A 72089-nucleotide genomic window follows, 5' to 3' on the forward strand; every position below is an offset into this window, starting at 1 on the left:
GGCAGCATGATAAAGCGGCAGCCATAGGCTGGTTGGGGTGGCACTGCCTGCGTGTTTTTGGCATGGCAGCACCAGGACGCGGCAGCAGCAACAAAGCATGGAGAGGAGGCAGAGACTGCTCAGTTGTGCTCCTAGCTGGCTGACGCTGAGCTGGGTGGGGTGGAGCCTGTGCGACCGCCCTGATCCCCCGCTCGGGAATGCGGCACCCACACTGACCACATGATTCCCCCCGTCTCTCTGTGCGCTGCGGTAGAGTTGCCAACTTCCAAGGCTCCCTACTCCGGAGTCACTTACATTCCGAGGAGCCGCCCAACTCCACTTTGTACCGAAAAGAGGCGCTTCCCAGCAGAGGGAGGGAAGGGAAGGGAAGGAAGTAGCGGCAGTCACTGCTGGGGCCAAGCCGCTTGCTCAAAACCGAAGTGTGCACTCAAATCGGAGCATGTTTGGCTTCCAAAAAAAGTTCAAAAACCGGAACACTCATTTCCGGATTTGAAGTGTTCGGGTTCCAAGTAGTTAGAGAACTAAGCTGTTCGAAAATCAAGGTACCACTGTAGTTGTTACACTGTGGCTGTCACCATTATACTTACAGAAGTCTACCAGAACCAATGTTAGAAGCTCAGATATATAAGCTAATTATCGAATGGCACCTTAAACATAGGTTACGGTCACCACAATGGGATGTCCAGGTGCCTTATCAACAGTGGGGTTTATTATTATTATTATTATTATTATTATTATTAATAATAATAATAATAATAATTTTCATTTCTATACCACATTATAAAGAAAAAATCTCAAAGCAGTTTACAACATATTAAAGCATCAAGTAAAACAGTCCAGAATAAAACAAATCTGAGTTCCAAGGAAAATATTTCAGATCCTTCTTTAAGTGACATTTTGTTTTCCACCTATTTATTTATATAGCTGTCCAATAGCAGAAGTACTCTAGGAAGCTAGTGTGGTGTATTGGTTATAGCGCTGGACTACAACCTGTGAGATCAGGGTTCAAATCCTCGCTTAGTCATGAAGCTCACAGGGTGACCCTGGGTCAGTCACAGCCTCTTAAGCTACCTCACAGGGTTGTTGTAGGGACTGACTGAGAAGGGGGGGGGTGAACCATGCACTCTTTGGAGAAAAAGGTGGGATATCAATGCAGTAAATAAACTCTTCTGCTTACCTGCTTAAGAAAGCTGGAGGGGCCAGCATGTAGATATCAGTCAGCGACCTGGTACCCAGAGTTCTCCATGTGGTCACAATCAGACCTGCGCCAGTCGTAAAACGCGCCTGGGGAATTTCAAACACCAGAACTGACAGTAATATATTTTAATGAGATGTTTTAAATTCTGCCTTTAAAAAATGAATGCTTCAGATTTTTTATGCTGGTTTTAATGTATGTGTTATTAATTTATTGTTGTGAGTCACTTCGAGTTAGTTTTTTCGGGGTGGGGGGAGAAGCAGGGTTTTTATTTATTTTTAACTTGAAAGTTTTAAGATTCACCCCCTGGAGGTTTCAACAATTGTATCATTATGTTTAAAATACTGCAGGCTTGGGCCTTAGACTCAAGGGTCACTTGAGCTAGTCATAAATATGGATGAATAGATGATAGACTTCCACTGATAATCTTTGCGGCTTAAGAAATTATTAAATATAGTTTCCTGAAAATAAACTACTGTATTTTTCGCCCCACAGGGCGCACCTAGTTTTTTTTTTGGGGGGGGGGAATAAAGAAAAAAAAACATTTACCCCCCAGGCGCGGACCTGGGGAAGCCCGAGCTTCCCCCGACCCCAGAACAGGCTGCTATCCACAAACCTAGGGAGCCCGGTGGGAAGTCACGCCACACTCCCAAGGGTTGCGGAGAGCTGCCCGAAGCCCGGGGTGCGCTCCGCTGCGCTCCCCAGGTTTCGGGCTGCAGGCTGCTGTCCACAAGCCTTGGGAGCCCGGCGGGAACTCCCGCGGGCTCCCAAGGCTTGCAGAGAGCTTCCTGAAGCCTGGAGAGCGAGAGGGGTCGGTGCGCACTGACCCCTCTCGCTCTCCAGGCTTCAGCGAAAGCCTGCATTTGCCCCATAGGACGCACCCACATTTCCCCTTCATTTTTGGAGAAAAGGGCGAAAAATACGGTACTAACCTCATTTTATGTGACCCAAGTGAACAGCAGAACAAAAGGCAGATAGCTCTGGTAAAAACTTTATTACACAGAGGTAAAATTATAACATCAAAATTCAAATGCTACAACAACAGTGAGAAACACCAAAGTAACCCCCATAGATAGGAAAGAAATGGCAACTTGGGAGGGCAAAAGTGTTCTAATGACAAAGAGCTACCTTTTTACAGTAATTGGAACAGTGCTGGTGCTTTATTTCTCATGAAAGAACTTCATTCATAGCCTTTTACAGCTGCATGTAGCTCATCTCTTATCTCACAAGCATTAATTCCTCTCCCCCTCCTAAACCTTTAGCTCAAAATCTGAATTAAAAATTTCAAGCATGTATAATATATGTTTCATCCCCCTAAATGCTTTCTAGACTGAAGAACAGTGCATTCAACATATATTTTAGAGTAGTATTTTAGCTATTCTTTTCAAGCTCACAGGAAAAGGCTCCCAAATTTGACAAATCAGTTTCAGTACACATATAAACAATGGACACAACCCACAGGCAACATCTCTTGAACACAGCTGTAATAAACCTTGGTCATTGGATGGTGCATAAGCATTATTATAGGTTACTGTTAGGGAACTTTTGAGTATATTATTTGTTAAGAGATGACATAACTAGCTATATTATCAGGTTAAATACTAAATATTCTCCACACTAAATATTCTCATCTAAATCTATCCTGTGTCCAAAACCAACAGTAGCAGTACACAGGGAAGGCTATTACAGCATTTTTCAAGTCTTATTCCAAATCAAAACCATGACTACAGAAATATGCTGAGGCTGATAGTACACATTCTCAGCAATATACATGGCAGATCAAAGTAAACAAGTGAATTGAGGCATAAATTGAGGTAGCAGGTGAGAAAACAGGCAGCACTATTGAGCTCTGAAGTTGTTGAACAAATGGATTCTGGGATACAGCTTATCATATAATGAACAGAAGCAACAAACTAGTTGCCTACTTTTGGCAACTAAACAAAACAATGCGGAGGTGCTTCTCCAATGGCAAAATATTTTCATCTTAAATTAGCTGTCCTGTAGTAGGAAACAGGATAACTTGCTCTATGAATACGAAAAATACTTTTGCACCCCAACTGAAACAGTAACTCAGGTTCACAGGCACATTGAAGAGTTACTAGTTTCATTAACAAATTGGCTATACTTTTCTATTTAAGCTCTGAAAACTCCTTCAAGAGTTTCTAGTTAGGTATGACACAACTGATCCTTGGACCAGCAAGCTTGCTCACTTGCTCCTATTTTTTTACTCCATTCAATATCGTAAGGATGGGTTGACTCAGAATCACAGGGAAACAATAAACAGATAGCCCTCAGAAAGAGTGCATGTGTGGTCAGTAAATTGAGCAAGATGTTACCAGTATGATCTTGTCTCTCTAATTTTTTTCTGCAGAGCGTTTCAAAAGGTACACAGCAGCATGGAGTCCCCCAACATTCACCCAGATGGTGTGAGACTTTCGCCATAGGTGTCCCATTTTTGACAAGGCCTGAAATGCAAACGAGTGGCAAATTTCTCTTGACAAGCAGATATGCAAGTTAGATATTCTTCCATTTTCACTTGCTATTGAAAATGTGCCTATATGTCTGGTACACATAGTGTACCAGAAAAATCAGTTTCTCCCCCCTGTCCACCCCCCTTCCTGGCTTTTTTTTTTTTAGGTTGAGGGAGCCCTTTATCCTTAGATTAAAAGCACAATTTGGGATCTAGAATAATATATATTACACAGTTGAGAAATGAAAATTGATAATGCTATAAGAGAGTTAGTCTTTTCTAAATGGCAGCAAATTGCTCTATACTGAAACAAGAATATTTGATTTTCAGTTCTGGCAGCATTTATCCTAGATAACAGCAATACCATTGTCCTGCCTTCAGCAGTGAAGAGCAAAAGGCACTGTTAACAAATGCCTGGGGGTTAGCTAGCCACTACTTACCTTGGCAAAGCATTTCCTATCTTGAGTCAGCAGCACAGCTCTGCCAGTCCTTGGTCTGCAGATCCGGCCCATCTCCATAAGGCAGGATGGGTAGAGATCCCAGTTCTTTTTCTTAGACCCTATCCTAGAGTGAAATTGAGAAGCAACAGAAAGGAAACTTAGAAGTACAAATAGTCTATTGTCCAGTATTTCTTGCCCATAGTAGTGAGTTTATCCATATATTTAATCAACGGCAACTCCTTTCAAATTAACGAGGCGGAGTGGGGAGAGAATCCAAGCCTTTCATACTGCCTTGCTTTTAATAATTTATTGAATGAACATTGCGTAGAGGGTTGCATGAATACAAGTGAAGAATAAGGTCTCCAGTTTGGAATCTGGTTGGTTATGTAGAACCTTGATAATCTCAGATTTAACTAAACTTCAAAAAAGATTTGTAGACGGTAGAATTTCCTATCTTGAGTCAGCAGCTCCTACCCTCTTGTTTGCTCCTACCCTCTACCGTATAAGCAATTTTTAAGCATCTTAAAGCAAGGGATTTCCTGAACAAATACTGAATATTTGCAGGGAATGTTCCTCCCATCTTAAGGTGCAAAAGAGAAACTGATTATGGAGCTATTTTAACACTAAATACCATGCTGGAAAATCAGCCACGTACAATGAAGAAATGGGCCCAACAATGTCTTGGAAATCTGCACACATTTCTAAAGAAGATTATGAACCTATCCAAGACAATTTCACTGCAGAATGTTATTATTAATAAAATAATTAAATATTACAATGAATTTCTAAATCCAGAAATAGGAATACAGTACTTAAATGATTTAAAGCAATGGCAAAATACCAGTTTAAAAAGTACACTAGTAGCCAAAATTGTGGAAACCTTTTGGAAAAGTGTATTTCCGAGGTTTGATGGCTCATAACACCACTTTTTTTTATTAATACCATAAAATTATTTATCAATGGAAAGATAATTTAATGAAGAATGTAATGCAATAAATTTTATGAAGGATTATTCATTACAAGATGATACCTGATTGGCTCTCTAAACACTCCTTTTTTGTTATTTGGCTATAATTTTTGATAGAATAAAGATAACTGAACAAACCTTGTTGCATTACATTCTTCATTAAATTATCTTTCCATTGATATATAATTTTATGGTATTACTAAATTAAAAAGTGTGTTATGAGCCATCAAACCTCGGAAATACACTTTCCACAATTTTGGCCACTAGTGTATAAAGAAGATGTTACAGGGTTGGGTCATTTTGACCACTGAGGGGTTTACAGGAGTTATGGAAGGACAGAGTCATACTGTTCCAATACTTTCAGATCAGAGGTGCAACCTCTTACGCAGTACATAAATATGGGGAAACCAGGAAGAGAACAAATGGATTTTTTTATGACCTTTGGTTTAGATTGGAATGAGGTTCCATACATGAAAAAATGGCAACAAGATTCAGGTCAAAGAATAACTAGGAAACAATTGAATTGCATTTCAGCAGATCCAAATAATTATTTTAAGACCATTTATCAGTGCTACTTAACACCCCACAAAAGAAACTTTATATATAAGTGGGTATCAGATAAACGCTGGTGATGAGGATCGAGCAAAGCAAGGTATATACAGTGGTACCTCGGTTTTCAAACGTAATATGTTCCAGAAGACAGTTTGAGTTCTGAAACGTTCGAAAACTGAAAACTCAATAGCCGACAGCAAGTCCTCTGAGGCGTATTCGGAAACCGAAGCATTTACTTCTGGATTTACGGCGAAAACTAAAATGTTCGTCAACGGAGATATTAGAAAAGCGAGGTACCACTGTACACACCTTTTGAAACTGCTCTCAAATACAAACTTTTTTGAAATTTGTACAGGCTACATTTCTGGTATATTGGGATATCACATACCTTTAGAAGTTAAAATACTGTTACTTGGGTATCTGAATGATGTTATCCAGGAAAATGGCTGAGAAATATTATTCAACCTTGTAACTGCTGTGACTGTTATAGCCAAAATCTGGAAAAATGTTTATCTCCTACTTTATGTACATGGTTTGGAAAAAAATCTGGTCTATAGTAACAATGATTACATTAACTTATTATAAAAGAATACATATGAACCAGCCTAATCTGTGGGTTTTCTTCATAATATTTTGGAATAATAAGCTTAATGATAATGTTCAACGTTATGCTGCTTTCAGCCTGTTGCAATATTACGACTATTTGTCCAAATATTTATGTATTTACTTTATTGGAGCTAATAAAGAATTTTTTAAAAATAAGAAAAAAGGAATAAAGATCAAGACCCAAAGCTATGTTGACCATCACCTGAACAGAGATGGAGACCTATAGAAATGCAATCGTTTTCAACTTGGTAACTCTACAATGCAGTTCTACACTCAAATCCAGCAATTATTTCCTCGTTTGGAAGCTTCATTGTACCTGTAAGGCTCTGGACCAGAAACATGGCTGCAAAACACCCATCATTTACCTCTTTCCAAATGGCATATCTGTTACAATGACATCCACAGAGCCAGTCCTCAGAGGTAGACTACAGATATCCCACTGAATACTATCTATAGGTTTGCCTGCAGGTGTGCTGTTAAGAACAAAAAACCAGATAAGGAGTTATTACTTGGAAGAAATTTTTCATACCATACCAACAAGCCCAAGTTAATGAACTGGGAAACATTTTTTAAAAAAATATCTTAGTGACTATGAAAAAGTTACTCAAACAAACGGCAAAACAAATATATGGCATAAACCACCACTGGGTACTTAATTCCCACCTTTCTTTACTTTGAATTTGCTTCAGTAAAGAGGCGATATTATTTGCTGTTCTCTTCACAGCCTGTGGATTGTTATCCCCAGCCATATGGTAGCAGTTAGGCCATTCAGTAGCCCCCTATCAATGAGAAAGAAACAGCAAACTTAGCAGCAATGCAAGAACCCAACTGAAATCTAATTCTAGGAGATAACATCTATGAATGAATTATATGGCACAAATTATCAGAAGGCGAACTAATCCTTAGCCTACGACCCCAAGTAAGGGGGTGGGGATTTCTCTGCTGTAGTGCCAAGGAAATCCCAAGGGTCAAACAAACAGAAAGCAGATGTGCAAGCCACCCACGTAAAATGACTTTAGACTGGAACTTTTACTCTATGTCTCTGCATGGCAGCTAAGAAATTATTCCCTTTGTGGGAGGGAGGATCGTTAGACAAAAGCCCAAGCTAACCAAGATGAGGTTTCCACACTGTGATCCCAGCTCAGAGGAGAGCAATTTGTTCTTTCACCTTGCTTAGATTCTGGAAAGACCTTTAAGCCAGAGAGTCACAACAGGTAGAGAGAAAATTCTGTATCTGACACCTGCTGAAAATACCTCCCACATTGAGCTGTGGGATCTTATACAGGACCAGCACTGCAGTAATATTGGCCTGTCTCCTAGGGGTGCTACAAAGATTTCCAAGACTACATTAAAGATGACCAAGCACTTATACTTAATCATAGTTGTGGAAGTAGAAATGGTTTATACATCATGCTATCCTGAGGATGTGCAACTTATCTGGTCATAATGTTTACACAACATAGCATAAGGAATCAAAGTCTACAATCCTAATCAAACAAGGGAGTAAATCCCTTTGAACCCAGTCTGATTTCCATGTAGAGATGTTTAAGGCTGTTTTGTCACCCTTATGTTCCAGTACACCAAATCCTACACAATGTGTTACAATAATACATTAACATGCCAGGACATTTCTGGGACTTCAAGGGATTAGGCGGTTTCGTAGTTTACTATCAAATCTGAAGATATTGCTACTAATAAATAATAATAATAATAATTTTATTATTTGCACCCTGCCCATCAGACTGCTTTGCCCCAGATTGTCAGTAGACATGGTGCAATCCAATGCATGTCTAAGAACAACCTAGTACTACTGGATTTAACAGTACGTACTTCCTAATAATAGGGTTGCAACCCAAGTTGGGTAAGGTATTTTATGCTTTACTTTAAAACTGAAAAGATAAAAAGCTACAGTACCTCTATTGGTATAGCACCTGTACCACACATTGGATCAATTATTATGTCCGCTGGCTGAAGATCACAAAGCCTAAACAAAATTAGGACCAAAGTTTGTATAATAAAGACAAAGGCAAAATATAAAATTATTATAACAAACATAAAAAAATGAAAAAATGCTGCTTCTTTGAAAAATACATCCAACTTCCTCTTTTGAATTTCTGGGCAGAAATCAAGGGCAAAGTGTTAAATAGTGAATCACATCAAAGACACTGCCAAATACATGTCTGATCTTAAAAATCCCAAGCATACTGTATAAATATGGTCCCTATAGGCTGTAGGACATAATAGAAAAAAATTAATACCCTTAACAACATTAAAATAATTTTTTTTACAAAAAGGGGAAGAGATACACAGGAGTATTTCATTTGAGGAGGATTATTTCTAAAGGAAAGGAGTTCCACACTCAGGAACTGACCACAATAAATACTTAATTGCCCGCTAATGTAAGGTACATTGAGGCTGTCTTCTGTTTGATGTTTAAAGTGGCAGAATATGCAGAACATGCAGTTACACAACAAGTTTGAACAGAGAACATATGTTTTAAGAGATCTTGCAACTGTTCCAGTTTCCTTACCTGAGCATACCATAAGCTAGAGTAGATCGAAGAGTTGTGGGTCCAAAATGGGTAATATTTCTTCTATGAAGACTCTCTTCTGTTAAGGCAATCCCCACTACCACTTCATTATTGTGGATGTTGAGGAGAACCTAGAGTAAAAGTCCCTTACATTATATATAGACAAAAAACAGAATAGACTACCTCACTGAAGTGCTAATGTAGGATTTTCCAAAATTTTATCCTTTAAACGGCTATCTTCCATAGTCTTCCTATACTTGGGAGATGAACAATCTGACCCACATAACCTGTTTAGTCTCCCAGGATCTAGTTCATCCTTTGCTACCTGTCCCTTCCAACAGCTATGACAGGATAGCTGAAAAAGGCAAACAGCTGAAACATCCCAGGCTAGGAATTCTAGGAATTAGAAATCCTAAGGTCATGGGAGCCAAATTCTAGGAGCTGTGGGGGGCTTTGGCCCCAAAATACAATATTTGAGGGGGCTGGGTCCCCATGAAGTTGATAGGCATTGCCACTCAAATGGTATGTGTGCACTGTGTCACATGATTTATTATGCGGGGCAGGGCTTCCCTGGGCCCCCACAATATTTTATTCAAGTTAGCACCCCTGCCTGAGGTAATGCAAAGAAAGCAATGACCATCTACTGGTGTATTTTTGCTAGGTGAAGTGGAGTCTGAGGTGGGGGGAAACTAGGAAAACATATGCCAACCACTAAAATATACAGCAATCCAACTAATTCTTAGAACATTTATTCTTCCCACCCCACTTTTGCAGATTACAAGGAAGTGAGATAGAAAACACTATATCCAACCTCCACTATGTTTCCTTGTAACATAGAATCAGGTATCTTGCAGTTGGGCAAACTTGAGACCATTAGTCAGCACTTGTTTGTCAGTCATTCCAACCCTAAATCTCTCGAACTGGGAAGGCTACGTTATATCTAATGTAAAAGATGTAATTTTAGACTGGCCAGTATATGTGACCAGTGGTCCCAGTATGAAATCTCAACATAAATTAATACTAACATAGCCACCTCCATTTTAGTTTGAGCTGGTTCAGACATCAAGATAAAGAAAAGCTATGGTTTTCCATGATGGGAACAGAACACAGCAAGCCTTGGGCTTCAATAATAATAATAATAATAATAATTATTATTATTATTATTATTTATTATTTATACCCCGCCCATCTAGCTGGGCTTCCCCAGCCACTCTGCGCGGCTTCCAAAAGAATATTAAAATACTATAATACATCAAACATTAAAAGCTTCCCGAAACAGGGTTGCCTTCAGGTGTCTTCTAAAAGCCTGGTAGTTGTTGTTCTCTTTGACATCTGGTGGGAGGGCGTTCCACAGGGCAGGCGCCACTACCGAGAAGGCCCTCTGCCTGGTTCCCTGTAACTTGGCTTCTCGCAGTGAGGGAACTGCCAGAAGGGGTGGAGACGCTCCTTCAGATATACTGGACCAAGGCCGTTTAGGGCTTTAAAGGTCAGCACCAACACTTTGAATTGTGCTCGGAAACGTACTGGGAGCCAATGTAGGTCTTTCAAGACCGGTGTTATGCGGCCACTCCCAGTCACCACTCCCAGTCACCAGTCTAGCTGCCACGTTCAATGCTCCCCCACTCTCCTTTCTTCATTTGACACAGCTGCAAGATCAGATGTTTTCACATCTGTTGTTGTTGTTTTTGTTAACTGTAGCTTTTCTTTTAATCCAAATACAATAGGCTCTGGCTAATCTTAATTATAATGATTTTGAAGCTAGCTTGTTCCAAATAAGCCATTGTTAAGATAACCCCACTTTAGGGTTAGGGCATGTTAAAATTGCAGTTAATAGCACACATAAGCAAAAACTTTGATCACATGAACTTTATCATGTCAGAAGCAGACTACTGCTTATTGCTAAAACATGTAAATTCTGTCATATTTTAACCCACCCCTACTATTAATGCAGTAATAGTAATATTTTAATGGGGGCGGGGGAGAGAAAAGTATGCTGCACCTCCACATCAAAATTTGTCATGTCTGCTTTCCACTGAAAGAAATCTTGCACAGCTCCTCCAAAATCTCTCGCCGCCTCATTTGATTTGAAGCTGTGGTTATCACCAGCTCTGTTGCATGTTACCCGGAACTTCAGCGTCTCAGCTTTCATTTCACACTTCTTGCAGTCACCTGATCCATCTTTGCTTTCACCATTGGATGTCAATTCTTCTTTAGAATCAGACAGTTCATCATCACCTGGTTGCACAATTTCATCTGTATTTTCTGGGTCTTGGACATCAGTAGCCTCGAAAACATTTTGCACAGGTTCGTGCAGTTTTTTATCAACTGCTTGCTCCCTGCTCCCATCATCCTCTTGTTTCTCTTTCTTTGCATTGGTTTGGTTGCCCTTTTTCCGCCTTGTTTTTCTTTTCTTAAGGCTTGTATTTAACCTCCACACATCCAAAGGGTCAGTCCATGGCAGTTTCTTAACCAAGTCCTCTAAATCCTTCAGAGCTTCTTCCTAAAACGTATCAGGAGAAAGTATCCATAAAAGTCATTTAATACAACTTATTATTTTCTATGTTTGCTAAATTTCAGAAGAGTAGCTGAGTTTATCTGGAGCAGCTGCTGCCCTGCTGAAGATATGGCACATTAGAGATTGGGCCTACCATGGTGGAAGTTTAGGTACGTGAAATGGTCCGTGTATGTCATTAAGCTTTCAACCCCATTCACCAACAGCCACACCTTCATATCACATAGACAACTACTGAAATTATCCTGTATTTAAAAAGCACTCTCACATGTGGCACAGATGGGGTGTGTTCAGAAGGAAAATAATGTTCTGCAGTTCTTTAGAATACTTTCATAGGATGTCAATGTCATCAGATGTGTCAAAGAGGCAGCAAAAGTGGTGGGTACATATACACAAAAAGAAAAACAACGACGAACAATTTTTTGCTGCAAGAGACTAACTAGGCTACCTCTTTACATACTGGTACATACAAGGTGGGGGGAGGGAGAGAGAGAGAGAGAGAGAGAGAGAGAGAGAGAGAGAGAGAGAGAAACAACCTACCTTAGTTTCCTTGAATTGATAATCTTTGAATTCTTGAACAACAACAAATAAATTGTCCACGGACCTTAACTGGTGAACCTAAATGAAATTAGAGACAATCTTCTTTAATGCTGTATTCTCCTTTTTTGATATTTGTCACTTGTACTTAAGTTCTGCAGTAGGCCAACAATTTGTAGTGGCTGTCTTTATCTTAAAAAATGTAAAACAAAACATGTGTTGTGTCTGAGGGCATTTCATGTCTTGAGGATATTTTGTGTTATATCACTGTAAACTTTAAATACAATTTTTTGTTTCATTTTTGTAGTTTCTATTTGCAGAAATGCATAAATAATGCACATGCACCTCTCTTCAGAATTAAGTGTGATATGGTATTAAATGCTTCAGTCCTGTATCTACTTACTTGGGAGTAAGCCTCATAGGACAGAATGTAGATGTGTAAGGATTGGCATAAAAGTACCATTATTTCAAAATAAAATGCAAACAACTCCCTTTTTCCCCTAGGGTTGCATTCTGGGTCATTGTACGTGTCAGTGATCACACATTGATCGCACAGTGATCACACATTTCCCCATTCCAGGAAAACGAAACATACAGTGGCGGTTGCGCTGGTATTTGGCTGTTTCCAGATTAACAGGATATATTATTCAAATAATAAAATCTGCAAACCTTTGGAAGGCTGGTTACGGGAATTTCAAAATATATTTTCCCTCGGTCCTTGCTAATTGTAGACTTTGATGCTAGCTTCTCTTGTACTTCATCCGCTGCAGTTAGCTCAAAGCCAGTTGGCACGGTAGCTCCAATAGTGACCACAATATCTTTAGGGGTTGCATCAGGATTGGCTTCTCTGTGCTCATCTAATGGCTTGCATGAATCACCAATGTTCACTTCAGATAGCACAGCAGCAGCATCTTCAACTCCAGACATTCTGGTAGCATATATGGCCTGCACAGAGGCTTATGTTTTAGAAGAACTTCTGTAAAGGACAATAAGTCTTTAAGCAAATCTGCAAATGTAATTCAAGTAATTCACTTGTTGAGGTATTTGAAACAGTAAACAGTACAGATTCCAAAGCCATTACACCTTCCCTATTTATAGGCGTATTACAATTTAAAAGATGTTTTTGTAACAAACAGCACCTCTTTTTACGTAGAGCCATCTGATCCCATTGAATTCGATGGGCTTACTTCCAAATTAGCATTCACAGGATTGCTGCCTAAATTTCAAGCAAGTAGATACTTGTCATAATCTCAAGATAATTTATTTCTATTTATTTTTAACATATTTATAGACCACTATTTCATTAAAAGGATTAAAGCAGTTTACAACAAAAATACATAAAACCATCCAGTAAAAACGTACAGGCAACCCCCCCCCATTTATGTGGGGGTTACGTTCTGAGGTACACCATTCCACCCCTGCCTTATTTTGTGACATTTTCAGGTCACTTCTGGGTTTGGGCTGATGCTTGTTAGTGCTGTCACACACATATTGAATGTGCATAAATGAGAAGTTGCCTGTATTAAAAAGTTAGTAACAGGTATAAATTAACCATTGTATAAAAATGTATTCTTAATTTCTTTCATAGGCCTGGCAGAATGAAGATGTTTTCAGCAGGCATTCAAAAGTTAAAACAGCAAGCACCTGCTGAATGTCTATTGGCACAGCATTCCACAATACTGGGACAATGACGTGACAGGTTCTATTTCATGTTGTTATAAAGTGAGCCTCGCCAACTCGAGGAATGAGCAACAATGCTCCTGCAGATTATCTCAGTGATCGAGCTAGGATAGAAGGGGTCAGGTGATTCCTGAAGTATCCTAGACCTAAGTAGGGCTTTGCAAATTAATACAAGGATAAGGCTCCTCTGACAATAGCACTCCAAAAACACAGGGTTGTGTTTCACTTCTATTTTAATTCCCACCTATCTGCTTATTCAGATACTTGAACAAAAAAATAAACCTCTGTGAAACCTGATAAATAGATAGCCCAATAAAATGTATATTGGATACTAGAAATCTTTACAGTGGTGCCTCGCAAGACGAAAAGAATCCGTTCTGTGATTCTCTTCGTCTAGCGGTTTTTTTGACTTGCGAAGCAAGCCCATTGACGGATTAGCGGATTAGCGCTATTAGCGGCTTATCGGATCAGCTGATAAGCGGCTTAGCAGCTTAGAAAAGGGGGGGGGGAGGAAAAAAAACCTGCAGGAACTCGCAAGACATTTTCGTCTTGCGAAGCAAGCCCATAGGAGATTCGTTTTGCGAAGCACCCCCAAAACGGAAAACTCTTTCGTCTAGCAAGTTTTCCGTCTTACGAGGCATTCGTCTTGCGGGGCACCACTGTATTTTGCAACAGCTTTCTATTTGATATTGCTTCATGCCAAATTACAGCCAAACTCAGCACTCCTAGGTGCAGTTACTTAAGAGGAGGTAGCATTCAAAATGGCAGAAATATACACTACGTTACACACCCAAATAAATGGAATTAATATGCACAAGTAATTGAACTGGGGCCCTACTGGGATGAACCTAGGCTGGCGAAGGCCCTACTGAATCCTAAGCCAGTCAAGTCCCCAAAAGGGACCCAGTCCAGGTCCACTGCTGTTCAAGTGTGGAGCAGGCACAACTAAACTCACAACCAAATACTTCAAAGGTTTTCCCATAGACTTACAAGGTCTTGCACAGCTGGGTGCTAGCTAGATTACCTTTGAACTGCTTCCTTCCCTACTGCCCAGCTCACTCACAAAAGTTATCATCAGAAGCTCTTCTAGCTGTAATATGTCCAGTGGAAGTACACCATATGGTGACTGAAAGGAGAAATTTCTCTGTGGTTCGCTCCACACTGTGTAACTACCGACTTTTAGAGATGTGCCAGGCATCTATGGTGCAGGTGTTGTACCAGCTGCTAAAAACTTCATGCCAGCATCCCTGGGCAACGATCCCTAGTACCAGTACTTTGCATGTCATGAGTCTATCTCATATATTAGTTTCACCTTTTAAGTTGCATTACTGAAATAAATGAACTTCTAATTTTTTGAGTTTCACCTGTATACTTAAAAAAAAAATCCACGTAAAGCTAAGCACTGATTTCCTCATAATGAAGTTAAGCATATTGTTAAGTCCCTTTCTATTTGAATAAATGGGTTTACAATGCTTAAATCTGGATGAATCGTGGCGTATAAAATATCCTGGCCCGAGATGAGACACACAAATTCCTTTCAAACCTTTTTGTGTGTGTGTGTGATAGAAATGATGCTACCTTATTTTTTAGAACGAGGACGATAAAACTGAAATATCCACAACTTCCCAAGAGTGACACCCACAAACCCGGAAAAGTTAACTACTTAAATAGTACCGAAGTTCGGAAGGAATAGCGAAGAAGAAAAGTTTCTCGTGTCTTACAAGGAAGGAGGGGTCAGGGAGGGAAGCGCCTTTCCTTCCGAGCCCGTTTCGCGACGCCCTCGCGGTCCAGGCGCCGCGGAGGGAGAGCGGGGGCCGCTCGAAGCGTAAGACACAGACACACAGACCGTATTTCAAGTTCTTCTCTCAGGTAAGGCAACAGCCGGGCCCGCTTTCCGCTCCTCTCCCCTCAGCCGAAACGGCAGCAAGCATCCGATCCGGCCTGCGCACGAGGAGCACCGGGAATTTCTTCCGGGGGAAAAGAAAAGGAGCGCGCTCGCTCGCTCGCAAGCACTTCCTGCGGAGCGAAGTGAGTCGGAGGCTCTCACGGCGAGGCGCCCGCTCTGCTCTCGCGCTCCGCTCACGGCGCCGCCGCCACTCTGCCGCCTGTAGGAGGGCTCGCGCTCAACGGTTACTTCGGCCCGCGTTGCTATGGAAACCGACCTCGCGCGATACCAAGGCATTGGCTCAACTGCCTTTGTTTTTATAGGGGTGCTCGTTTGTTTCCGTGTGAGTGCTAGATTTACGTAGAAGCTAAACAAGCTGTACTGTATAGCTTAGGGCCCCACTCTCTTGGAGACCCCCAAAATTTAAAGAAAACAAACCCTGGATGTACATTTCCAAAATATAAGATAAAAAACAAATAAAATAAAACCAACATACAGCAACAGTGTCTTGTGTTGTGAAGGCTCCTATGATGCAAGTAATGGGCACCGCCTGCTAGCCTGCTCCCTAAAATATCACTGGTTTGCTCATTTCTGTATATAGGGTGCCTACATTCTGCATGGACTGGTTGCATTTCAGTTCATCAATTACTTTGATAAAATACATATTTTGTTATGTGCAAATAGCTTTAGATACCTATTAGGTCCATAAATTACTATATACCATATATTCAGTACAAAACACAGCGACAATTTGTTGTTGACAAAGGACAGCTGGACATATGAAGGGCCCCATTACCTTCAGTAGCTTAGGGCCTCATCAAACCTAAATCCGGCCCTGCGTATGACCCTATAATAATAAGCCGAGGTCCCGTTGGAGCCCCCGCATCACCTTATTTGCCCTCTGCGGGCAACAACAGCACAATCACATTTGCATTTACTGTGAGGAGCAAGCCCCATTGCACTGGGCAAGGTTTGCTCCCAATCAAACAACATATTTGCACAACCTTTGTCACCAGGTTCTGTCGTTGCAGCAGTGTGGATCTGCCCCCCCCCCCCCGACCTATGTTCGTTGCTTTGTGACAGGGTCAGCAACAGGGATGGAGAATGCTTGGCCCTCCAGGTGTTATTATTATTTATTAAATTTCTAAATCAGCCTTCATTCCAAGATCACTTTGAGTTATATAGAAACACAAAAATGTGTAACATAAAGGTAAAGGTAAAGGTACCCCTGCCCGAACGGGCCAGTCTTGACAGACTCTGGGGTTTGTGCGCCCATCTCACTCAAGAGGCCGGGGGCCAGCGCTGTCCGGAGACACTTCCGGGTCACGTGGCCAGCGTGACAAAGCTGCATCTGGCGAGCCAGCGCAGCACACGGAACGCCGTTTACCTTCCCGCTGGTAAGCGGTACCTATTTATCTACTTGCACCCAGGGGTGCTTTCGAACTGCTAGGTGGGCAGGCGCTGGGACCGAGCAGCAGGAGCGCACCCCGCCGCGGGGATTCGAACTGCCGACCTTTCGATCGGCAAGCCCTAGGCGCTGAGGCTTTTACCCACAGCGCCACCCGCGTCCCATCAAGATCACTTTGAGTTATATAGAAACACAAAAATGTGTAACATAGTAACAAACAAAATAATCCCTTCTCCCTCAGGTTGTAAAGCCATAGATTGCCTAATTAGCCAAAGGTCTGGGAGAAGAGGAATGTTTTTGCTGGGTGCCTAAAGATATGTAATGAAGGTGCCAGGTGAGCCTCCCTGGGGAGAGCATGCCACAGGTTGGGAACCACCATGGAAAGGCCCATTCTCTTGTGCCCTCCGGACCTCATCTGGAGGAGTCACACAAAGAAGGGCCTCAGATGATGATCGCTTAGTCTAGGTCACTTAATATGGGGAGTTGCGGTTCCTGAGGTATTACAGATGTTGTTGCACCACAACACACATCATGCCAGACTGGATGGGGACTAGCAACGTGCCCAATCCCTCTCAGAATGCGCCTGGTGGGATTGCCTGTGTGTTCTGATGAAACTGAATTGAAATCATATTGAAAGTTGTTTTCTTCTCTGTCTAAACTTCTGACTAAGTCCACCTACATAAATTTGTTTAAGTTATCTGTGTCCTGCTTTTCAAGCAATGTTCAAAGTGGCCAACAGAAAAATAAAATATATAACAAATAAAAATACATGGGCATAGCAATGCCAAAAGGGGGCAGTGAAGTGGTATATGGTCCTCCAAAGCCCTGCTGGCTTGTGCTGGCCATGGCAGGTGGGGCTGTGTGACATTTTACATAGCAGATCTCCATTTTGAAAAATTAACAGCACTGACAATGGGGTGGGAGGGATATAACCAAGCCAGCTCCAAGCTAGTGGTTGAGCCTCTAGGAAGAATGGCTACGAATCCAAGGCTGACTCTGCCACACCTGTTTTGCGGCCTAATGCAAAGTACTCCCAATGAAAACAGCACTAAGGCTGACTAACTCATAGCAGGGGCGTAGCGCCATCTGCCAGCGCCCAGGGAGGTTGCATGTGCATATGTTCCAGGGTGGGCAGAACACATTTATCCAGCCCTAGCCGCTGCCGGGAGGGTGTGGGGCATGGAGAGTGTTCTTCACCCTTTGCACTCCCTAGCCCCCACTGGTGACGGTGGGCGCTCGTGCACCTGATCTCTGCGGGAGGGGTGTGTGTGCCTGGTTTGCCCAATGTGTACCCAGGGCAACGGCCCCCCTGGTGCCCCCACACTATGCCACTGACTAGTAGTCTTCCTGTGTTGGAGGCAAACACCCATCAGCCCCAGTTGGCATGGCCAATGGTTAGGAATGATATGAGCTGTAGTCCAGCAACATTTGAAGGGCCACAGATTCCTCCCCTCTGAACCACTCGCATGCACATAGTAGGAGCCTCCAGCAGCCATGTTCCTCTCCAGCAAAAAGGCACCTAAGCTACAGCCTAATGCCTTCAGCCACCAGATTTGGGGGTTAAGGTTGCTCTGTAAACTATCTTCCTATGTATGTAAAATGTAAGGCTGTCATCACACAGTAGTTTGTGCGGCTGCCAATATGAAGACACATCAATTTCCAGCATGACAACAGGCAGACAAGCAAGGAGGCAGCAGCTGGCCTAGATGTGTTTATCAAAGGGAAGAAAGGGCAGCACCCCCACCTCTGATTTAAAGGTGGAAATAATACACAGTCTCAACTTTCAGATGCAGAAATCCAAATATATTAAAGAACACTGTAGTCACAGTAACAAGTAAAATGCTACATGCAGTGTAATGCTACACATATAGTAGTTCACAAGTCCTGGTCTATATTTCTAAAATGTTTTATTTCTTCTAGTCCTTTTCTTCATATATTCCTTTCAGTGTTTTTTAGGGTCATGTAGAACATTTTTGTTTTAAAAAATGCACTAAAAGGTGATTGCACCAAGGTGATGCACCAGGAAAGCATTTTAATTGCAGCCACCTGTGGCTGTTTGCAATGAGGAAATGATGAGTGGGGAAAAGGATAAGCGTGCCTCCTGCTGGCCTTTCTCCCCTATCAACTGCACCCTCACAAAGTGGCTGTTGAAACAAGAAACGGGGACCTGAGCTGCAGCTGAATGTGCCTGTGTGTAATATGTGGTTTGGCTCTCAGGATGCTCACTGAATGATTTAACATGCGTGTCCAGCATTCATCACACCTTCGCTGAGGTGGCTCAGTCGGTAGAGCGAGGACACTCTTAATCGCAGAGTCGTGGGATCGCGCCCCACGTTGGGGAAAATGATTCATGGATTCGATGGTTCCATTAGTCCCTTCCGAAAGCGTCTGTTTAAATTCGTTAGGATAATCGCCCTGGATAGTCAGTGGATTGGAGTGTGGGGCTGATATCACCAAGGTTGCAGGTTCGATCCCTGTATGGGGCAGCTGCATAGGGGTTGAGCCAGTAGATGATCCTTGGATCCTTTCTAATTCTAATTACATCTTCAGAAGTCTGGAGGAAATGGGTTGTACCAAAATGGAGGCCATTATAATCTGAGAATATGTTCCAACAGTCTGAAGACTAGTTTATCAGTTGGAAATCCACCAGGAAAATAAACAGGTGTTGACTTTAGCTGAGAGTCATGCTATTTGTTAAAGGATTATTCCAAATATTGCTCCAAGTCTGAAATGCTCGTTTTACTTCAGCTTGATTCCCTCAAAACTGATATTTATTCTGAGAATGATACTGAATGGCTCACTAGAGGGCAGTATTGCATGAATATATCAATCATAAACCTCACAACCACATCAATAGGTCCGGCTAATTAGTACCCAGGGTAAAACCAGCAGAGTGGGCTGAGATTTTAATTCTGGAGGGCTTTGAACATCTAAAACTCTTACTGAGGACAACTCTCCATGATATTTACCATCTAATAGGTCTGTTAGGTCAGTTTGGCAGTTGCAAAACAAGTGTGGCCCACTAAATAAAAATAAAAGCTGCAGTGTAGAGTGCTTCTGTTCATGACTACAGGCATCCCCTAGGATACCCCATTCCACTCTCCTCGGTTTTCTGTTTTTCTTTGCCAGCTGATAACATGCCTTGGCCACTGAACATTCCTCATTGGCCTCTGGCTTTTCTTTAAAAAAACCCACCAATGTTTTATGCCTCAAATGTACCCCTCACTTCCTCTCCCCACTGTCCTCACACATCTCCCCACCCATTTCAACTTATGTTTCTTGCTTATTCCCACTTCCACCCCCGTCAGCCATATCTCCCCACCCTCTCGAAGTAAGTGGCTTGGTTTGGTGGCCCGGTGACTTCCAGATTCTATATTTGCTCATTACCACATGCTTGTGCAATCTAGCTGTTATCTGTTTTCAAAGGATGTTATCCCCTAAGCCTGGGTTGGGGGATCCCTTTAAAAAAAAATTAGAAGCCATTCACTCATGCTGGGGGACCAAACAGGGGCCAGTAGGCTTTTCTTAATCCATGGCCCTTGCCAAGGCTGCCCCATGTTGCAGCCTCAGTCTTCAGCCAATTTACAGCACAATCACACTTTCTCTCTGCCACCACCTTCAGATAATAAAGTTCAGCATTTCTAGTCACACTTTAATCAAAGGTAGTCTGATAAGATTCCAAAATGGCAGCAGTTGGTTTTTGCTTTAAGCCATGCCCTATATCAGATGTACATTCTGTGCTCAGGTTTGACTATATGCTATCTTAAAAGCGAAGCATAGGATTACCTTGTCCTTATCAGGCCCATTATGAGAAAATATATCCCTGTTGTTAACGCAATCAAATTAAAGACTCCACTCACTTAATATATCTGGCTTCTTCATCGACTTTTGCAGTGTAATGGTCTCAATAGCATTTTTTTTTATTTCAAATGCAGAGGGTTTCAGACTGGAAATATCTCCTTTCTAATATTCAAACGATGTAGAGGAATGGCAGCCCTTGTTGGCTCTTGAACAATGTGAAAATGTGTACTGTGCCAAGAGGAACTATACCAAGCCAAATATTAGGAAAAATTATTGTCTCAAGCGGTTGGTTTCAGATGGTTTTGTAGCATTCTGATCCAAATGATTGTGTACTCAGAGCCATTGTTAATCAAGCAGCTTGTGTAGACAGCTTTCGCAGTGTGCCATTGATGAGGTGGCTGGCATATATAGCCTTGGAGAAACTGTACATTGCAATGCCAAGACTGTTAGAAGTACTTCTGCAATCAAAGAACCTTATACTCCAGTAGTCTGTTTACGAATGATGGTATAAAACTGTTGTAATTTTAACCCATCTTCCAGTTAGTCAAACAGATATGGCAGTACAAAGCTGCTAGTCAGTTTTTCTGCCTTGGCAAGACCAGCTCCAATGAATGAATCTCTCTGTGTATCCTTTATTCACCACTAAAATGGGAACATAAGCTTACCTCATCTCATTTTGGAAATTGGGCACTTGAGAATTTTAAATTATTCTCTGTTCAGCATAAAAAATTACCACTGTGAAATACAGACATGCTAAAAAGAATGAAGCACTTATGATTGACAAAAAAATATTGAAGGTCAACATTAAGAAATAAAATACAGCAATTAGGAACTAACTTATAGCAGCCTCAAGGAATCCCTGTTGGAGTTAGAGAACAAATGAGAATGGAAGCTGTGAGGCACACAAGCAATGCCATTAAACAGAAAGACAAATACCAAGCACCTTAAGGTGAAGAATTGTTTCCATGACAACAGATTGCTGCTGGAGCTATTTCTTTAAAAAATTATGATGATCTTTCTGTCTGTTTGGTTGCTACAATCTAGGCCTCCATGTTCAGGAAAATTATGCTGATGAACAGGAGAGGTATATCATCATCTTGAGTTGTTGTTTTTACAACCATGGTCCTAAACACTTGCTTCTTATTGGAACGATAAGAAAGCTTGCTATAGTTAAAAGGGTATGAGGAAGTGATGCAGTGTAGGAGGGAGGGAAGAAAACAACAACCCCAAGATATGCTTTATAGATTTAGGGTTGCCATACATCCAGAATTTCCCTGCCATAACCAGAATACTGCAGTTGGAAGCAGTGTCTGGGTGGAAATCGCTGAAATGTTTGAAATATGCACTTGATTTGTCTGGGAGAGATAAACCAGGAACCTGGATTCACACAGAACACTAAGCCAAACCATAGCTTAGCTAACAGCAAAGGGGCAGTGGCAGTAGTACTTACTTACTTACCTACTCTGTACTAACAAACTTCAAGTTCCACTCCAATGGGTTCTCCTAGACCCAGGATACTACACAATTCAGTCTCACTTATTCCCTGTGAGCTCTTAACAATAACCTAGGAATTGTGGGGTAGAGGAGTGGTACAAAGCCAGCTGGATACAGATGTTACCATTAACAAATGTATTTATGCTGATTTGTTACAAGATCATTAAGTGCACAGGCTTATCTGGTTATTTTAAAATAGTACTGCATATTTAAATGAGCACACACTTTGTTAACTTGTTACTGCCCTTTTAAGTACCAACAGCTTCTATTCAACTATAGTACATATTAATGATATACTAAGACAGCTTGAAGGAAGCAGTTAGTTACCCTATAAAAACTCCTTACCCAAAATGCTCCCTTTATCTCTCTATGCACCCCAATTAAGCTTCACTAACACTGTCACTGGGGGCTGGGCTGGAAGCCTCCCCCCCCCCAGCCTTTTACTGGCCTATTAAACCTCAAGCTGGTCTGGCTCTACTGCCCTGGAAATCTTCCCTCTGGTCCTCCTACCAGCCACTAGAGACCAACATCCCAAGCTGCTTCTCTCTTCTCCCCAGTTTCTCCCCTTGTCTCTCCCATCTAAGCCAAGTGATTCAATTGGCCCCAGCAAGTCTCTGGCCATCTCGATCCATTTCAATTGGGGTTTGGGCCTTGTTTTGGCCCAGAAACTGCTTTGGACTCTGCACGATAACCTCTGTCAGGAGAAAGATGGAAGAAATATGTTACTGTTAATTCTTCTCAATCTCTCAGCAGCTTTTGACACCACCTGGAATGGCTGTCTGAGTTGGGGGTGGGTGGCACTGATTTTGCAGTGGTTCTGGTCCTGGATGGTCATTTCCCAGAGGGTGATGCTTGGGGTGGGGGGTGGCCCTGTGTAGCCTCCAATGTGGGGTTCCTCAGGACTCATTTTATCCACCATGCTGCTTAACATCTACATGAAACCGCTAGACCTCTGGAGTTTTGGAGCACGTCAGCAATATGCTGATGACACACAGCTCTACATCTCCATTATACCTGAAGGTGTAGCAGTGGATGTGCTGAACTGTTGTCTTGCCTTGGCAATGGACAGGATGAGGGCCAACAAGCTGAAGCTCAATCCAGCTAAGACTGAGGCATGGCTGATGGGTGGTTCACTAGACCACATGGCTGGGAGGTTGCCTGCTCTTGATGGGGTTACATTCCTTTTGAAGGAATGGGTACCTAGCTTGAGGGTACTCCTGGATCCTTTGCTTTCGCTTGAGGCTCAGATGACCTTGGTGCTGCAGAGTGCTTTCCATCAGCTTTGGCTGGTGGCCCAGCTGACCCTTATCTGGACAGGGATAGCCTAACTCAGGCATCCCCAACCTTCAGCCCTCCAGATGTTTTGGACTACAATTCCCATCATCCCTGACCACTGGTCCTGTTAGCTAGGGATCATGGGAGTTGTAGGCTAAAACATCTGGAGGGCCACAGGTTGGGGATGCCTCACCTAACTTCTGTTGCCTGTGATTTGAACCTCTAGGTTAGTTTACTGCAAAGCATTATGTGTGGGACTGCCTCCAAAAATGGTTTGTAAACTTCAACTGGTGTGGTATTTGGTGGCCGGGTTCCTCATGTGATCATCATCTGAGGCCTGCCTTTGAGAGGCCTGGAGGGGAGTAACATGAGAATAAGCCTTTTCTGAGTTGGCTCCCCATTGGTGGCTCGCCTGGTGGCTTCATTACATATCTTTAGGCACCATGCAAAAACATTTCTCTATTACCAGGCCTTTGGCTTATTGATTTGTTTTTATTTTATTATGTATTTTGTGTTCTCATTTTATATTTTTATGTTGTAAACCGCCCTGTGATCTTTGGATGAAAGGCAGTATACAAATTTAATAAATACCAATTATCATCATCATCAAGCCACTCTGCCTGCCTCTGAGATCTTCCTTCTTCTTCCCTGGTCCTCTTCCATCTTCATCTTCTAGATGACTTCATGAACACCAAGCTCCAACATCGCTAACTAACTCCCATTCATATATACACTTCCTCCGGTCCCTCTAGTTCAGCTCCAGCCAATCACACTGTCTAACTGAAAATTCTATACTGCCCTCCACTAATCACATTCTCCTTTCCCCCCTTCTTCATACTGAGAATTCTGACACCAAACCTTTCTTGCATGAGTCTGTTAAGACTCCAAGCGACAGTTAAACTGGTTTTTACAGGACCAGACAAATACATTGCAAGACAAATGTCACTATGCATTATACAATACCCATACAAATGAACAGGATTTCTCCATAACATCTAAAGAAGGTGGGCCGAGGAAAACAGTAAATAGCACAACCCTTAACCGTTTTCTAGTAAGAAGTAAGTTCTATTGAATTCAATGGGTTTACTTCCAGGTGAGTGGAATGATTGCAGTCAAAGCAAAGAATCTAAAATTACCTAACTGCACCAATGACTATCAGGGGCTGTAAATCTTATTGCTTTTCCAGCAAGGAAGGAGGCATGCGTAATCATTTCCATACTGTTTTCCGGGTCAAAGTTGTTCTGCCCTCTTAGGTTGTTTTTTCCCCTGCAGGCAGACAAATAGAAGTACAGTATACTTGACGCATATTTGGCATTCAACGTTTGATTTGAAATATTCTTTATAATTTGGTGTTTATACCACTGGATAGGCAACACAGTCATTTTTAAACGACACCCGCCATCAAATAATTAGACTTTATACCTTGGACATTTTTAATATAGATGTAGTTTACGATTATTATGCAGAGGATCAACTGCTGACTGTGTGCAGCTACTGTAATGTGACGGTGCCATATTTCTCTGTATTTTCCTCTGTTCTATTGTAAAAACTTCAATTGCTCCATTATTGCCATATTATTTGGCACCAAGGAAGCCATTAACAACAGAGCACCATTATAGCTGTGCTAATTGAAAACCTGTTTGGACAGCTATAATTTAAAATTGATGACAACTGATTTCCAAAGCCCCCCCTTTTTTTTAGTATATCATAGTATATCAAATGATTTAGTATATCAAATGATTAATCTATTAATATAACTTTACAGAATAAAAGTTGTAATGTCTCAAAATAGTGGTTTTAAAAATACTTAATGAAGCTATGTGGTTCATTAGTGGTTTTAAAAATACTTAATGAAGCTATGGAACCTACAAATTATTTTCTATGAGCCAGCTTGAATGGAGACGAGACTGGAACTTACCAGAAGGAAGAAGAATCCCCTTTCTTCCACCTGTTCTAACTGAACAAAGAGCTCAGTGTAACTCAAAAGCTTCCTTAAAGAAACAAAGTTATATGAACTATAGCTCCACCCATCACATAAGATGGTCACCTTTTGTATACATTGGTGGCTTCTAACATACCTTCCCACTTTAAAAAGAGTGGCAAACCACCAGTTTCTTCTAAACATTTTAGTGTTGTTTCACACCACCCCACTCTCCAAGCGGTGTGAGATTCCAGGGGTACCAGGCGCTTACCCAGAGTTCATGTTTCCTTGGGAATTGAGGCACAATGGAGACTGTGATGTCTTTAGGATATATGGTTTATTTACACATATATACAACCTGAGCCTACGATGGAAGGGTTCACAGCATCAACACCCTAAAGGGTCTTGTTTCTCCCATAGCCACAGCCCTGGATTCAAGCTGAGATCTACCATTTCTCTGCCTTTCTGACTTTCCTGCTTGCTGCCTTGCTTCTCAGTCATATAACTCCTTCCCCTCTCTACCTTTATCTGTTGAGCAATGGGGGCTCCAGCCATTTGCCATCTTGCACAAGCCGTTTGATGCTTCGTTCTCTTAATAGCCCATCACCCAGGGGGCTAGCCTGACTTAATTAGCTCTTAATACTTGCTAAATCTGGGGATTAGAAGTGTCTAGCATTCATTTTAACACCCCAAGCCTTGATTAAATTCTAACACTTACTGGATCCAGGAAGTGTCTGGCACCCACAAACTCATGACAGTATGTTGGATATATGAGGTTGCATGGCAGTAAAACAGCTGTAGTTAACATGATGCCCTCCAGATGTTGCTGAACTACAACTCCCAGCACACCTGGCCTCTGGCCATGCTGGCCGGTTTCCATGGAAGTTGGAGTCCAACAGCATCTGAAGGGCACCACATTGGCTGATTTAAATGCTGCCCCTTGATCATTTCCTATCCAGACAGGCTCTGAAAAAAAACCATGTATGGGAAAAAGATAGCTTAGAGCCATCCCTGCAAATGGCCTACCCTTAAATTTATGTTAACCTTCAGATACATTTACTTGCACATCTAATGCAGTTTATTTCTTCACTAGTCTAGAATTCAAGGAGTAGATATGGAACCAGGAGGAATTGCTATGGGAGTGAAAGGAACCTGCCTTCATTTAAAACCATGCCAGGTATTCACATATCATATTGCTGGACTAATTTTTTTTACAAAAAAGTATTAAATGTTGATAGGGTGATACGAATTCTGGTTGGAGGACGGCACCTTTTCTGCCCATAAATTCCTCATATTCATAGGAACAAAGTTGTTTCTCTCCCCCCCCCCTTTACCAGTTCATTAGCGCCATGCATCAAAAGTCTAGGAATGAAAGGTACATTGGGGGTGGAATTTTATTTTGAGAGCTATCAGCTCTTTGGAGACTCCTGTTCAAAAGTATTTTGATATAATGTTTAGGCTGTTTGTGGCTTCAGATCTGTTCATGATGAAATTCCAGGTAATGTTTCATAGGCTTGGCTTCCGGCCTCTATTAGTTCTAAAAAATATTGACATTTGATCCTTTAAATAGGTGATATGAGACGTCTGCTTTCAATGTTTTAAGACAGCATCTATGAATGTTTCTCATTTTACATCAGAACTTAGGAAAATATAGTAGAGACTTCCTACTAGATAGTCTGGCTGCAGCAAAACCTATTTTATTAGGCTGTGTACGCATTACCAGCTTACTACTGGTTTACTCCTCTCCAGTGTGTTTCCACTGCTGGTGTTTAGAGGTGGTGCTGTGGGTTAAACCACAGAGCCTAGGACTTGCCAATCAGAAGGTCGGTGGTTCGAATCCCTGTGACGGGTGAGCGCCCGTTGCTCGGTCCCTGCTCCTGTCAAACAAGCAGTTCAAAAGCACAGCGTTTTAAAATGCCTTATGAAAATGACTGTGTCCAGCTTACTTGGACTGCTGCTAACTTTTGGACGAGATAGTCATGTAGTGCCTGTTTAACGTGACAACTAATTGTCACATACAGTATTCTAGTAGTGAATCAGTGATATAACTAAAACAGGACTACTGAGAAGCAAGAGGCAGGTATCAGCAGAATCAGGGGGTGGGGGGAGTGTTAGGAGAAAAAACTTAAGTGGGCCACCTGCATTCCCTAAATGGAACAACCTGGACTGAGCATGCTTTGTGGCCACAGAACACAGGCTGAAAGGCGGGGCAGAAAACTAGGGAGGAGGAAGGAGAATGGAATGGAGTATCCTGAAAAGAGGCAAAGTTGGTGGAACCCTGAACAGGAGCACTCCACTTGCTAAGTTTACACAAAGCAGCTTCTACCTTAGGTAAAAAAAGAGGGGGAGGGGAAGTCCCTTTACTCTATTATTAACTGAAGAAATGCCCAAAAGGAACTAGAGCGAAGCTTTCCAAACTTTTCAAGTTGGTGACACGCTTTTTGGACATGGATCATTTCGCAACACAGTAAGTCAGTTTTGCATCATTTCAAGACACAGTAATTCAGTTTTACTAGCAAACCAGAGGTTAAACTAACCCTTTCCAGCCCTAGGAGGAGTGTGAGGAGCGTTTGTGTAACACACCTACTATACATTGCAGCTGACACACTAATGTGTCATGACACATAGTTTGGAAAGCTCTGAATTAGAGGCTAAACTGGCTTGTTCATATACCTTCGTAGTTCTGGAGAAAGGAAGACTGCCGGGGCTCAAGTTGACTTAGGGTTGCTACATCAGCCACTATAATTTATGAGCATGGTAATATCGATTTTACAATATATGAAAGCAGAACATTGATCTTCTTGCATTCTCCCCCTTCTTGCCATCTTCCTATCCATATTTCTCCCCCCCTGGAAGTGCATTGATTTCTGAGCTCAGTGGTTGAGCCGTTGAATGAATCACAGATTTACAGTGCTGAGCTCTGCTGTGCAATTGAACACAGGGAAGGAAGTCCAATCAGGGTCTAATCAGAGATCTACTCTCCAAAAAAGCCTCCTGACTGCATCACAATTAGATTAATCAGAGCTTGAGAATATTTTCTGACCTCTGCAGCTGAAGCAGATGCAACACAGCGAAGGCTTTTTGCTTAGAAAATGAAGACCCACTGAGTTGCAACTGAGGTGAAGGGATAAATCACCCATTTTAGTCACCATTCAGCACAGAACATAATTATGCTTACCTTCTGATTAGGTCTAGGAACACAATGGCATTAAAATACGACAGTTCTATGTTGAATTTTTCCTGAGAATTCAATTATTATTCTTTTGCAAAAGTAAAACCTGGATTAATGTGTTGTTTCTTTTTTATATATGCATGAATTTCCACTTGTGATGGCCCATGTTCTGTTGACTAGCTAGAATCATTAAAGTTGGCACCAGAATGTTTTATGTTGCTTTTCCTCCAGAAGGCCTAATCACTTGCTCACTCTTGAGAACAAAACATTAACTTGGACTGCCAGTGTTGCCAGAATCCCAAAAGATGGGCACTTAATTTGCATCTAATTTAACTATTATTTGCATACTTTGATGTCAGAATGGCATTTGCTCAAACAATTATTGCTGCCTGGATATAATCCCAATTTTTCACATGCATACTCTGTCTACAGTGCCTTCTGTCCTCTCCCTCTGGAGGGAATAGCCGGGAATCTGTACTACGTTATCAGATGCCAGCAACCATACACCCTCTCTACCCTAGCACACTGAACTTTTATGGTGGGCCTTTAATGGTGAACTTCTTTTGGGAGCTAATCTTTACTCCAAAGCAGTGTGTAAATGTAGGGTGGAGTCTTTGTGCATCTGAAGGGCATCTGATCCAGTGGATGGCTCCACAAATAGTAGAGGGGAGGCCATTTTTACCGATTCCCTGCTCCCCTGGAGTGCCCCCAAACCCAAACATTGGCTCTAGAGAGTTGGAGCACCCTCCACTGTTGTATCTCCAACATTAGGAAGTTGATTAAAGATAAAAAAGGTAAAGGTAAAGGACCCCTGACAGTTAAGTCCAGTCACAGACAACTCTGCGGTTGCAGCGCTCATCTCACTTTACTGGCCAAAGGAGCCGGCGTTTGTCCGCACACAGTTTTTCTGGGTCATGTGGCCAGCTTGACTAAGCCGCTTCTGGCAAAGCCAGAGCATCACACGGAAACGCCATTTACCTTCCCACCGGAATGGTACCTATTTATCTACTTGCACTTTTTGGTGTGCTTTCGAACTGCTAGGTTGGCAGGAGCTGGGAACAAGCAACGGGAGCTCACCCTGTCGCAGGGATTCGAACCACCGACCTTCTGACTGGCAAGCCCAAGAGGCTCAGTGGTTTAGACCACAGCACCATCCGTGTCCCTGATTAAAGATACTGAGCCTCAAAGCAGGGCCTATTATGAGTACCTTAGGTTCAAAGCTAAGGTCTCATTGTCTGGAACTCCTTTTAACAGGTGCTTTGAAGAAGGGCAAGTCCAAGCCCAAGCCATTCTGCTGTCTAAGGTGGAGCTACCAAAATCAGCTGCCTGAGTTGGTCACCTCACTCTGCCTACTGGCTGGGCCAGCCCAAGGCAGTTCTAAAATGCATCTTCTTAGGAAAAGCAGCTGCAGTTTAAAAGCTCAGAATACGAACCAGCTGATAGTAAAGAGCATTCTCTGTATTCTAGGAACCCCCATTACTCATTACAAATAGAAAACGGTTAAAAGCTCAGGGAGGATGAGGATTAATACAGATCTGTTTTTGTCCTCCCAAAGCTTCACTCCTCAGGACTGGAAAGCTACTTATCGGCTCCAAACAGAAATCAACACCCTTGCGAGGTTTGGCAGGAAGTCCGCTTTTAAAAACCATTTACAGTAGGAGATTTCCCTTTGTGTGGAAACTGCTAGAGGATTCGAGGGAGAGGAATGCAGCCAGGCTCAGATGCAGAATTGTTTGTGCTCAGTGGATAGGAAAAGTGAATGAGTGCGGATGGGTCGGGGGAGGACTGTAACACGGCCAGAGAGCCTGTAAGAAGAAAGAGCTGTTTGGCATCTGGCTTCATGAAGCTCGGCTGCCTCTCTCTCCTCTCTCGCCTTGTCTGCCATATCAAATAGCTTTTTGAATACAACGTTCAGTGAACCAAAATACATTTCAAGATCTTATGTGGGGGAGCCTTGCCCCGAATTGAAGTAAGTGGTGGAACTCCCATTAATTTCAAAGCAAGGTGGAAGGAAGGGGAAGAGGCCTTTTGTCATCGTCCCCCACATTTTTGCCTTTGTTTCCCCCCTCCTCCTCCATGCTCTGAAAATCATGGCTCATATCCATCTCTGGTGGTACTTGAATAACTGCTCTGCTGTGATCTGCATCACAAAAGTGCCTTTAAAAGCAAGTCAAGCAAGCAACACAGCGCTTGTCAGGGCTCCATTGCTCCCTCTCCCACTTTGATTTCCCCTCCCTTGGGACCAACTGCAAATCCGCCAGGCATCCAGATTTTGTTTGTCAGATCACGGAAGCGTTGGAAACAGAAACGTGTGGCGTCTTTGCAGCGGGAAACTATGGGTGTTTTCATTTGCCGTGTGCTCATGAGACACACAGGGTGGGGAGGGGGGCAGGGGGCGAATAGTCAGTCGCTTTATTCTATAGGTATCTGGAGAACTATGTTTTCAGGGGACGAATCCAAATTTCCAAGAATGTACAGGTCATAGGACTGGTGAATGTAAAAGTAGGCGAGGCCAGCAAATGCTTCCCTCTAGTTAAGGCATGCCCATTTCCATGAGTGGATCGCTGAGTCACTTGATTTGGCAGGGCATACCTGAAGGGTGTTGGGCACCAGAGCTGCTGTGTAACGGTAAAGGGAACCTTCACCATTAGGTCCAGTCGTGGCTGACTCTGGGGTTGCGGCACTCATCTCGCTTTATTGGCCAAGGGAGCTGGGGTGTAGCTTCCGGGTCATGTGGCCAGCATGACTAAGCCGCTTCTGGCAAACCAGAGCAGCGCACGGTAACACCGTTTACCTTCCCGCTGGAGCGGTACCTATTTATTGTACTTTGACGTGCTTTCGAACTGCTAGGTGGGCAGGAGCAGGGACTGAGCAATGGGAGCTCACCCCGTTGCGGGGATTCGAACTGCTGACCTTCTGATCAGCAAGTCCTAGACTCTGTGGTTTAACCCACAGCACCACCCGCATCCCTGTGTAGGTACAGCTATACTGAAGTCCTGATTTGGGGCTATCACATCAGTCACTATGTCTTGCTGTATTCTGCTGAATCATAAGGCAAATTCAACACATTCTGCAACATGCTCTAACATAACTCCTTGTGAAAAGAAACAGGCCATTGGGCTGGACTGGCTGCTTTTAATCCAGGTGATCCATTTGCATCCTGTGATCAACCAATGTTTCCTTCTGCTTACTACTCTCTGCCCAGTTTCCCACCCACCCACCTGCTTGCTATCTCCATAAACCATGGTGGTACCTGATGGCACTGCCTCCAGAATGAGAGCTGATTTTTTGGTGAGAGAATGGAAGAATATCCTTCTATATGTGTTGTCCTAAAACCACTTTTGTGTGGATCCAAGGTAAATAATCATAGCTCCAGTTTCTTAGCAGACAAGGAAGAAGAAGCATTATAGAGGATTTAACCACTTCCCTAACAATGGCAACAAAGAGTAAAGGGGAATTCATGTTTATACAATATTTCAAACAAGGGCAGAGACTTCCATGAAGTTGTGGATACGGCAGTAGAAAAGTCCTATGATGGGCCAGAGGCTGATAAAATCCTGCCATGCTCTGTAGCTGCATAGAGGGCATCAGGTTCCGTTAATAATAATTTGGAATTATAAATTAATTATGGTTGGAATTTAGTGAGCAGATCTTTTTTCGTAATTAGTCAAACTTAGTTTTTTACCAGAGATTCAGCACAATGCGTGTCTGTATCTATCTTCCCCCATAGAAATGCCAGAATACAATAACAGGTTGGAAAATCTGCCCTCTCCAAAGAGGAAAAGAATAAATGAATACAAATTTTATACCAGGATAAAAATTATTAATAACATTTTGGACATCAGGTTGAACTGAGAGGTAGCTAACTAAACAGACTTTACTGGGAAAATGGGAGAGAGAGGGGAAAAAACAGTATCCTGTTAATAATGCTGCCATGCACAGCATGCAGGAAGTGATTGATGGTTATTGGCACAACACATGTTAATTAAACAGATGAGTCCTATGAATTCCTTAATATTTCCTGTTGCAAGGCCAGGGAATTGTTAAAAATTTCATATTTTGTGCTGATAGCACCCATAAAGACCATATTGATGGGAGAGTCTCTCTATATAAACTAGGAAAAATTACACTGTGAATAATGCCCTGGTTTCATTCATCCAGTATATTTCTCTGGGGAGTTTCCTTCTATTCGCAACAAGCCTCCTTCAGTATTAAACTGGAAAGGTTGAATTCAGAGTTCTGTGTTGAGGAAATTTGTGAGCACGTTCACTGCCCGCTAATAAGCCACTCTCTTATTACTCATGCGACTGTTGGCTTTGTCAGGTAATCAAAACCTTACAACATTGTTGAAAACTTCCTACATACAGCACTGAAAAATGAGCGTGGGTTAAGTGCATTTTTAGATGCTGAGTGAAGATAAAATGAGATTGGCAGACCGTAAGAGCAGCACTCAAGGCCTATTAAAACCCTTCATGCAAAGTTCTTGATTCTTAACTTAAGAGCTTGTTGGAATTATATTTGTTAATCCTATGTATACATGGTTAAAGGCGTTATATGATAGCGATCAAACCTAAACTTTCCAACCACGGCTGCACCCAGACAAAACACTTTTTGAGTCAAGAATGAAGTGATGGCAAATGCTTCTATATATAGTGAAGTACAGTTGTACCTTGGTTTACGAACTTAATCTGTTCCAGAAGTACATTCTTAAACCAAAGCATTTTTAAACCAAGGCCTGCTTTCCCATAGCAGTGGGGGTCTCAATTTACAAATGGAACACACTCAACAGGAAGTGAAACATGTTCTTATTCCAAGGCAAAGTTCACAAACCAAAACACCTACTTCCGGGTTTGCAGAGTTCTTAATCCAAGTTGTTTATAAACTTTTGTTGTTGTTTAGTCGTGTCCGACTCTTCGTGACCCCATGGACCAGAGCACGCCAGGCACTTCTGTCTTCCACTGCCTCTCGCAGTTTGTTCAATCTCATGCTGGTAGTTTCGAGAACACTGTCCAACCATCTTGTCCTCTGTCATCCCCTTCTCCTTGTGCCCTCCATCTTTCCCAACATCAGGGTCTTTTCCAGGGAGTCTTCTCTTCTCATGAGGTGGCCAAAATACTGGAGCCTCAGCTTCACGATCTGTCCTTCCAGTAAGCACTCAGGGCTGATTTCCTTCAGAATGGAGTTAATAAACTAAGCTGTTCTTAAACCAAGGTACCACTGGAGCAGCGGTGGCGGCGGCGGCAGCAGCAGCAGTAGTAATAATAATATTTATAACCCGCCCATCTGGCTTGGTTTCCCCAGCCACTCTGTGTGGCTTCCAATAAAATATTAAAAATACAATAAATCATCAAACATTAAAAACTTCCCTAAACAGGGCTGCCTTCAGATGTCTTCTAAGAATCAGATAGTTGTTTATTTCTTTGACATCTGATGGGAGGGCATAAAATCTGTTTTACAAAAGGAACCCAAACAGAATTGTCTTAAAGAAAGCATGCCATGTGTCTCACAAGACTTGCCCCACTTCGAACATTCAGATAAGGGCAGTGTGGCGTCGCTCATGATATCTGACTTGTATAGATTTGCATGCCAAGAGATATATGATAAAATGTTATGTAGCTAAGAAGATATTTATAAGGTGTAAGGTAAGGAGTGAGAGCAAGTGGGGGAGAGGGGTTGGAATGAAGGAGTGTGTCATGTGTTGATTTGCTGAGGGTGGAGTGTGACAGTTAGAAGAGGGGTGCGAGAGGAAAGGGGAGAGTTGGATTTCGGGAGGGAGGAGACGGGGGCAGGTGCCAAGAAGCAGGGAATAGGACAAGATTAGGATTTGCATTTGCATTTGGAATAGAGTTATGAACACATGTCATGACATACAACAAAATCCAAACGCTGTTTTTGAAAACAAACCGCATAAGAACATGTTACATTCAGCTGTTAGATTATAAAAAAAGTTTGTTCATTCAAACTACTGTACTTTTCTGTGTATAATATGAGGTTTTTTAATGATAAAACAGTGGTTAAAAATTGGGGGCGTCAAAGGGATGCGGGTGGCACTGTGGGTTAAACCACAGAGCCTAGGACTTGCCGATCAGAAGGTCGCCGGTTCGAATTAGAGGAAATGGAGGCTTCTGTGTTGCATTTGACCGGAAGTGTTGTCCAGTCAGGTGAGCCTTTTTTGGCATCCCCCCCGAAAAGCTCAACAACTATTTTTGAGTCCCCCAGATAGACTTATGAGGGACACAGGTGGCACTGTGGGTTAAACCACAGAGCCTAGGACTTGCGGTTCGAATCCCCGCAACAGGGTGAGCTTCCGTTGCTCGGTCCCTGCTCCTGCCAACCTAGCAGTTCGAAAGCACCTCAAAGTGCAAGTAGATAAATAGGTACCGCTCCGGCGGGAAGGTAAACGGTGTTTCCGTGCACTGCTCTGGTTCGCCAGAAGCAGCTTACTCATGCTGGCCACATGACCCAGAAGCTGTACGCCGGCTCCCTCAGCCAATAAAGTGAGATGAGCGCCGCAACCTCAGAGTCGGTCAGGGGTCCCTTTACCTTTACTAAATAGTATAAACACAGGGGTGTGTTATACACAGAAAAAAACAGTATGTCTCGTATTTGGCCAAGCTATCAAGGATGTGACAAAAATTAGTCGGAGACAGTAGTGCCTATATGGTGGCAGCAGAATGCTGGTAGTTAAAAAGATGGCTTGAGGTGCTGGGTGCCCAGAGGTGAAAACCTTATAAAGCAAAGGGGGGCGGGGGAGAGGAAGTCAGGTGGGCTGAGGGGGATTGGTGATTTGAATTCAAGTCCCCTCTTGCTCTAAGTGGTGGGCTTGGGTGAAGGGTTGCAGCGCTGCAGTGGTGTGGTAGAGAAATGGCAGAAGCCCCTTCCTTCCATCATGCAGATAGGTCTGGAATGTGAACCGAATTTTCCATGTGAACACCTAATTACACAGATGCCCAATTTGGGTGCTTCCCCCTGTCAATAAGCAGGCCTCCACTTGAGGGCCCAGCTCAAACTACAGGCTTGCACGTCACCATCACATTATTACAGCACCACTTGCAGCCAGATGTATAAACTAGGCCACGCCTATGTGTGTTGACAAGGACCTGTATGGACTGAAACTGTCTCAGACACAGCTGTGCTCAAACACAGAAGACTAGAGAAATGTGCATAAGCTTTAGTCTCTTGATGTTGTATCAATAATAATAATAATAATAATAATAATAATAATAATACAGTAATAATTTATTATTTACACCCCGCCCATCTGGCTGGGTTACTAGTGCTTATGCAGGACCAGCCCAACCAGGAAGCAGGGTGAAGCATCGGCCACAGGCGGTGGAAGCCCCTGAAGTGGTCCTTCCATGGGCACCTTTGTCTCTGGCATCGGCGGAGAAGCAGTGCCAGCGTTGGAGCTGATTTCCGATGAGATCTCATGAGATCTTGGCTGGAAACCGCTGTCAATACTGGCACCGCGTCTCTGGTGGCAGTGCTGGCAGAGGCATGTGGTGCCAGCAACTGTGGGTGGCACAGTGGTGGTGCCAGCGGCAGAGCAGGGTGGCACTTAGCACTGCATGAGTTTTGCTTCATATGTAGATTGCAAACTAAGATGGTCCAGAAAAACACAAAACATATTTTGTTTGCAAAATCTTTCTGTGCACAGGTATAATGCATCATAAATGGCTTAAAGTAAAAACTTATGAGCTGCTTCCTGCCCCCGCTTGTATATGAATCTAAATTTGGATCCCAATAAAAAGGGATCTTAATCAGAGCTGTCTTGCACTGAGTTTTTCTCTTGACTTTACTGCAGGCACAGGCAAACTCGGCCCTCCAGATGTTTTGAATCTACAGCTCCCATCATCCCTGACCACTTGTCCTGTTAGCTAGGGATGATGGGAGTTGTAGTCCCAAAACATCTGGAGGGCCGAGTTTGCCTGTGCCTGCTTTACTGCTTCAAGAAAGCTCCTGTGTTAGAATGTAATCACAGTACAGTGGCACCTTGGGTTACATACGCTTCAGGTTCCAGACGCTTCAGGTTCGAGACTCCGCTAACCCAGAAATATTACCTCAGGTTAAGAACTTTGCTTCAGGATGAGAACAGAAATTGTGCTCTGGCGGCATGGCGGCAGCAGGAGGCCCCATTAGCTAAAGTGGTGCTTCAGGTTAAGAACAGTTTCAGGTTAAGAACAGACCTCCAGAACAAATTAAGTACTTAACCCGAGGTACCACTGTAATCTGGAAACTCTAACGGAAACTATGTGGCACCCTCATTAATACTGCCAAGGCTTCAGCCTCCTACATGAAAGGATGGAACCATTAGTCATCAAGTTTTATGCACATTTCCTCAACATTAAATTTCTTTCATTCTTTATTACAGCCTTGTGCTATCCATCCGATGAAAACCCTTTCAGCCATGAAAGGCCAAGTGTCTCAGGCCTCAGGGTTGGGATAAGAACTATCACCCAGAACGTAGCTAGGATTGTAAATAAGGCAGCACACGCTGGCATTTTCACTGTTTCTTAAAGGTTCCTTCGAATTTGTTCTTGAAGTACTGCGGTTGAGTACCAGAAAGGCAAGTGAGAAAGTAAGTGGCATATTAATTTGTTGTGGCTGTTTAATCCATAGCAGTGACCAGAGGAGAAGTGACTGCTGAGAGGAGTGCAAAGAGAAGAAATGCCATGGTGCATCAGCACAACCAGACGCCTTCATCTGCCCCAGCTGCAACAAAACATGTCTCTCCTGTATCGGTCTCTACAGCCACAGCAGGTGCTGTAAATCTCCAGTGGTTTAACTTCATCCCCAAAGGCGCACTCCTGAAGCAAATGGATGCCAACCCTATTGTTAATATAAAGACTTTGAGACCTGTATTGAAACCAGGCCGAACCATTTATGAGTCTGCCTGGGAAATATTATAACTACCAACAACAAGAAGAAAAGTGAACCAGGACAAATGCAAACTATTTTCTCTTAAGAGGCCGCATCAGCACACAGTGCAATAGGTGAACATCATTAAATACCCAAGGGTCCACAATTGACACTCCTCAAATATTAGAGTCACACTCCTTCAGTGCAGTTCATAGCTGTCAACTTTTCCCTTTTCTTGCGAGGAATCCTAATTGGAATAAGGGAATTTCCCTTAAAAAAAGGGAAACATTGACAGCTATGGTGCAGTTCACTAACAACTTAGTTTCCTCAAAATAATCTGATGGCCTGGGGCTGACAAAGGGAATAAACAGGTAGGAGCTAGTGATAGTTAAAGGTAAAGGGACCCCTGACCATTAGGTCCAATCGTGACTGACTCTGGGGTTGCAGCGCTCATCTCGCTTTATTGGCTGAGGGAGCCGGCGTACAGCTTCTGGGTCATGTGGCCAGCATGAGTAAGCTGCTTTTGGCGAACCAGAGCAGCGCATGGAAACGCCGTTTACCTTCCCGCCGGAGCGGTACCTATTTATCTACTTGCACTTTGAGGTGCTTTCGAACTGCTAGGTGGGCAGGAGCAGGGACTGAGCAATCGGAGCTCACCCCATCGCGGGGATTTGAACCGCCGACTTTCTGATCAGCAAGTCCTAGGCTCTGTGGTTTAACTCACAGCACCACCTGCGTCCCAGTGATAGTTAGGAGTGTGTATAATTTGTCTTGTATTACCCAGGTTTTTCTCAAAATCAGTTGTGGCTGGTGCCCATTGGAACTGGTGGAGCAGAAGTCAGGGAGGCCAATAGTAAGCTGAACCACAGGTAGTGACAGGCAGAACCACCCCTGACTGGCAGACTGAGGTTGATGGAGTAGAGCCCCATTTGCCCTTATGAACCAGCTTCCATTGCTCAAAACACTCTATCAGTTTACCTATTTTTTTGTGGGGCTACATTAAGTCACCCTGGAATAAGAATAATTGTCCACCACCATTGCTGTGCAAATGACAGACTCCATTTCCTGTTTACTATTTAAATCTAATGTTTCCAGAGCAATTCATTTGCAAACTGTGTTTGCAATAGAGATGCACCTCACATTTAATCACAATAAACATAAATGATACAAAGCCAACTAGGAGCCTTCTGAAAGCTGGGAGATCATTTCTTAACAAACCATCTTAATATTGAGAAGGTAAAGGACCCCTGGACGGTTAAGTCCAGTCAAAGATGACTATGGGGTTGTGGTGCTCATTTTGCTTTCAGGCTGAGGGAGCCAGTGTTTGTCCACAGACAGCTTTCCAGGTCATGTGGCCAGCATGACTAAACCACTTCTGCCACAACAGAACACCGTGATGGGAACCAGAGCACACGGAAACGTCGTTTACCTTCCCGCCGCAGCAGTACCTATTTATTTACTTGCACTGGTGTGCTTTCAAACTGCTAGGTTGGCAGGAGCTGGGACCGAGCAATGGGAGCTTTACCTTTATCTTAATATTTAAAAGTGATAGATAGCTTATGGAAGACAACCAAGGTAATTGAGGTTTTTTAAAAAACTTGAAAGCCATCTATATATGAAAAGGGAATAATATGATCCATGTGTCAATAAGATCAAAGAGATGTCTGAAAAAAGTGTGTGCGTGTAGGGAATAATTTTTTCTTTGCTGCAATCATATGTACTTTTGCAGAGATCAAGCCCCACTGAGCTCTGAACCCTCATAAAACACTCACATCACCAGAAAGCACTTATAGGGTAATTTGGAGTGAAAAAAATTGTCAGTTTAAGAAGGACACAAACACACTTTCATTTTTCCAGAATCGCATGTCCTTTTGCTTTTGGCTCTATAAATGGGAGAAAGGTGGGATATACATTTTTTGATGGGGGGCAGATGGAAATAAACCTGGGATAAAGACTAAGATTCGGGTCGGGGCAGTAAATGAGGGATTGAGGAGGAAGTCCCATCCTCTCATCTGATTCCAAATCCTGTCCTGGCATTCATAGAGCACGTTAGCATTGCTGTGCCTTTCCGAGCTTAGTAAGAAAAGACCTCCAGCTCAGCTGCTTCCCTTCATGTGACAAGATTACCCTTCTTGCTTATCTTTTGAGCAGTACATGATACTGTAAATTGAAGAGAATGCTTGCCTGAAGAAGTTGCATCCAAGGGTGTAATAACAGTCCATCGTCTTTACAAAAAGTGGAAAGTGTGGGTGGGTTGGGGGGGAGGCGGGGAGAGATCCACAGTCTGCCAAATCACATGACCCAAAATCTTTGAAGCAGATGGAAGATGCCTGTAATGCCCAGCTGGAAAGCGTTTTGAGTAGTTGAGAAAAAACTGACTCATATATTTCCTCTACATTCTCTTAGTAGGTTTTATTTGAAAACTTTGGCATGCATTGCTTGTAAGGCTCTGTGTGTTCTGCTGCTAAACCTTTCTCTTTGACCACAAGAACCCCCTTTTTCTCCCTGAACCTGGTTGTTAAATATGAATACGCTTTAAGTACATTATCATTTTTGTGCACATGGGTGTTCTGATTAAAACCGGTAATGTGGCTAAGCTGGTATGTGTGCTATGATTTTAATTTTGTGAATTCCAGCAGTTCTTTTATCAAGTATTTGTACAGTTTTACTGAGGTAAGTCATAGGAAGATAATATGCACATATGCTGCATCTTTGGATAATTTATTGCAGATTGTGTGCTTCTGAAGCAGTTGTGCAAAGTAACATTGCGAAAACCAGATGCAGCCACGTATCCTTTGGAACTTTTCTGTGGGTGGAAGAGACTGAATGATACTTGGGTTATATGAGAAGAAGAAAAATCTCTTTAATCTAATTAATTGACAAACTTTGGATACCAACATTCACACACTGGTTTTCAGGGTGGTTTAAAAACCAGATTTCTGAATAGACTCAAGACAACACAACAAATTCACAATGAAACCAAAAGCAAAGCAAAAAGAGGAACCTAACAGACATAAGGATATTGGATGAGGAGAGCCTTGCTCGGACAGAAAGCTTTTCCAAGCAATGTGGTGGAAATTGAGAATGTCTTATTTCTAGTGCAGACCAACAAGGGTCTGCAAATAAGTTGTAGGGCTGTATCAGCTGATCTTAAGATTACAGGGAAGCTCATTTAAAAATGTTGTGGATAAAAATGGAAACCATATTTGCAGGTGTTAGCATAGTGAAAGTTCAGACAGTTGGTGGCCTACATTGCACTCATTTCTATAGAATGCAGTTCACTCGATTGGCATCAAGATATCCTCACTGGTATACAGCAAGGAAGAAGCAGGCCAGCCTGATTGTGGCAGCTATCACTTAGAGACAATGTCATTGGATAGCAACCGTTGGCTACAGAGTGGGAAAGGTCTCAAAGATGCCATGGGAGCACAGCTATGGAAGACATAAGAGGATGTTAGGAACACATTAAAGTAGAAGGTAGAGAATGAGGTGAAAGCAAGGAATAGAGGGTGAAGGAGACAAGTGAATGAAGCAGTGAGAAGACAAGAGTAGAGAAGAAGAAGAAAGAAGCCTGGCTCCAACTGGCTCCAGCTGAGGGGAAGGAAAGGAATGGGAGGAGAGGAAAGGAGAGTTGGAAGGAGTGGACCATTAAGATGGAAAGCATGCAGGGCTGGAACAAAGGCAAAAGAGAGAAGGAGACTGTTGGGGCTAAGGCAGAAGAAGGTCAAGAGACAAGGGGGCAAGCATGGTGGAGTGACCACAACCAGCATGGGTGGGAAAAACTTCCCAACAAAATGCAATTATCTGAGGGTGTTGTACATTTTGGCCTCTTTCTTCCGTCAAGAACCTGGTGGGTGATTTTGATGTTTTACAGTGGTTTTATAATTTGTTGGAAGCCGCCCAAAGTGGCTGGGGCAACCCAGTTAGACGGGTGGCAGATAAATAGTAAATTATTATTATTATTTATAGAATCATAGAATCATAGAGTTGGAATAGACCACAAGGGCCATCGAGTCCAACCCCCTGCCAAGCAGGAAACACCATCAGAGCACTCCTGACATATGGTTGTCAAGCCTCTGCTTAAAGACGTCCAAAGAAGGAGACTCCACCACACTCCTTGGCAGCAAATTCCACTGTCGAACAGCTCTTACTGTCAGGAAGTTCTTCCTAATGTTTAGGTGGAATCTTCTTTCTTGTAATTTGAATCCATTGCTCCGTGTCCCCTTCTCTGGAGCAGCAGAAAACAACCTTTCTCCCTCCTCTATGTGACATCCTTTTATATATTTGAACATGGCTATCATATCACCCCTTAACCTCCTCTTCTCCAGGCTAAACATGCCCAGCTCCCTTAGCCGTTCCTCATAAGGCATCGTTTCCAGGCCTTTGACCATTTTGGTTGCCCTCCTCTGGACACGTTCCAGTTTGTCAGTGTCCTTCTTGAACAGTGGTGCCCAGAACTGGACACAGTACTCCAGGTGAGGTCTGACCAGAGCAGAATACAGTGGCACTATTACTTCCCTTGATCTAGATGCTATACTCCTATTGATGCAGCCCAGAATTGCATTGGCTTTTTTAGCTGCCGCGTCACACTGTTGGCTCATGTCAAGTTTGTGGTCAACCAAGACTTCTTCTTCTTCTTCTTCTTCTTCTTCTTCTTCTTATTATTATTATTATTATTATTATTTAACTGCCATCTCCTCAGGGTTTTTTAAATTAGGAAATTAAGTGGGTAGTAGAGAAGATAATAGAGATTATATCCCTTCACTCACCCCCAAGTTCTCATGCTGTACTATAGGGAACCAAACTTAAGCATATGTAAATGAAAGAGTTGCATATTCCTACCCTATTTACCATGCATTTCCTACCCCCTTTCCTCTGTTGTTTTTCCTGTGTCAGATTTTAGATGGTAAGGCCCTTGAAGCAGGAGCCTATCCTTTCATTATCAGTGCTGCCCCATGCATTGGCGGTGCTGTATACATACAGCAGAGATGTATTAGTGGTACTTCATCTTGGATATCATATCCCTGTTAATGCCCTGTAGGGAAGAAATCATCCAATTATTTGCCTCAGTGTGTGAAATGCAGCCCCCTGACTTTCCAAGAAAGCCACCTTACTTCCTTAGTTCACCACTTTGGCTCCTTCCCATTACTATCCCCATGCTCGGTGTGGGTTTTCCCCATTAGCCTCACAGACTTTCTGCTTCTGTCATAGTGATCACACTGACGGATAACGTTCCTCGACTAACTCTTCCCTCCAAATGGTTAATGAATATCCAGTATGAGAATAGTTCCATTGTGGGTGGATGACAGGCAGCTAGCTTGTTCTTGCTCGTTCTGTAAATCCAGTGGCCCATTATTTTTGTTTGCCATATCTTCTCATAGATATATGAATGTAAGGCTGTCATCACACAGCCCGCATTGGAGACACAAAAAATCCACACCTCTCCACTCTGGCTCGGAGTGGCCATGTCCATGAGCTCTCCAGGCTGCTACTCTGGGCAGCCAGGTGAGGCACACAGGCTTATCTTGGTGCCTTGGCGGAGGAATGCAAGGAACATGTTTGTGTGTGCCAGTACAGCTCCTTGCCAAGGGGGCAAGGGAGCCTAGGTATGTCTCTGGTTGAAAATGACTGCGGGCATGAAGAATAGGAGGGGATGGTGGCTTCAAAATGAGGCAGAAGGTGAAAAGGGTGCTTGGTATTTGGAATGTATGGGAGGAAAAAGATGCAGGAGGTTAGCAGGAGTTGGTTTGTGTGCAGGGGGTGCACAAAATGAAGGGATAAAAGTTAATACCTGGGTGCATAGCAGGGCTGCAAAACAGAAGAGAGAAGAGACTTCAGAAATGGAGTTGGGGTGGTGAAAAGCAAGCTTAGTAGCTGCATGGGGTGGGAAGGGGAAACTAGGGGGTTAATATGGTTGGAATGGCAGTGGAGTGAGTGGGGGCGCAGTCCCTAGCGTATTTATAAAAATGAAAGATAAACATTCATGTGCTGTCACATAAAATTAAATACAACTTGCATTCTGCAGACATATTGTTCCTAGATGGCACTTGGAATGGAATGGGGGAAGTTCTATAAACAAACCACGCACATGCAGACATAAAACGTTTGTACCAAATTTGTATTAATTGAAAACCAGTGTGGATTCTCCCACCTCTCCCACCCCATTCTGGCAGTGTCAGAAAGCTAGATGTTGCCAAAACAATACAAAACAAATTTGAATGAACCATCTGTTATGATTGCTCATATGTCTTTTGTGGTTTGGGGTGGAGAAGGGAGACCAAATTGGGACAGCTTTTTATAGGAATCGAAACAGACACAATGAGCACAAAAAGTCCCTGCTATTGATATACAATGTAGTCTGATTTTATGCAAAGACTTTTAAACAACACTGAAGGATTTGCATCATTTCCCCTAAGTCAAAATGGAGAATGTATTCTCAAATAATGCTCACAATCTGGCTAAGAATGTTTGTGATTAATGTAACTTTTGGCACTCTTATGACCACTGGGCCACGTGGAACGTGACTCATGATTTTTTTTAAAATATGATTTTTATTCAGTACATAAATGTATTTTTCTGGTCAAAAGGCTGACTGATGTCCCTGTTGATTAGTTTTTTGCATTTTAATGTTACCACAAATCTGGGAAAGAAGGATATGAAATTGAGGTTTAGGCCTGGTTTTGGCACTGAAACTGCTTTGGTCACCCTGCTTTTTGGTCTCCTTTGTTGGGAGAGAGATAGGGGAAATATATCCATGTTCATTCTCCTTGACCTATCAGTGGCTTTCAATACCATCAACCACAGTATCCTTCTGGAGTGGCTGTCTGAGTTGGGAGTAGGTGGCACTGCTTTGCAGTTCTTCTGGTCCTAGTTGGATGGTTGTTCCCAGAGGTGATGCTTGGGGAGTTCATTTCAGCCCCATCAAGCCTTCTCTGTGCAGTTCCTCAGGGCTCAATTTTATTTCCTATGCTATTTTAACATCTACATGAAACTGCTGAGTGGGGTCATCAGGAGTTTTGGAGTATGGTGTCAGCAATGTGTTGATGACAAACAGCTCTATTTTCCCTTTACATCTGCAGGTGAGGCGGCGGATGTGCTGGACTGTTGTTTTGCTTCAGTAATAGAGTGGATGAGAGCCAACAAACTGAAGCTCAATCCAGATAAGACCGAAGCATTGTTAGTGGGTGGTTATCCAGATAAATGGGAGGTTGCCTGCTCTTGATGGAAGCTGGTATGTAGCTTGACGGTGCGTCTGGATCCTTTGTTGTCGCTTGAGGCTCAATGCACCTGCTGTGACATGCACACAGTTTTATCTACGAAACCTCTGTTGCTGTTGAAATCTCTGTACACTTGGATCTTTGTCCTGTTTGCAGAGTGGGACCTTTGGGCACTGCTAAGGAGTCTGTATTACATTTGGTGTTACAGTGGTACCTCGCAAGACGAATGCCTCGCAAGACAAAAAACTCGCTAGACGAAAGGGTTTTCCGTTTTTGAGTTGCTTCGCAAGACGAATTTCCCTATGGGCTTGCTTCGCAAGACGAAAACGTCTTGCAAGTTTGTTTCATTTTTCTTAACACCGTTAATACAGTTGTGACTTGACTTTGAGGAGCAACTCATAGAACGCAGTGTACATAGTAGCCTTTTTTGAGGTTTTTAAAGACTTTGGTGATTTTTGAAGCTTTCCCAAAACTTCTTTTGCAGCCATTTGGTAAGTTAAGCTTTTAAAACTTTTTTTTTTTTGGGGGGGTTGGATTTTGGGTTGGGGTGTTTGGAATTCAAGGACTTGGTGTTGGGGAGGGGTTTGCAAGAATCTGGAAGCTTGTGGTTTTTTTTCTGCATTTTTATGATTTTTTGTGACCATTGGGGCACTCTGCTGTTTTTTTTTAAAAAAATATTCTGGGTTTGAATTTCTGTGTGGTGGGTGGCTGGGGGAACAGTTGGGGAGGGGTTTGCAAAAATCTGGAAGCTTGTGTGTTTTTTTCTGCATTTTTATGGTTTTCTGTGACCATTGGGCCACTCTGCTGTTTTTATAAAAAAATTCTGGATTTGAATTTCTGTGTGCTGGGTGGCTGGGGGAACAGTTGGGGAGGGGTTTGCAAGAATCTGGAAGCTTGTGTGTTTTTTTCTGGCATGGAGAGGCTGCCAGTTCTGATGTTTCTGCGGCTGAAGACTTTGCAGCGGTGTTCCTGGAGGTTGTGAAGACGGAGGGCTACGTTCCACAGCAGGTCTTCAACTGCGACGAGACTGGGCTGTTTTGGAAGAGGATGCCCAAAAGGACTTTCATCACACAGGAGGAGGCCAAGTTGCCTGGCCACAAGCCCATGAAGGACCGTCTGACCCTGCTCTTCTGTGCCAACGCAAGCGGCGACCTGAAGATCAAGCCCCTGCTGGTGTACCACTCGGAGAACCCACGGGCCTTCAAGAAACACAAGGTCAACAAGGAGCGGCTGAGTGTCATGTGGCGATCCAACAGTAAGGCTTGGGTCATACGTGTGCTGTTTGTGGACTGGGTCAATCATGCTTTTTGCCCTGCTGTCAAACAGTACCTGCTGGACAACGACCTGCCGCTGAAGGCTTTGCTTCTGATGGACAATGCTCCTGCTCATCCTAAAGGCCTTGAGGAGGACTTGTTGGAGGAGTTCAGCTTCATCAGCATCATGTTCCTGCCGCCTAACACCACGCCACTGCTCCAGCCGATGGATCAGCAGCTCATCGCCAATTTCAAAAAACTCTACACCAAGGATCTTTTCAGGCGATGCTTCGAGGTGGCTGATTGCACCACCATCACCCTGCGGGAATTCTGGAAGGACCACTTCGACATCGTCACCTGCTTGAAGATGATCACCACGGCCTGGAAAGGGATCAGCCAGAGAAATTTGAATTGCGCTTGGTGCAGCCTGTGGCCGGACTGTGTGGCACCAAGTGACTCTGATGCACCAGAGTCAACAGTGGTGCAGGACATTGTTGCCTTGGGGAGGACCATGGGCCTGGAGGTCACAGAGGAGGACATCAGCGAGCTGGTGGAGGAGCACGACCACGAGCTGACCACCCAGGAGCTGGTCGAACTGCAGGCAGAGGCTGCGCATGAGCAGGCCTCGCTGGAAGAGGAGGAAGCAACTGAGGAATGGTTGTCCTCCAAAGAACTGAGGGACATTTGCCTGAAGTGGAAGGATGTGCAGGCTTTTGCACAGCGGCACCACCCTGACAAGGACCTGACATGTGACCTTGCGAACACTTTTGATACGAGGGTCATGTCGCCTTTCAGGGAGGTGCTGAAAAGGCGGATGAAGCAGCAGACCATGGACAGGTTCTTCAGCAAGAAGCAAAGAGTGGAAGAGGAGCCTTCTACGAGTTGTCCCCCAGAGTCTTAGAAAATGTATGTACAGTACACTTTGTTGATTTTTAAATGTTTTTCTGTCATGTTTAGAAACTTAAATTATTGTTCCTTCAATTTTTGAAATGCTCTTTACAGTATGTGTGACTTTAAAGAGCACTTAATAAACTCTTGTTGTACCAAATTTGGCTTTGTTTGGACTTTTTTTGACCATAGGAACACATTAATTGATTTTCAATGCATTCCTATGGCAATTCGTGATTCGCAAGAAGAAAAATTCGCTAGATGAAAAAACTCGTGGAACGAATTAATTTCGTCTTGCGAGGCACCACTGTATAGGATGATTATAGCATTGTATACACACTGCTCTTTTGAGTTTCTTTATTTCTTTCTTTGTTTTTTCTGCAAAGCCACTGTTAGGGCCTATCCACACTTTTGTTCAATGATTTCAAGCGATTTTAAGTCACATCACCTGAGATGGGGTTGTTGTTGTTGTTGTTTTGTCCCATCACTTTCCCCAAGAAAGCCCACTGTTTACTGCTGAATTGGAAGAAATGTCATTTATATTTTCTGCAGATTGACGTTTGTTCCAATTCAGTATATAGCAGGTTTTCCAAGGGAAAGCACTGAGAGAGAGAGAAGAAACACTCCCAGACAACTAACTTGAAATCACGGAAAAAACAGAAGTGTGGATGGCCCATCCTTTTGAGCTGTTTTGTGTTTTAATTATTATTTAGAAGTTGTTGTATTGTATGGTTTATTCTGTAAACCGCTCTGTGTTATTTCATGAAGAGCAGCATATAAATGAAATCACCACCACTACAATATAGAAATAATAAAAGCTTCCCCTTCATAAGTGTCAGGGAACTGCCATCAGAGCCAGAGGGAGAGGGAGGGCTCCAGAGGGAATCCGGAGAGCGTGCCAGGAGGGAGAGAAGCAGGACATCTTCTGGGGAAGGAAATCAGCATAACACCAGTGGAGAAGGGGGGCAGATGGGGGAATCGGCAAGGTGGCTCCGAGACTCTTCACCGGGAACCAGTGGGGAGAGCCCGGGTCCTCCGATGCCCACACCCTCCCTGCGCAGAAGGCTTCCGCGCAGGGAGGCTAGGAGGAGACTAAGTGTCAAAGAGCTTCTTTGCTGGAAGAAGTTCAAGAAACGCCCACTAACGGATTCTGCCAGCGATTGAGACAGTCACGGGAGAGTGGGTGTCCAGACAGAAAGGGTTCATACAGGCAACCAGCCAAGAGTGGCGTTGATTTACACACAAGCAACCCCTAGAACTATTACAATAAGTATTTTATTTATATGCAAATGCATGGATATTTAGCCTATTAAAGCTCACACAATTAGTTAGCTGAAATTTCTTTAATCAGGTAACAGATGTGCATTTATTAAATTATTTCAAGTTCTTTCCTCAGTTCCGTCAGTCTATAATTTAGCTCACATCTCTGCCATGTTAAAGCAACGATGGGGAACTTGTGGCCCTCTAGACATTTCTGAACTACACTCTCATCTTCCCTCACTATTGGCCATTATGACTGGGGCTGATGGGAGGTGAAGTATTAATACATCTTTGAGACTTTGGTTCTTGAGACCAATGTCATTTTAAAATATCTTGTTCGTCTGTCAGTCAGAGCAGAAACCAACTTATTTTATGATTTATAACCCTTTCTTCCTCTTGCAAATTTCAAGTGGCTTTTCTGGGACCTTTGGCCTTGTTTCTGTGGACTTAATGGGTTAATTGCAGCTCAAAGCCATAACACTAATGTGCTGTTTCTTTTTTCCAGTTGCTACATTAAATATGGATGCTGCAGGAGCTCTTCAGAATTATATGACTATAAGAATGGGAACATTCATTCTATTTGCTTTCTTCCTTGAAACGACAGATTAGATTTCAAGGTCTGGGAGAAAATGTATCTGTTTATAACGAGATCTTTCCTGTGGTCCTGTTTCTACAGACTTGGCTGTTCTCACCCACTTTTTAGGGGTCATTTTCTACAGTGGGTTGAGTAAGATAGAGCTTTCATGATGATTAGCTCTATGGTTATATTGCATATTATACAGTAGATAAATGTATGTATTAGCTTTTATCACAAATCACTGCATTAGCTCTAAACATATCCATGCAAATGGCTGGGAGGACCTTTTTTTGCTGAAGGGCTGCATACCCTTCAGAGGTCCTGTGTGGGCAAGGCCTGAGCTTGTGGTTGGTAGGGCTAGAGCCAAAGTTGGCAAAACACTTCCTTTTCTTCCTTTCTGCCTACCCACCCTCCCAAATCTTTGCCTCTCTTCTCTCTTTCTGCCACTGTGGAGACACCTGGAGATCTTCAAACAGCTCTTGTTTATTCACATGCTAGAACAGAACTGAACTGAAGGGTTCAGCCAGCCTGCTTATATAGCACTCCACTAGAACGCAACAGTAACCATTTTCTATCCAATCACTGAACGTCACTTTCAATCCCTTATTTGCATATGTGGACCTGAACTATCTAAGGTATCCCCCTGCTGGCCCAGGGTGAGAACTTCAGTATATAACACCACAGGTGTTCCTCATCCCTGCCGAAGCCCGCTTACCTCATAACAGGTGCAGCGGCAATGCAAGCTGGCTGCCTCCTTCCCTGGTGCTGATCCGACACAGCCTTGACATGGTGGAGGATTTCCAGCAGGCGGAAGGCCAAACGAGCCTCCTCAGCTGCTGGGAAGTTTGAATCCAAGCCAGCTGCCAAATTGGCCAGTGGTGAGCAGGCTTAGGGGCAGGCACTCATCTGGAGGGCTGGCCCAACTGAGCAGCAGGCTTCATTTGGGTCCACTCCCAGAGTATAAAAGGTGGCCTGCCTCTTCCACGACACACAGTTCCTGATCTCCATTAGTTAGTTATAATTGCATTTGTCACTTTTTTCACAAAAGCTACTCAAAGCATCTCACAAAATAACAGCAGGTATTAAAATCAGGTGTAAAAATGAAAATAGAATAAGAACTTAAATTGCTCATCCACAATGCACTCCAGTCTCTGAGCGGTATGGGATTCCAGGGTTATCAGGCACGCTAACCAGGGTACGTGTTTCACTTTGCAACACTGAGGCACAGCAGAGTCTGTGGTGTCTTTATGATATATGGTTTATTTATACATACCTACAACCTGAGCCAGGATGGAGAGAGTGCAGAGCACTCACATCCCCGGAGGGTCCTGTTCCTTCCGTTGCTGCAGCCTCAGATTCCAAGAGACCCTAAATATTGGGTCTGACCCTCTTTGCAGCATAAAACAGATAGCCTGGCTTGTACTCTGGTCCTCTGGCTTGCAAAACTGACACTTTTCCTCTGTTCACTTACATCAGGCAAACTGCAGTCCTAAACAGAAACTACTGGTCTTTTGTCTTACTAAATACCCCCCATTTACATCTGGTGCAGCAATGGAATGGTCTCCCTCGGGCGGTAATGGATTCTGCTTCCTTGGAGGTTTTTAAGCAGGGGTTGGATGGTGATCTGTCATGGATGCTTTAGCTGAGATTCCTGCATTGCAGGGGGCTGGACTAGATGACCCTTGGGTCTCTTCCAATCTTGATGGGTCATGCCTCTGTCTTTGTTTCATAATGGCTTATTTCCAGGTAATTCCCTGGTCAGGAAAATACAAGTTTAGCCTGTATTTTTGCACTGCTAAATTCAATGTCTGGCACATTCTCTTACTACTCCAAGTATTGCTTATATTCTAACATTTACTAAATGTAGGCAGTAAGGGTGCATTGCACCCACAAACTCAGGCACTCAAAACCTATAGCAATATATAAAATGGCAGATCCAACTCAAGCCACCCCTTTGAAAAGACAAACAGAAAAAGAGGCCTAAAATACCTAAGTACCCTTCAAATTCAGGGCCAAAAGCCTAGGTGAACTAGAAGGTTTTTTTCCTGGTGCCCCAGGGTCTTTAATTCTCATTCTTTTGATTAAAAAAAATCACATTGGAGTAGTTCTGTGAGGGATAAACCTTAGAACCTCTGACAACACTGTCTGGTTGTAAGATACCGGATCTTATCCTATGGTCTTCTCTTTCAATAACAGTTTCCACGATTTTGAATATGATCATTTTTAACAAATTCTGTTGAGCCCAGTTTCTCCTAAAGGAATTGTTCCTAACATCATAAACACAACAGCAAGGCTCCACTTGACGCCAACCAAGAGAAGTGTTTCCCAGCAGCCTTTGAATAATATTTTTTTTAATGTGATGCATATATATTGCTGTGCTTTGCTGTAACACTGAGTAGAGGCCGTCCTTTTTAATTTTAGTTTTCTCTTGATATGATGCTAGCTGTAGGATATTAAGTGAAGACAATACAGCTGGGTTATAAACATACTTTTCATATTATGGATCTTGTTAGGTGCATCATAATAGCCTCTTATTGCATTATGCACTTCAAATGTGATAGTCTTATACACATGATACAACCTGACAGCATGTGGAGAGGGCCAACTGCTGTTCCCTCTGGTGAAGAAGTGCAGTGGAAAGCAAGACAGGCACTCTCTGTGGGGATCCTAACTGTGAAACACAGAGCACCATTAAAAATGGCTTAGAATAACGCTGAGAGGGTTTTGTTTTGTTTATTTTATTTTATGGTTCTGAGAACCTGATTTACCTGTGACTCAGCACAGTGGGAAAGTTCTCACATCATTGCTATTTGCTAGTTGGCTTTGTGTCGATTCATATCGCTAAGTTTTCTTGCAGTCCAGAGCTGGCTTGGATTAAAGATGCATTAATATAAAAACTGGGTGGCACTGTGGGTTAAACCACAGAGCCTAGGGCTTGCCGATCAGAAGGTCGGCGGTTCGAATCCCCGCGATGGGTGAGCTCCTGCCAACCTAGCAGTTCGAAAGCACACCAGTGCAAGTAGATAAATAGGTACCGCTCCAGCGGGAAGGTAAATGGCGTTTCCGTGCGCTGCTCTGGTTTGCCAGAAGCGGCTTAGTCATGCTGGCCACATGACCCGGAATCTGTATGCCGGCTCCCTCGGCCAATAAAGCAAAATGAGCGCCGCAACCCCAGAGTCGGTTACGACTGCACCTAATGGTCAGGGGTCCCTTTACCTTTCTTTAATATAAAAAGTAACCTAAATTTGGCCAGCTTAATTTTTGAGATGTGTTGATCTCAAGCTGGCTAACAATCTCAGCGTATTTTGGTTTGCCTCATACTTCAAGCCCACTTGCATTATTTATTTGTCTATCTGTTTATTGATCTCTGATATTTATATCCCACTTTTCCTCCGAGGAGCTCAAGGCGGCCTACACACATCTCCCACTCTCCATTTTCTCCTCACAAAACCTTGTGAGGTAAATCAGACTACAAGATAGTGGCTGGCCGAAGGGTCACCCAGGGAGTTTAATGGGTGAGTGAGGATTTCAGCACTGGGCTTCCAGGCAGTGGCGTAGCGTGGGGGGTGCAGGGGGGCTGGCTGCACCGGGCGCAACATCTGGGGGTTAGGGTTAGGGGGCGCAAATCCACGGGTTAGGGGGCGCAAATTACTTGCCTTGCCCCGGGTGCTGACAACCCACGCTACGCCACTGCTCCCAGGTCCTATTTAAACATTTCGACCATGACACGACACTGGCTCATGTCATCACTTCAATGAAACTGTTAGTATCTTCAGCTCACAGTCAGAGGTACCTGGCCTCCCCCCGAGGCAATTGAGCGAGATACTGTGTTTACCTTCCGTCTGCAACCCCGGCAGGCTAGGTAAACAAACCCAGCGATTCTTCTCATTAGACGTGAGAAAGAACACACCCTCTGCTTTCCTCTTCTTCTCTCTCCCTCCCTGCATTCTCCCAGGGAGGGGAAATGAGACAGACAGGAGCCCTTTTACATGTTTTATTCCTGTCACTCAGCAATACATAGAAATGCGTCTGTTCCCTTCAGACTCCATCAGAAGAGACACACGTCCTCCCCTGTACTTCCAGCACAGGTCACATGACACTCTGAGCTAACATCCGGTGCTCAGTACAGAGAATAGGCTCCACCTTTTCCCCAACAGTACATCTGCAAAACATAACATCCTGTTTTGCATTCCAGCCATCTGGAGCTGGCTTTTGCCTTGGTGCTTTTTCCCAACAGAAACAACTACTACTAAAAGGTCTACACCAAGTTGGATGAGATGAATGGCCCAACGCCATAAATCTTTGCCCACTAGCCCCTTGCAAATCAGCTGATTCATTTCAGGCTCCAATTTGCCATTATTTATTTATTCAAGCCATTTACACACCACCCCTTTCCTTGACAGAGCTCAAGGCGGCAGAATTAAAACAATGATAGTACAACACTAAAAACAGGAGGGAGGGGAGAAGGCAAGCAGCTATGGCAAAGAAGGAAGGTGTCTGTCGGCCATTGATTTAGATGGGGCACTTCTGGGCGTGGCACTTCTAGGGGAGCCAAGTCCCTTCCTTATGATTATCCTCCAGACATATCCCGCTTTTCTTCTCCATTGATCTGTTGGCTAAGCACAAGAAGAAACAGTTTCCACAGATGCCACTGGATCCCCAGAGATTTATTCCCTGGGGAGCTAGTCCATCTGCTCTTCCTTTTCAAGGGCTCTGACTTCACTCTTTTAGTTGTTAGTCTTTTATCTAGGCTCCGGGCATTCCACAACACTGGCCTGGCATCGTGATTGCTGACTGTTTTATCAGGAAATCGTGAATGTACCTCTCAGCCAAGGACAACACTTGGATAATGTAATCTTTCCAAGCCAAAGCCGTGTGTCAGCTCACTTCCCTCGGCTTAAATAAATGACAAGAGGAAGCTGCCAAAGGGAGCCTAAAGAATCCGGAGAGGCATCAAGGATTTGTCAGGTACACAAGTAATATCAGGACAACATGGCCTGAGGGTTAACCAGCAAGTTCCAGAGTGCTTCAGATCACAGTGAGCGAGCAGCTCATGCAAAACATGCCTATGAATTCATGGGTCTACACCAAAGGCTAACCATTTTCAGCTGTCTTTCTGGCCAAGAAAATATCTATCTCCTTCCCCCATAACCCTGTTCCTCTAAGAGGCAGGTTCTTGACTCTGTGCAGTACCTCTGAAATGTAGCACAAGGTTAGGGGGAAATTGTGGAGATGAGATGGGATGCCTGTACAAAAAAGCAAGCAGCCACCCTACTACATTTCAGAGCTACGCTTTATCACTACCCTAAGGAGTCTCAAAGCGGCTCACAATCTCCTTTCCCTTCCTCTCCCACAACAAACACTCTGTGAGGTGAGTGGGGCTGAGAGACTTCAGAGAAGTGTGACTAGCCCAAGGTCACCCAGCAGCTGCATGTGGAGGAGCGGAGACACGAACCCGGTTCACCAGATTACTAGTCCACCGCTCTTAACCACTACACCACGCTGGCTGAACCTTTTGCATGGAAATAAATGCACATGCTGAAGTCCAAATGTGAGGTGTATGGAGCAGGCAGGACTTGCCATCAGGGATAGAGAGCCTTCCTCCAATAATAATAATAATAATAATAATAATAATAATAATAATAATAATAATAAAAAATTTATTACTTATACCCCGCCCATCTGGCTGGGTTTCCCCAGCCACTCTGGTAGGCTTCCAACAGGAGATTAAAAATACATTAAAACATCAGTCATTAAAAAGTTCCCTAAGCAGGGCTGCTTTCAGATGTCTTCTAAACGTCAGTTGTTTATTTCTTTGACATCTGATGGGAGGGCGTTCCACAGGGCGGCCACCACTACTGAGAAGGCCCTCTGCCTGGTTCCCTGTAACTTCACTTCTTGCAGGGAGGGAACTGCCAGAAGGCTCTCGGAGCTGGACCTCAGTGTCCGGGCAGAATATTGGGGGTGGAGACGCTCCTTCAGGTACACTCCTTCAGGTATGAATAGCTAGAAGCACACTGAATGTCTACAAAGGGCTTTTGTTGCTTTACCAAGTATAGACTAAAAAATTAAAATGATCTGTTGTGGGGCTGAGTGGATAGAAACTGAACTTCAGCAATGACAAATGTAAAGGGAGGGTCATAGTTCAGTGACAGAGCACTTCCCTTGCATGCAGCACGCCTCAGGGTTCAATACTTGACACCTCCACCAGGTTTGAATTATACATGGAAGTGAATGGACCCAATTTGGTTCAATTTCCATTATTATAAAAGAATGCCATGGGTAACATTATCTCTTTTGTCAGTCCTTTAGGGCTGCTGGGGTTTAACTCTTTTAAGAGGCCCCAGTCATGTTTCCCTCCCCCCAAATTTCCCACATGGCATATACTTCTGAGGCATTCTGGGAAAATAATGATGGGCACCAGTAAGGACTACCATTTTTGTCTGTAGAATGTCCCAGAATGATGCAATATCCTGGTCATGACAGGAAAATCAACTTTTGCCTCCTAAAATCTTGATGTCACTGTTACCAGGGGCAGCAAAAAACCCAAACAAATAAAAATATGAATGAAAACTAATGTGATATGAATTAATAACAAAATGAATGAAGTCTTTAAGAAGCAAAATTAAATGAATTACAAAATGAAAACGTTTATTTTGCAGACCCCTGCTTCAATCCAACAAATAAAAGAATGGGTAGACACTTAAGCTTTAGAAAGCAAATAAGGTGTTTAGGGGAATGCAAGCAAGTTTGCTCTCAAAGCAAGACTTGCTTCAGTTTGGCAGTGTAGTGAATAATCTATACCCAGTCTTGCATTCTTCATTTGCAAAAGACTGTCTATGGCTCAAGATGGAATTGTGATTATGGCATACTATTTCACATCTGACTGAATGGGGGGGGGAGGAATTCAACAGAGCGATGCCTGGCAAATTAAATGCTGAAGCCAAGAACCCCTGGGTGCAACTCAATACTGGCAGTGTCTCTAGTTTGGAGAGAAATCTAATCACATTCTAATCCACAGCATGAAACATTAATGAATAATTCGGCCATTTCAGTTCTTCCAGCTTACCCCCAACTACGAAGCTCTAGGCAGACAACAGTAGTACAGCCACAACTAATTTACAATAATTAAAGCTTTCTATTATTACTAAGGGCAATGCTTTAATTTCAAACATCAGAGATGTGCTGGCCTGATTCTCTACTGATGTATATTTTATGTCAATCACCTAGACTAGGATAGTCAACCAGGTGCCCTCCAGATAGTGTTGGACCACAACTCCCATAACCCCCAACCATTGGCCATACTGGCCAAGGCCAGTACTCCTCCCCCCCAAAAAAATGTTTAGGGGTACTCTCATTTTGACTCAAGAAAACCACCATTTTATGGTTCAAATCGGGAAAAATAAATACAGTAAATGAACAAAAGTACAAAGATTCGCAAAATATTTAGGGGTATGCATACCTCTGCATCCCCCCAGAAAAAAACACTGGCTGAGGCTGATGGGAGCTGTAGTCCAACAACGTCTGAGGGTGCCGCATTGGACCCCCCTGACCTAGACTATTCATTTTCATGCTTCTTATCCTCAGGGAACTCTTTCACATTGATTTGTCAGCCAAGAAACCCCCATGTTTTACCAAAAGAATTGGGACATGTTCCAGAATGACGCTTATATCCCTTTGTGAGAAGCTAGAAGTGGAAACTGATGCACAGCTGACTGTTGTGGCAAGCCACTAGAGCTATAGTTTGGAGTATTTCTCCTAGACAGTAGATGGCTCCCAATTACCAGAGTGATTCCACCCACCTAGGTTGAGAGTGGATTTGGGCTACAATAATATTTACTGGGTTTAGCTTCTTCTTGGGTTCTGATCACCTGACTCTCTCTTCAGCTTCTTTCTTTTGACTTATAACTGGTTCCCATTCCACCATGCGGAGAGAGGAAAGAGGAGGATGTTCCCTTGTAGAAGTGGAACTCATACTAATGGAACAAGTTAGGGCTTATCTGTTAGAAAAACACTGGGGCCTAATTTGATTAGTAGAATGTCTGGCATCTGGTGGGTGGGGCTTTTGCGTTGTGCTCCAGAATCAGCCCCTCCCCTTGGGTGTTCACTTAAGTTCAGTTAGAGAGGCCAACTGTCATTCTTGCCTCATGATGTTGTTTTAGTTTCTCTCAGGCAGTATGTTATTGTGTTTCAATTTTCTTTATCATTAAAACTTTGCTTGATATATACGTGAGCCGCTTACTTTGCTGAAAGAAAAGAAACTCTGCTAAAGACTGGTGGAGTATCCTCAACTTGGTTGAGTGAGGGGCTATTCCCAGTCTGACAGGAAAACTGATCTTTTAAAAAATCACTCCTACACTCCACAACATTATCCACACTTACATTTTGTCTTAACCTTTCAGGCATGGTTTGTGATTTAAAGCTCTGTGTCCAGGCACCCTTTTTTGCTCTGGAGTTTTCCCTGTGAAAACCTGCTCTTTAAAGCTTAAACCTGGATTGGTGCGTGATCCATACCAACAAAGCACAAGCAGTGGCTTGACCCACAGAAGTGAATAGACATGACAGACTTAGGTCCATTAATTTCAGTGGTTCTGCTTTGAGTAGGACTTTGTTAAATACAACCCATTATAATTTTCAGAATATTTTTTTTCTATAATGTTTATGGTTTCTCCTGTGCTTATTGATTTTTGCCAGCTCCTCATAAACTGGCAAAATGAAAGAGTTCAACTTATAGCTCCATTACTAACAAAAAATAATTATTATTTTTGTAATTATTGACTGACTAAATTATATTTTTAATATACCAGATGTTAGCATTTCACTCCTCCGTTGCTGGATGTGTGATTGTTACATCACATGTCAGTGTTTACTTTCTAGGCTTGGAAAGGGTGAGAACGGAAGTCAGTCTGTACTGTACTTTTGTACTTTTCTTTACTCTCTCTCTCGGAGAAGAACAGAGAGGTTGCCATTATTGCTTTGTCCTATATATATTGTTTAATAAATACTTAGAATGCTACACTCACGTTCCATGATCGTTTCTGCTATACTCTGCTGAATGAGCATGCACATAGTCTTCTGATATGTGTTGCTGGTGCATGCTGGGACTGAAGATTTATGGACATCCCGGGCTGTGCTGCATCAGGAAGACACCCGGAGAGGTTTGTTTCATACCAGGGGTTGCGTGTGCCCCCCCCCGGCATGTTCCGACACCAAATACAATAATTTAATGGCAAACTAAGTTATACATAATACATTTTTTGTATGGAATAAGGAACTGAAGTGGGACAGGGGAGGCAAGAGAATTCACAGCTCAGTGGCACCGGCTAGTATTAAATCATCCACTATGGATTTAATGTAAGAATAGTTCAGTAGAAGTTTATATTAGTTTCCAGTGGAACATTTTAATAAAGGATGATTTCCTGTGGAGACAGGCAACCTGGATATTATATGGGTTATTAACATAGTTTTGCCATGGATGAGATCTCAGCCAGGTTTTAGGGCAGTCCACAATGAAAGCCATGATTAGAGCAATCTGATAGGAAATCCATTACAAAAGAAAGGGCCAAGGAGAGATTGGGATTGGGGAAAATAAGCACATAAAATCAAATTACAGGCTTTCTTGCATCACTATTTATTTATTCATTCATTCATTCATTTATTCAATTTATATAGCGCCCTTTTTCTGAAGTTCGCAAGGTGGTGTACAACATTAAAAATTCAACTTACATAGCATGATAATAAAGAACAATAAAAAAGATCACAGAAAAAATTCAGTAACAGTCTGCCCACTTTAAAAAGGCTGTTGATTGTTTAATGACCAAAGGCCTGGTTAAAGAGGAGTATTTTCACCTGGTACCTAAAGTCATATAATGATGACACCAGGTGAGCCTCTCTGGGGAAAGCATTCCACAAATGGGGAGCGACCACAGAAAAGGCCAATTCTCTTGTCGCTCTCCAAACCTCTTAAGGAGCAGGGCCATAGAGAAGGCCTTTGGATGACAAGTGTTGGTTCGTATGGGGAAAGGCAGTCCTGAGCTGTGTGTGGCTTTATAGGTTAGCACCAGCACTTTGAATTGGGCCCAGAAACGGTCACCAGTGCAGTTGGGCCAGGATCGGCATCATATGCCAATCATCAGCAGAAACCAGCAGTCAAGTAAATGTTTGAGGCAGGCAATGGGATAGTGTTTAGGTTACCCAGCGCAGAAAATAGTCTAGTACCATTTTGGAATACAAAGGAGGAAGAGTTCTGACAGCAACAGCTTCTTCCATTGTTAGGCAAATGGGAATACCTAAGAACATGTAGTCACAAGAACCTCTTCTTGGGTGTGCTATAAGTTATCTGGTAGGTAGAAACACAGCTGCCCCTGCAATATTTTTAATGTGCCTCTTCCACCTTTCTTTTGCAGGCAGATTGTGGAGGTGACACCGCTTGGAAGAGACAAATTGTCAGATTGTAGCAGGCAATCATCTGGAAGTGGCATGTGGCTCATGGCAGAGGAGGTGAAAGTGCAAGTTCACTAGCGCAAGCCAGTGGCATTGCACATAGGAGTGGTGAGTTTGAGGCTGAAACTAGCAGAAATGCACAGCTGGAATCTGACTGATATTGGGTGATGGATTTGGGAGAAGCTGGTGGGTGTTAGTGGACAGAAGCTGATGGAGTGTGCATTTGGAAGTTGAAAGATGTCACAAGGTTGAAGCTGGCTGATATTTGTGGATTTAAGCTAGTGGAAGTTTGCCTTTGGAACTGAGCTGATGGAAGCTCATTGAATCTTCATGGATTGAGGTTGGAACACATATGTCAATGGATAGGAGAGTGGCTGATGGAGTGGTTGGTTGCTGCTGAATGTTCTCAGGTGTGTTTGTGTTAATATATGGGAGGCAACATAAGTAGTCAAAGTGAATGTTGGTGTATGTGTGCTTTCAGAGACTGGCAGAGGTGAGCCTCCAGATGCCGAGGGAATGTGGTAGATGGAAGGAAACCAGTGGATATTAGTGAGCAGAAGCCAGTGGAAGTTGGCAGGCAGGAGCTAGAGGATGATATTGCCGGATGGAAGCCAGTGGATATGGTTGGGTAATGCTGGAGGGTGGCAGCAGATGAGCTGTCCCAGTCACCATGTGTGTTTGTGTGTGCCTTCCAGAGTTATCTGAAGCCAGCAATGAAAAGAACCACAACAAGGCTTATTAGGCAATGTGAGGACAGCTCCCTTTCTCCTTGAGGTTGCTAGCCTTCTTTCTATTCCTTTGCTCTTCCCTAAAAGAACACCGTGGGCAATGGATGTGCTGATCAGCATCGCTTGGTCTTCTTCCTAGTCAAGGATTTCCAAGAATGCTTAAACCATGGGAACCTCTTCTCCATAGGTGTGCTGTCTGTTATCCAGATGGCAAAGATAGAGCTACCCCTGCCTTCCTTGATAAGCCTATTATGAGCCACATTGAAATACCCATTCTGCCTATCTCTCTCAGGCAGACTACAGGGATGCTGTAATATGGAGGAGATGATCTGGCGCATGTAAGCAGGTGATCATTCAACAGGGTGATGTGTCTCATGCACTGGAGGGGGTGAACAGGCAAGTTTGGTAATGAAAGCTGCTGGAATGTGCATAGGATAGTGGTCAGCCAATTTGCAGACTGCAGGAAGCAGATATCCATGACTGGAATCTGGCTGACGGAGAATGGATCGGGTGGAAGCTGATGGATGTTGGTGGGTGGAAGCCAGTGGAATGTGCATTTGGAAGCTGCCATGTGTTGTGAGATGAAATGGGTTTGTGTCCATACTCTTTTAAGTATCTAGGAACTGCCTTGCATCTCAGCAACTGACCCACCTCACACTCTCTGCAACTCTACCCTCAAACACATACAGTGGTGGACATACATTTTGGAGGCCCTGAAGCTTGAACTATTAGGGAGGACTCTTCACAATCAGCAACGAAGTCTGGGTAACCACTATTAGCTTCTTCAATTGAGTTGTTCCATGGCAAATATCAGAAACCCACCAAAAGATTGTGGCGATCTGTCATGGAACAACCCCACTGAAGAAGAGAATAGTGTCTACCCAGAACTTATTGCTGATTTTGAAGGGGCCCCCATAACAGTTCAAACTCCAAGGCCCCCAAAATGTAGTCTACCACTGGGAGTAACTGTTTTGGCTATACAGTGGTACCTCGGGTTACATACGCTTCAGGTTACATACGCTTCAGGTTACAGACTCCGCTAACCCAGAAATAGTGCTTCAGGTTAAGAACTTTCCTTCAGGATAAGAACAGAAATCGTGCTCCAGCGGCGCGGCGGCAGCAGGAGGCCCCATTAGCTAAAGTGGTGCTTCAGGTTAAGAACAGTTTCAGGTTAAGAACGGACCTCCGGAACGAATTAAGTACTTAAACCTAGGTACCACTGTATATTATTATTACTGGCCATAGCTCAGTGGTGGAGCAAGTACTTGCATCTAGAAGGTTCAGGTAGGACTGGGAAAGATCTCTTATCTGAAGCCTGTTTAACCATTCTAGAACCACAACATCAGAAATTTGAAGTTACTGAGGTCTGGATGCATTAATGTCAGACATCACAGAATATAGTAATACAAGAAAAAGGATACACAGATTCATTATACTAGTACAGTTGTACCTTGGAAGTTGAATGGAATCCTTTCCGGAAGTCCGTTTGACTTCTAAAGCAGGAAGCTCCTGCAGCCAATCGGAAGCTGTGGAAGCCCTGTCGGATGTTCGGGTTCCAAAGAATGTTCACCAAAACACTCACTTCTGGGTTTGCGGCATTCGGGAGCCAAAACATCCAAGTACCAAGGCGTTCAGGATCCAAGATATGACTGTACAGTATGGAGAACAGGCTATCAAATTTTCAAAAATTTATCTTTATGCTGTTCAGACTCTAACAAAATTAGTTAGCTTAACAGTTTTGTGATCTGCCAGGCCAAACCTTTTTCAAACAGTCATCAATTGTGGGTACTTCATTCTATTTCCATTTGGCTGCTTGTAGCGCATATAAAAAATGTGACAAATTTCAGATTGCACTGTTCAATCCTATACTTTAAATAATTTAATGATGACACAATTGGGTTCCTTGTTAATTCATCTCCTAATACTTCTTTAATAAATTCTGTAACTGTCTCTCAATACTGCAGTTATCTTGTTTGTTTTTTGCTATTGCACCTCAAACATTGTGCATAGTCTAAGAAAGTAATTCTAACCCTGCTGTAAAGTAGGGATGCAAGAAGGCCTCTCATGCCACAGAGGTACAATTTTCAGAGTGGTTTAACGATCAATTCATCTTCCTAGGGAACTGAGAATTGTAGTTGTCTGAGGGGAATAGGAATTTTGGGAAGTATAGTATTCCCAAAATAGGAATTTTGGGAAGTGAGAGCTGGAACATAAAAAAGGCTGATCGCCGAAGAATTGATACTTTTGAATTATGGTGCTGGAGGAGACTCTTGAGAGACCCAAGGACTGCAAGAAGATCAAACCTATCAATTTTTAAGGAAATCAGCCCTGAGTGCTCACTGGAAGGACAGATCGTGAAGCTGAGGCTCCAATACTTTGGCCACCTCATGAGAAGAGAAGACTCCCTGGAAAAGACCCTGATGTTGGGAAAGATGGAGGGCACAAGGAGAAGGGGACGATAGAGGACGACAGAGGACAAGATGGTTGGACAGTGTTCTCGAAACTACGAACATGTGTTTGACCAAACTGCAGGAGGCAGTGGAAGACAGGAGTGCCCGGCGTGCTCTGGTCACGAAGAGTCGGACACGACTAAACAACAACATAGTATGTCAAGGGTGCTGAGAACACCCTCTCAGCACCCTTAACATACTATAGTTCCCAAAATTCTTTGGAGGCAGGCATGACTGTTTAAAGTGATATAATAGTACTTTTAATGTATAGTGGAAATGGGGCGTGAGTTAATTTAGATAGGGTTGCCATATGTTCAGAATTTCTCGGACATACCTCAAATACTACAGTTGGAAGCAGTTTCCGAGAGGAAATCAGTAAAATATCAAGAGAAATCTGGATGCATGGCAACCCATGTCGGCAATGTTGTTTTTGCCAGTTTCCCTTAAAAACAGCATTTTTGTGTGTGTGAGTCCGGATTTTCACTATTTGAAATATGGTAAGCCTAATTTAGAATTTCAGCAGGAGTGGGGACTCTCAGGCCTGGAGGAAGAATGCAGCTTTCAAAGTCTAGCTCCCAGGACTCTCCAAGGCCCAGTGGCGTAGCGTGGGGGGTGCCAGGGGTGCCGGCCGCACCGGGCGCAACATCTGGGGGGGCGCGCTCGCTGCCTCCGGAGTCGCCGAAGAGCCTCGGGCGCAGGCTGTAGTGGAGCCGCATGTCTCGTGGAACCGCCGAGCTGTGCGCGCGTCCGGGCTGAAGGCGCCCGGCAGGCAGCGGCTCTCAGCGCTCGCCGCAGAGGACGCGCCAGGCAGCCCCTCTTCACAGCCCCGCCTCCGCCGGTGCTGCTGCAGCTGCTGGGCAGTTGCATTTTCCTCGCCTCTCTGCCCCCCTCCTCCTCCGGGCAAGCGGCGTCGTTTGGGCGGCAGCGCCAGCGGCAACTCACGGGTTAGGGGGGGCGCAAATTACTTGCCTTGCCCCGGGTTAGGGGGCGCAAATTACTTGCGTTGCCCCGGGTGCTGAGAACTCACGCTACGCCGCTGCCAAGGCCACCCTGCTTCACTGGCCCTGTTCTATGGCCTCCTCAATTGCTTTGGCCTGGCTGGAATGTGTCTTTGAACTGTGATAATGCCTCTTGCTTGCCTAGATGGAGAGATGCCCATGGGTGCGTAGAAACACCCGAATTGTGTGTATTTGCTCAAGTGCATAAAAAGCTGTCTGTAATACACAGGTAAATGACTTAGTGAGTTGGTCATCTACCTTGGCGCTTGCTTCTGCTCTTGCCCATCTCCCACTCACCTGATACAATAGCTAGAAACTTTGTCATTTGTGACAATCCACTTCAAAGCAGGGATATATTTAGGAGACCTCCAAACCTGTCTCCCTTGCAAGGACTTTTGAGGAGTGAAAAGGCTCAGGTATGTCTATGGTTTGGGGGCATTGGAGTCTGACAGGGAACTGAGTGGAGCTTGCAAGGAAGATCCCCAGTTTGGTTTCGTAATTTGTAGGCTGCTAGAAAGAGATGGAGCAAAACCAGCTGGAGTTAGCCCTAGCAGCAGGTGTCTCGCAGCATCCCTGTTTCAACTGATGCCAAATGCAGCAGAGATGCACTATCAATACTGGAAAAAGAAAGTGGCAAAACTTTACCCATTTTGATTTTGTATGAACTCTGTGTGGAGGGTGTTAAAGCGAAGGTCTTCTTAATAAAACAGGCATGTTTTACTGGGCGGCTGGGGGGGGAGTTTGCATTTTTTGTGTTTCAGGAAATGACATTATCGTGCTTGAATTCACAATGAAGTTGTGAATAGAGTGACTGAAGCTTCTGGGTTTTGCCATGGGAAGGCCCCTTTCACCAGTTTAATTCAGGTCTAATGAGAGTGCAAAATTCTTACTCAATAGCACGTCTTCCATTCAGCCCCCTTTTCATTTTTCAATTGCTGTCACTTTAACAGAAGACCCCTGCATGTAGCTTCCTTTCGTTTTGTGTGCGCCCCATTGGCTGGAGTGAGCAAAGGGTACACTGTGGCCTACTAAAATGAATTGCTGAAGCCCCTGAACAATAGAGCTTTGTAGGATAAAAACAGTGAAGTCACAGTTTCCCAGGCTCCCTTCGTCCCACTCGCTCTCTCTCTCTCTTTCGCCCCGAGATGCCTAGTAATGAGGGGAACCGAGGGAGTGTATTGCAGTGATTTACTGTTAGACAAAAGAGAGAGGCCTTCCAAGAGTTTGAGAGGGCATCCTGAGGTCTTCAGCCAGATTGTAGAATGCTCACCCTCCCACAGCTGCTGGCTTTTGTTGCAGGTTCTTAGAGGCAACACTTCAGAATCCACCAAAGGTTTATTTTACCATCAAAACAAAACCAGGTTTCCTACAACAAGTTAGAAAATTTTACATTCGCACGTGGCTATTGTTAACCTGGAGACGGTGACTAGAGCACTGTCGAAATTAATCTGTGCAATTGCAAATAGCTGAGTTTTGAAAGAGATTAACAGTGCATTACACACACACACACACACACACACACACACACACACACACACGTATGTTCAGAAGTTAAGTAGGGTTTGCTCCCTGGTAATAGGGCATTGGTAAAAGGGACGCAGTAAAAGGGACTGGTAAAAGGGACGCAGGTGACGCTGTGGGTTAAACCACAGAGCCTAGGGCTTGCCGATCAGAAGGTCCGCAGTTCGAATCCCCGTGACGGGGTGAGCTCCTGTTGCTCGGTCCCTGCTCCTGCCAACCTAGCAGTTTGAAAGGACATCAGAGTGTAAGTAGATAAATAGGTACCGCTCTGGCGGGAAGGTAAATGGTGTTTCCGTGTGCTGCTCTGGTTCTCCAGAAGCAGCTTAGTCATGCTGACCACATGACCTGGAACCTGTACGCCGGCTCCCTCGGCCAATAAAGCGGGATGAGCTCCACAACCCCAGAGTTAGTCACGACTGGACCTAATGGTCAAGGGTCCCTTTACCTTTACCTAATAGGGCATAGGGTTGTAGCCTAAAAGTTAAGACTCTACAGATGTTGGGTGTTTTGACTTGAGTGACTTGTGTTTCAGAAATTTCTCCAGTAAATATCAGTGACAATGTCAAGATTCAAATTTAGAAATATTACATAAAGTTGTTTTAAGGGCAAAATGTTTGAAAAGCTCGCTACATTGAACTCTCTGAGTCTAAAGATTATGTAGCAAAAGATTTCTGTATAGGAAAATGTATACAAACCATTTGCAGATGATCACACACACACACACACACACACACACACAAATGTTAAGTGTGCATTTATGTTTCACGTTGTGTACATAAACTGGTAAAACTTAACTGGCTTCTGGGACAGGGGTGTGGTGGCTGTGTTAGTTTGTTGTAGCAAAAATGGCAAAATGTCTTGTAGGATCTTAATGTCTAATAAATTGTGTCTAATAAATTTGAAGAAGTGGGCTGTAGCTCATGAAAACTTATGCAACCATACATTTGTTATGATTCAACAAAGCTCTCTGTAGTGTCAAGAAAGGGTTGTAAATCTCAAAAGAGCAACCCTAGAGGCAGTCCTGACAGCACAGATTTCTTTCTGTTATCCTACATTTTGCGTAGGTGAGCTTTTCCTCTGCCAATATTTTCAAGGATATGAAAGAACAAAACAGTAATTCTGTTATTGTTATATGCTTCCATTTTTTCTGACTCTCATGAAGGCTGAAAGGTTCAGTATTTAGTTATTTAATCCAGTTTTGTTTTCTTCACATTTCTGCCTTTCTTTTTAAAGTTGCTGTGACATTTTATCAAGAGCTCTATCACTGAAAACTTCAGCACTTTGCCTTTCTCTTTCTAACTAGTAGTTTAAAATTTCCTCCTACAAAGGAATATTTTCTTTCGCAGTGCTGATAATGATATAGCACCTTTCAGTACACATTGTAATTTACCCCAGAACAACCCTATAATGTAGGTAATGCAATAGCCCCATTTTGCAGTTGTTGAAGAAAGACTGAGAGCTAATGATTTTATCAAAGCAAGAAAGTCCATAGCAATTCAGGGACTTGAAGCTAAAGACTTCCAGTTTTATGGACAATGCTGTGGCCACTTAACATAGTCAGATGCACTTGTTTGGAAACACACACATACAAATCCTTACCAAATCAGGCTGTCTGTGCATCCTAGAAGTCCAATAATATTTTCTGAATTTTTTACAACCTTCATTAAGTCTGGTATGCCTGTATCATACTAAGCCTTAAAGGGGAAAAAAGCATGTAGCTATCTTCTACTCCTAATTGCTCCCTTCCTCCTTCTCAACCTCCAGGACCATCTAGCCAATACCATCTTCCATCATACAATTCCACCCATCCTTTATGATAAACTCTTATACTGCTCTTGTGTGTGCCATTGCCTTCTGAAGTACAGTCGGTGGCAAACTCTACAGGGCTTTTTCTGCAGTGACTCCCTTGTATTTGGAACTCCCCCCCCCCAGAAGTTAGGTGAGCTTCCTCTTCATTTGTCTTCCACCAGCAGTTGAAAACATTCCTTTTAAAAATTAATTTTTATTATGTTGCTGTTTCATCTAGTGGTCTGTGAGTGCTGCTCTTTTGTGTTCTTGATAATTTGAGTTTTAACAATCGGATCATTCTTTTAATTTTTGCTTTTATATTTGTAAGCTGCTTTGAACTCGCGTGGAGGGAAAAAGCATGTGTGTAGTCATCTAAAATGTGGCTCTTCCAACATGGACAATTCCAAGTATTCAGTAGCAGTGGGGGCTGAGGTAATGCCAGTTGTTGAGCATGGGAGCTCTCAGGAAACGCACCCTCAATGGACACCCTTAACATGGGTGGAAATTGGCAGAATGGATCCTTTCTTATGCTTTCTGGCCTTCTTGTATGGCTTTTGCACACTGAGAATGGAAGCGGTGTTGGCAGGCCCTTTGTTAGTCCTGAAAAAGATATACCAAGAACTCTGGCCACAACTTTCAATTTAAGGAATAATTTCTACTCAAGAGTTGAGATGAAAAACGTGTATATTCTGCTAAGAATCACAGTTTGAAGCTAGTTTAAGTACAGAAATAATGATACAACGTTTAAGTACAGAAATAATGTAGTTTCAAATATGCAGTGATATGGTACAAAGGTACATGAAATACCAGTGCACAATTGTTTTATACAAGTCTCAATGGCAGTCAAAAAGAGTCTATATATATAAAAACAGGATAAAGAATAACGAATAAAGGATCAAATAGGGCCAAAACAGAGTATCTTTATCCTGTTTTTTTATATATGGGCTCTTTTTGACTGCCATTGAGACTTGTATAAAACAATTGTTGTGCACTGGTATTTCATGTACCTTTGTACTATATCACTGCATATTTGAAACTACATTATTTCTGTACTTAAACGTTGTATCATTATTTCTGTACTTAAACTAGCTTCAAACTGATTCTTAGCAGAATATACACGTTTTTCATCTCAACTCTTGAGTAGGAATTATTCCTTAAATTGAAAGTTGTGGCCAGAGTATATCTTTTTCAGTGCATTTCCAACAAGAACTCCAATTTCTTTAACGATTACTATGGCCAAATGGGCTGAGACCTTTGTTAGTCCTGACTGACTCCTCAAAAACACTAAAGAGTCTATGGGTTGTATCCAACTAAGTGCTTCTCAGCGGAACCTAAGTTCATCTGGTCCACGAACTTAAATGGGTCCACTCTAAGTAGGACTAGCATTGAATACAAACCCGATAATATCTAGTTTCATTATTCTGCACTTTTAACAGTTTCATTAACACAGACTAAAGTGCATGAAAACACGATTTGTTTCTAATATTGGGTATCAAGACTGGTTGGACACACACACACACACACAGAACCCCCAAGATATTTGAAACCGGTGGAGGATTCTGAACAAGGCTCATCTGGTCTAACTGGATTCTAAAGGGAAGAAGGGGAAAGCAGTGCAGGGAATTTGTGCCTCATATTTTCCATTTGCAATCTGTAACATGATTAGTTGAGTAGGATTCTCTCCTAGGAAGGAAAAAGAAAACCCTCCAGAGAAAATTAAATTGCTACAAAATTTAATAACTTTCTGTCATCTTTTTTTTCTTGGTGCATAGTTGCTGTAGCAACAACATACCAAAAAAAGGAACTAGCACTGGAGCAGGAGAAGAAGAGCTCTTGTACTTCACACACCATGCTATTTTAATCATTTCTGAACGACTCTTTATAGGCAATTGATCACCTGCAGGATGATCACTGCCTGCAGATGTTAAGAGGGGTGCTGCTCTCAACCAAGCATATCCTCAAAAGAGATAGATGGTTTTGTCTCTCGCTATGAAAGTACTGTTGCCTGTGGGGTCTCTGTTGTGATCCCATTGGAGGGGTGAATAAGCCTCCCCTCCCATTTGCTGCCATCACAGTGAAAATCAGATGCCTATGTGTGTGCTATTAGTTAAGGTGAAACAGAACATGTAGCTTCATGCTATGTGCTAAGCCTGCATGTAGTTTTCCCCTCAAGAAAGTCCCACTGGGTACCTTACTGTTCAGTCCTAAGTGTGTTTACTCAGAAGTTCAATGGGCTTATTCCTTCTAAGTAAAAATAGGCTTTTGCTTCTATATTATTTTCTGTTCAAAATCCCATCTCTAGCAGCTTTTCACAGCTGGGGAAAAGATCCAGGGGCTTGTATCCCTTCCTACGTGGAGCGAAAAGCAATTTGGGAATGTGTATGTGATTTTGATTGGAAAATCAGAAGGGAAGGACTTAAGCAACCACGCCTCTCTACTGCTAAAGTATTGAAGGCCGCTATGGTTCGAAAGCACGCCAAAGTGCAAGTAGATAAATAGGTACCGCTCCGGCGGGAAAGTAAATGGCGCTGCCGTGGTTCGCCAGAAGCGACTTAGGCATGCTGGCCACATGACCCGGAAGCTGTACGCCAGCTCCCTTGGCCAATAAAGCAAGATGAGTGCCACAACCCCAGAGTCATCCACGACTGGACCTAATGGTCGGGGTCCCTTTACCTTGAACTTTTTATGGTTAAAACAAGAAAATGTTAAAAGAAACCTATATGGAGCCTCATGAAACAAGTATTTTGGACAAAGGTTTGCTGGGTTGTACCTAGAATATTCTATCACTTAAGGTGGGATGACATGTTACATGGCATATAGAGCAGACACTTGTCACATCTTCCTAGTAATATGTGGTGTAATTCAGCACATAGGCCTGTATTCAACATTTCTGTTCCACTAGTGCAAGTGTCTTTCACCTGTGGAACAGAACTTTCCCTTCCTCTCCCCTGCAGCCCCCCAGTCCCATGCTCTCAAAATTGGCTCTGAAGGGTTGAAGGACTCTCTGGAGTAGATATTGAAGAATTGGGAGGAGAGTAGAAATCTGTTTGTGGAACACTGGATACAACCTATGGCATTTCCTCACTAGTGCATCAGATAATAGACTGTTGTCTTATTCTGAAGTGGGAAGAAAGAGCTGAGAAAATAGGCAGCATGATATTATGGGGCAGCAATAGTTCTGTTATTTGAAGTGCCTAATTCAGTCTACTGTGATTTCACAGGAAAATGAATGCAGACAGCAGGGGCAGGTTGTTCTCTTCATGCCCTGGCCTTTGTTTTCTGGAACCAACTTGGCTGGACAATGTGGAAGACACAGGTTATTTTTATTTTGTTTAAGAATTTATAAACAACCCCACATTAAAAAAAAAAATACCGCAGTGGGTTACAGAAATACTACAAAAATAGAGTTCTGAACTAGATTGACTCTGAATTCTATACAGAGGGTTCTTCTTACAGTTCTGTTGTTGTTTAGTCAAATCCGACTTTTCACGGCCCCATGGACCAGAGCACACCAGGCACTCCTGTCTATCACTGCCTCCTGCAGTTTGGTCAAACTCATGCTGGTAGCTTCGAGAACACTGTCCAACCATCTCGTCCTCTGTCCTTCCCTTCTCCTTGTACCCTCCATCTTTTCCAACATCAGGGTCTTTTCCAGGGAGTCTTCTCTTCTCTTGAGGTGGCCAGAGTACAGGAGCCTCAGCTTCCAATGAACACTCAGGGCTGATTTCCTTAAGAATGGAGAGGTTTGATCTTCTTGCAGTCTATGGGACTCTCAAGTGACTCCTCCAGCACCATAATTCAAAAGCATCAACTCTTCGGCAATCAGCCTTCTTTATGGTCCAGCTTTCACTTACAGTTCTACTGCACAATAAAAAAAATGAGATTGATTAGCTTTCAGACCTATCCTGTCAAAACATTGGCCTTAGAGCAGACTATGGGATTTTTTTAGCCTTCCAGATGGCCAGTGGTCAGGGATGATGGGATGTGTAGTCCAACTTCCAGAGGTTCCCCATCCCTGCATCAGAGGAACAAAATGATGAGGATTTGGGAATATCAGATAGGTATTCTGTCTAAAATAATAGTTCTGATACACCTGTCTATGGTTTGCTTGCTAATTTTAAATACCTAAATTTAATTTAAAACACCACACTGGTAGATTGCTCAGATTAAGGCAAGAGACACCAAAGTTGTGTGATTAGAAACTAATTTTGAATATTGCTTCTTGGAGATTAAGAGCTATTCCCAGCCTTATAGCGAGATTGTGATTATGACAAAATTTAATATTTCAGGATCAACAAAGAAATATACTTTTCCTGTAGCGACATAATTGGTCTAGTGAGACATCATATGCAGCTTGCAAGCCGTACAGTGCTTGTCTCTCAATGGAAGCAGAGTTAAAGGCAGCTGAAAATCTCCCTGCCACAAAACTGGGAAAAATACTGAAGGTTGACCTTAGATGCCGACAGCTTCTGTTTTTCCTGAGATCCAATAGCAATGAAATGAACAGACATGACATGCCTGCAGTCTAATAAACAGTTTTTCAACTGGCATGTGGAGCTCAGCATATATCTCTGAGGAATAAGGTGGAAGCCTTCCAAACACAGACTCAACAGTGAGAAAGATTTTGATACTGACTCACAGTAATTATCTTTGCTAATATTAATGGCACCTCCATCACTCAGTTCTGGATTAGTTTTCACATAACCATGGTAATTAGTCTTCTGCAATCCTGCCTGTGCAAATTCCTTATGGATTTTTGTCCATTCGATTAATTCATTTCTACAGCACTCTTCAAAGAAAAGAAAAAATACAATAAGGCAATCACAGAACATTTTGCAAAATCAGATAAACTCAAAAGTTTGTGCCAGGACTGACTGAAGTTTAGCTGGAACCTCTTCCAATGTCAAGCTTTAGCTACCATATTTAGAAGTATAGTGGTACCTCGGGTTAAGTACTTAATTCGTTCCAGAGGTCCGTACTTAACCTGAAACTGTTCTTAACCTGAAGCACCACTTTAGCTAATGGGGGCCTCCTTTTGCTGCCGCGCCGCCAGAGCACAATTTCTGTTCTCATCCTAAAGCAAACCTGAAGCACTATTTCTGGGTTAACGGAGTCTGTAACCTGAAGCGTATGTAACCTGAAGCATATGTAACCCGAGGTACCACTGTAATAAATAAGAGAGAGATTTTAAATATATTTAGGATAGGTAAAGGCAGTGGCGTAGCGTGGGTTGTCAGCACCCGGGGCAAGGCAAGTAATTTGCGCCCCCTAGAGTGAGTGAGCCAGGTAGGGGCAGAGAGCTGCGAGTGCGAGCGCCCCCCCCAGATGTTGCGCCCGGTGCGGCCGGCCCCCCCTGCACCCCCCACGCTACGCCACTGGGTAAAGGTAAAGGGACCCCTGACCATTAGGTCCAGTCGTGGATGACTTTGGGGTTGCAGCACTCATCTCGCTTTATTGGCAGAGGGAGCCGGTGTACAGCTTACGGGTCATGTGGCCAGCATGACTAAGCCGCTTCTGCCGAACCAGAGCAGCGCACGGAAACACCGTTTACCTTCCCGCCAGAGCAGTACCTATTTATCTACTTGCACTTTGACGTGCCTTCAAACTGCTATGGTCGCAGGAGCAGGGACCGAGCAACAGGAGCTCACCCCGTTGCGGGGAT

General features: G+C 43.2%; 1 protein-coding gene and 1 long non-coding RNA gene across 9 annotated transcripts; one reads left to right on the forward strand and one right to left on the reverse strand.

Annotated features, from left to right (window-relative positions):
* Nucleotides 1-2170: 2170 nt before the first annotated feature.
* On the reverse strand, nt 2171-24036 carry THUMPD3 (THUMP domain 3 tRNA guanosine methyltransferase). Of its 6 annotated transcripts, none has more exons than XM_082210113.1 (10): nt 23977-24036; nt 12479-12754; nt 11813-11890; nt 10760-11260; nt 8761-8891; nt 8145-8214; nt 6894-7009; nt 6596-6703; nt 4106-4229; nt 2171-3660 (listed from the first exon to the last, which is right to left on the reverse strand). In XM_082210113.1, the coding sequence occupies exons 1-10, from the start codon at nt 24019-24021 to the stop codon at nt 3550-3552; spliced, it is 1560 nt and encodes a 519-aa protein (XP_082066239.1). In that variant the 5' UTR covers nt 24022-24036; the 3' UTR covers nt 2171-3549. The 6 variants fall into 6 exon arrangements, with proteins under 6 accessions (XP_082066239.1, XP_082066244.1, XP_082066241.1 ...); XM_082210118.1 differs by having other exon boundaries at nt 12479-12785; nt 23977-23999; XM_082210115.1 differs by lacking the exon at nt 23977-24036 and adding an exon at nt 15336-15590 and having other exon boundaries at nt 12479-12785.
* A 132-nt stretch (nt 24037-24168) lies between these two features.
* On the forward strand, nt 24169-37485 carry LOC309525413. 3 transcript variants are annotated; one of them, XR_014216247.1, is made up of 3 exons: nt 24169-24410; nt 26367-26450; nt 28130-28485. It is a non-coding gene; the product is annotated as an uncharacterized lncRNA (long non-coding RNA). The 3 variants fall into 3 exon arrangements; XR_014216248.1 differs by lacking the exon at nt 28130-28485 and adding an exon at nt 37065-37485 and having other exon boundaries at nt 24170-24410; XR_014216249.1 differs by lacking the exon at nt 28130-28485 and adding an exon at nt 30001-31061 and having other exon boundaries at nt 24170-24410.
* The last annotated feature ends 34604 nt before the right edge of the window (nt 37486-72089 follow it).

Source organism: Podarcis vaucheri, assembly GCF_965113315.1.
Source record: "Podarcis vaucheri genome assembly, chromosome: 2".
NCBI lineage: Eukaryota > Metazoa > Chordata > Lepidosauria > Squamata > Lacertidae > Podarcis > Podarcis vaucheri.

Excerpts from the sequence above, each read along its gene's own strand:
- THUMPD3 (XM_082210113.1), bottom strand. The coding sequence starts at position 24,021 with ATGAAGATGGAAGAGGACCAGGGAAGAAGAAGGAAGATCTCAGAG. Across the intron at positions 11,261-11,812 it reads ATCAATTCAAGGAAACTAAG|GAAGAAGCTCTGAAGGATTT; the intron begins GTAGGTTGTTTC and ends GATACGTTTTAG. Across the intron at positions 8,215-8,760 it reads CTAGCTTATGGTATGCTCAG|GCTTTGTGATCTTCAGCCAG; the intron begins GTAAGGAAACTG and ends AATTTTGTTTAG.